Source organism: Furipterus horrens, unplaced genomic scaffold (assembly GCF_987537825.1).
Source record: "Furipterus horrens unplaced genomic scaffold, mFurHor1.1.pri manual_scaffold_3, whole genome shotgun sequence".
Lineage (NCBI taxonomy): Eukaryota > Metazoa > Chordata > Mammalia > Chiroptera > Furipteridae > Furipterus > Furipterus horrens.
In genome coordinates, this window is record NW_028327173.1 from 39,371,405 (window position 1) to 39,430,409 (window position 59,005).

The 59,005-nt window shown below is 43.7% G+C and overlaps 1 long non-coding RNA gene across 1 annotated transcript; it reads right to left on the reverse strand.

The window, feature by feature from the left end:
* Nucleotides 1-15,693: 15,693 nt before the first annotated feature.
* On the reverse strand, nt 15,694-53,355 carry LOC150014971 (uncharacterized). Its single transcript, XR_016509954.1, has 3 exons — nt 53,059-53,355; nt 18,674-18,757; nt 15,694-15,788 (listed from the first exon to the last, which is right to left on the reverse strand). It is a non-coding gene; the product is annotated as an uncharacterized LOC150014971 (long non-coding RNA).
* Nucleotides 53,356-59,005: the final 5,650 nt, after the last annotated feature.

The window sequence follows — 59,005 nt, forward strand, 5'->3', positions numbered from 1 at the left end:
TCAACTTGCAGACATGGGGGGATGGGCTATTACAGAAACAGACGGGCCTGGTCAGAGGGTGACAGTGTCCATGCCAAGAGCCCACTTTGTTTTAATGAATGACACCAAACACTTAGGCCATAAACTCTTCAGATTGCTGTGTCTGGCAGTAATTACATGCCTCCCATTAATAAATCCTATTTCTGAATGGTTTACTGCACCTCTTTTTTCAAACACTACAGGCTGAAACCTGTCAGATAAGGCCACAGGCAGACTTGTGAAGACAAGGCAAATAAAACGGGCGGCTTTCTGGGCATGAAAGGGCAACAGCCATGGGCAGCGAGAGTGCCACAGCCTGTGCGCCACACCCAGGGCCTCGGGAGGAGGGAGCCCCGTGAGTCTCCCCCCCGCTCAATCAATCAGTCTCTGACTCCCATGGATTTTGACACCCAAATTTATGTTGAAGCCATCTCCCCTGCCGTGGTTTGGAATACATCAGTCCCACCTGGAATATAGTGACAGCCAGTCCTCTTGTCATTACCCAGCCCGTCTTCTACATGCTGCCAGGGCGATCATCCCAACGTACGAGTCCGACCACTCGCTCTCCTGCATAAAAACTCCAGAGTGGTCCACCACACTCCAGGAGAAAGTCCATGCCTCTCCAATCAAGGCCCTTCAGGATTTAAAGCCTGCTAGTGCCCCAGCTCATTTCCCAGAAATGACCCTTCCCTCTCTGCTCTACCCCAGTGGTCCTCAAAGTGTGGTTTCTGGGCCAGAAGCATCAGCATCGCCCAGGAACTTCTGAGAAATGCAGATTTTCAGGCCCTACTCAGAACTATAGATCTCAGAAACTCTGAGATGGGGCCTGGTGATCCTTGTTTTTACTTTTAGCAAACCCTCTAGATAATTTTGATGCATGCTACAGTTTGAAAAACACCTCTTTGCTCACTGTTTCTTAAAGTTTAATGTGGGCAGGGACCACCTGGGAATCTTGTGAAAATGGATTTTGATTTAGTTGGTCCAGGATGAAACCACATTCCGCTGATTCGGCAAGTTCCCAGGGGATGCCAGTACCGCTGGTCCACACACCAAAGTGAGCAGCAAAGTGCCTGACTTCAGTGAGTACCTCATGATTTCCCAACCTCACCTACTACTCCTTGCTTCATGCCTTTGTGAGTGCTATTTCCTCTGCCTTTCCTAGTTTTCTTTTCCTCCCTTTCCCACCTCCCTTATCCACCAAAGCAATTCTGCTCACCTATCAAAAGTCAACATAAAGAACTCCTGCACTCAGAAGACTTCCTTGACCATTCCTCGGGTAGATGAAAGCCCTCTTTTTCCCCTGCTCCCACATGCCTCTGCAAATACATACTGCATGAGAGCATCGATCACACTGTTCTGTCTGTGTGTGTGTGTACTTCCCAGCCACGAGAAATACCTTAGGAGCTGGACCTCCCGCATCGCTGTGGCCACAGCACCAACACAGTGCCTGCCACAGAGCAGGAGAACAATGGATAGAGTGAATGAATGAGTGAACAAATGAAACCTTAACAACTAGCCCTACCTCTGCATAGAGCAATAAAGAAAGTATTGGGGAGCATTGGCTCCTCACTGCTCTACCCACCAAGGGACCTGTGCTAACTGCCAGGCTCCTTTCAAAATAGGCAGTAGCTTTCCAAACCAAACCGACTGCCTCATCCTAAAGGACAAAACTCAGAGAGATGGTCTCCCTGAACCAGGAGGCCCAGAGAAAACGTCCAAGAGGGAGTATCCAAGCAGGAGGTATGTACATAGGGATTTCTCAGAGAGGAAGACTCCACACGGGGACATGGTATAGGACATGTGCATTTCCTCCACAGACATTCATCCACCCCTTACTACGTGACGGACACTCTTAAGAAGTGAGGATATGAGATGATTAGATATTTTCTTCATTTCCATGAAGTCTAGCTTGATATAGAAACAGATCAGCACAACTCAAGAATGACAAACGCTGTGGTTCAGGTGCACACAGACCATGGAAGAGATGCTTTTTGTTTGGACAAAAGAGCTTATATCTGAGCTGTATTGAAGGGTGAGTTTGCTTTTTCAGGAGGAGCATAGGAAAGAAGGGGATTTCAGGCAGAAGGAACAGGACAGGCACAGGAGAAGGGTACAGGAAAAATGCTGCCTCGAAGGGCAACAGCAAACACTCTGGTCCAGTAGCACTAAGTGGGGTGGGGTGGGGGGGGGTGGTTAGGAAGTTGAGCAGAACCAGAGGGGTCATTTAGCAAACATTTATTGAGCACCTACTGTGTGCCTGGTACTAAGGTAGGCACCGGAGAGGCAGACAACCATAAATAACACAGAAATTGTTTCTGTCTATAGTTTCATAAGAGTGGTGGGGTCAACACAAACAAAGAAACACAAATAAAATATCTGCATGCCACAATATACAATTATCTAAGTTAGAAAAAAGAGTGAGGGCTTTCGCTTCAGGTAAAATAGTCAGGGAAGGATCCTCTGAGAAGGTGAACACAATCAGAGGAGAGGGAAGGGAAGGGCAGGGACAAGAGACCCCTGAGAAGAGAGAAACGATGAGTCAAAACCTCTGAAGTGGGGAGGAATGTGGCAAATTCAAGAAATCAAAAGTGGGTGGATTTAGTGACAGAAAGGACAGCAACATAATTTGACAAGAAAAGGTTGGAAAGGGAAATGGGCCTGCTGTCTGGGTGTTGCAGACATGCTGGGTGTTTGGAGGGTTCAGAGCAGGAGGATGACATGACCTCGTTTGTTTGGAGTATTTTCTTTTCCTTTTTCTCTTTATTTTTTGCCAAAAAGATAACTCCAATTTCCTTCAAAGATAATGAACCAGAAGAAGACTGAAGAGAGATCCTCACTGGAGGCCATGTAATTGTCCTGTAGAGAAAAATCCAGAACCAATAGGATGGCGACAAGGATAGAGAGAGAGCTGCCTCAGGGCTTGTCTCCCTTTGGGAAATTGGACATGAGGCGCTCCCCAACAGAGACTTCCTCTACCGAATGAGAGTGCACAGCAAGTTCTCTTTCAGGAGGCATCATTGAAAAGAGCACCTTTCCTTTTTGCAACATGCCTTCCCTTTGCCAGAATTCTGGGCTGGGGAACCAGCCGTTTGGCTCAAAGCAGGAGGAAGCTCTACAGCAGCCATGTTCCTGGCCAACATGTGCTGGCAGGCACTGAAAAAGGCAAAGGTAACTCACATATTCTCTGCCTTACCACTCTTGGACTGCTGCATGGCAAGCTGCCCCGCCAAGCCCCCATCAACTGAACTCCTGAAAAACTGGGATCTGAAGAACACTGGAGAAGCGGGTGGCTGCACAAACAGAATGGCAAGGTGCATCTGGCACACATGCAGCTGCTGTCTTTTTTCTCAGACCCTCTAGAATGCCTGTCGCCTGAAACGTGCATCGTGGCAATTCAGCCACATTTTAGGAAGAGGAGTTTTGACTGGGGCTTTTCAGACTTTTCAACAAATTCTTGTCTTTGATCTAAGAGATCTGCAAGGATAATTTAATTTCACCCCCTTTTAGACAGATGGGCAAACTAAGATGCAGAGAAGAGTGACTTATCTGAAGTCATACAGTTTGTTTATTTGTTTTATTTTGTTTGTTTGTTTTAAACAAAGCAATGGCTGTGATGCTGGTCCTAATTTTCAATTCTGGGCCCTTTCTCCATGCGTCCACACACACTTCAGTGAGTAACTCATTGAGAATTTACTGAATGGTGGGCTCTAATTCTCCATACCATAATAGAAATGAATTTTTAAAACACGTGCAGTCTTATAATATGGGACACTTCTCTTGTTCAGAATCTTGAATGTAGTCATGGCCTCTAGGATATTTGGAACTCCTGAGACCAAGAGGACTGGGTCCTGTTTATCTCTACATATCCAGTCATGGAACTGGGCAGATGGTACTGTTTATCTATGAATGAAGGAATGCATCCTGGTGTTGGTGGAGGATTATTCACGACTATAAAATGGGGCCAAGTGATGTCTGGTACAGATAGTTCCAAGTCGCTCTGCTTTCATAGTGGGTCTCTGAGATGCTGTGGGTAGTAGTGGGTGGCAATGATTTTTTTTTTTTTCTCTTGCTGGTCAATTGCCTTTTCAGGTGGTCTTTATTAAGCCATCAATCTTTTAACCCTGACAGTCACTGTGACCCACTGCAGCTCAGGAAAGGAATCTTTCTTAATTACCAGCCTTTTCTTGCTCCCTTGAGATCCCTGAGTACTACACCAGGTGGAGCTGATGGATGTGTCATCTGGTTCTACCAGTGTGTGAAGTGTCATTTGCCTACACCTGAGGGCCTAGCCTGCTATCCCAGCATAGTTAGAGAGGAGGCCCTGGAAAGCCACTCATGTATTATGTCTCTAGGAAAAGACCTCTGTGCTCCAGCATTTGAAGCAGTGCTAAAGGACAAATAACACAGACTTTGGAGTCAGACCCATGGAACTTGGATTCCCATCTCTGCTGCTCTCTGAGAAGCAAATTACCTAACTCCCCGAGCTTCAATTTCCTCCTCTGCAAATGGATCCCCCTCACCTGTGCCACTTTGGAGGGCTTAGTCCTCAGGGCGCTTATTTTTTTCTGTCAATACTCAATTCCCTGATGATCTTACCCATGGCTTTAAATACTATGTATATGCCAAAGACTCTTAAATGCTTCTCTATTCAAGATCTCTCACCAAAACCCTAGACCCAAATAGTTAAGTCCATACCTAACATCTCAACTAGACCATGTAATGGACATCTCGAAGTTAGTATGCCCCAAACTAAACTCTTGATTCCTGCTCTGCCCTGACTTGCCCATTTTAGTAATGGCAACTCTACTGTACTGGTTACTTGGGTACAAGACTTTCAAGTCCTATTCTAGGTTCACACCATGCTTCCCGTCCATCAGCAAAGCCTGCTTGCTCCACCTTCTGCAGTCCCACCCCTTCTCACCACCCACCCCATTACCACCAAGATCCAAGCTCCCATCAGCCCTTGCTCAGATTATTGCTGAAGTCACCTCCCAGCTGGATTTCTAGCTTCCTCCCTTGCTCCTTATAGATGTTTCTCACTCAGCAGCCATGATGATACTTTATAAAATCAGATCACGTTTCAGTACTCTACACAGACACTTCCATGATTTCCTATTTTGCTCAGTAGAAGTTAAAAGTCTTTACAATGTCTGTCCTACAGGGCTCTAAACAGTGAGCACTTCTCTCCCGTCCGCTCCCTCCGCACTCCCTCTCATACACAGCAGCCCAACCTACCCCACATGCCCCTCCTCGCTGGGCCCCCAACATGCACACTCCCACCTCCAAAGGTGCTATTCCCCTTGCCTGGGATGTGTTTCCTCTGGTTATCCACCCGGCTCACTCTTTCACTTTTTCCAGAAAAGAATGGGGCTTCTCTTCATAAAGGGGGCCTAGGAAGAAATCTGCCCTTGAAACTGTAATTCTTTAATCACAGAAACAATGAGGTCAGTCCAACGTGGATGTTTTCATTATGTCTTTGGAGAAAACTGACTAAAGTTGTACCAAAGCGATCATGTGCACAGCACACACAAAGGATGTATCTTATGTGTCTCCTTCTGAAATGAGCCAAGCTGTCCCCTGTCCGTTAAGAGGACATGGCAGCAAATAGAATCAAATTAAAACAAACAAACAAACAAAAAAAGAGAGAAATAACTACAGCCAACTATATCACTTAGTTAAGAGCCACAGGTAGAATTCTCCTAAGACCTTAAAGTTGTGACCCCAGGTCTAAGGCCTCTTAAGCAAGTCTGAATAAGGGAATACAAACAACAGCTTGATCAAAGGCATTTCAGTGATAAGAGAGAATGAAAGAGGAAGGATAGGTAGCAAGAGCTAGAAACACCTTGTTGAGAGGATAAAAGCTCAAAGTAGATGCCATTGCACAGAGGGGTGTGTGTGTGTGTGTGTGTGTGTGTGTGTATGTGTGTGTGTGTGTAGTATACATTTTATATACATTAAAGAGAGAGATCTGTATGTATATATAATAAAATGATAAAGGACTTATCTTTGAATGGTGCAAATATGGATAATTTTTCTTTTTTAATCCTTATTTTCTTTTTATTTTTCTGCAATGAACATATTTTATTTCGCCAGTAAGAGGGGAAAAGACAGCCTGAAGACAGCAAGCCTCAACTTTTCCTCGAACAGCATTGCAACTGGTTGCAAATCTTTCACTGCCCTCACCCTGTGTTTGTGAGGATTAGGGCATGGCCTTTCTCCAAATCTGCTAGGCTCAGACGCTGCTGGTTTCCCTCTTTGCTCCATTACATACATCACTCATCCTGACGGCAATTTTTTGCTTCGAAAAAATTACCTTCATACACATAAAAAATATAATTAAAGAAGAACCACAAGTATGAATTCTATGTGAGGAAAAATTATCAACCCCAATAATAATTAAAGACATGCAAATTTAAATTAAAGTGGTCAACCACTTTTTTTTCAATAAGTCTGCCAATAATGATAATAACTTCCAATGCTGGCAAGTGTGTGGTGAAATTGATAGCCTTCTACACTGTCAACAACATTGTGAGTATGTCCAACCCTGTGGGAAAAGCAAGTTGGCAATATGAGCTAAGATCCATGAAATTGGTCACTCTATCTCATTCAGTTAATCCGACGACGACGAATCAATCAGGAAATGTATCTTTAAAACATAATAAGCAGTGCTAAGATTTATGTCCCAAGGTGTTTATATGAGCAGAAAAAATTGCTTGATGTAGCCATTCCATAAAATATTAAATCACAATTTAAAATTATCATTATAATGACAAAGTGAAATACATTCAGGATATCTATAAATGCACATTAGTACAATTACATGTAAGGTGTGGATAAAATAGTCTAAAATAATCTAAAAGGAAACACCAACTCACTCACCCTGGATATGAAACACAGGTAGAAAATAAATAACTCTGTTGAGTTTTCTACTACATGGGCACACTTTTTTAAGAAGGCATATTTTTTAAAGAAGTTTTAAAAATCCATTCTAAAAGTGAGTTGAGATAGAGACATGTCTTTTTTGTACCTTAACCTTAAATGTGTTATGAGTATAGGACAAGTTAATATACTTGATACATTAAATGTGCTAAATCTTTAAAGTTCTTAGAATAGTACCAGGTATATAGCAAGTACTCAAGGAATGTTAATTATTATTAGTGTTCTTTTATAATTTGTTTCTACTTTTCCTCTCCAATAATTCCCACATTATTCTAGGAAATTTCTCTTCTCACTTTGGTCTTAAGCAACTGATCTGCCTCTAGATTACTATTTGTTACCTATCTTGACCACAATTTCCTAAAAACAAACAAACAGACAAAAGCAAACAAAAAGATAATTTGTTCACTTCTCACGAACTACCAACATCTGCTGGCTTAGAGACACTATTCAAACTCTCCTGTTTATCATTTTCTGCTTTATGATTAACCCTTAGATGCTTTATAGAACTTGCATCACAAACCCACAAAATGGCCCTTTCCATTATGGAAAGATGATACTAATTTATCCTGCACACCTAGAGCCATCTGGGAAAGGGCCACATGCTGTTGACCTGCATAACTGCATGTAATGCTTGCCATCCCCTGCTGTAGTCAGTAGTATATCATTTTACAGAAGAGCAAACAAGCCAAGGGAAGTGACTTGCCCAAAGTCACGCTGCTCACAAATTAATAGAATGGACATTTGAACTCTACCACCCCACAACTCCAGGGCCGTCCCTTTCCATCTTCCTCCCCACTCGCCTGCCTCGTGGATATACCTTCAAATTCAGGCCTTTAAATTACCAGTCTGCAAACACACTGGGCTTTTTATCAGTGTCTCCTTAGGTTATCCCCTCCTTCCTGAATGGTCTAGACACACAACACATACCCCTTTCTAATCCTTAATCTCTTTTCTGAACACTGTTCTTCCTTCTAAGACAATTTAAATTCTTCCTCTTGAATAAAGTCTTCCCTTACCCTGCTTTATTCATTGAATGTCATGGATGTTAATGAATTGTTTATCTGCAGTAATGGGCTAAGGGGCCAGCCAAGTGGGGATAGGCAAGATTCCACCTGCAGAGTACTTACACAGCTATAACTCTGAGGTGCCAATTATGAAAAGGAGAGATCAGGACATGTGGGAGGAGACTGGAAGGGGGTCAGAGTTGCTTGGCATGATGAACCATTTTATGGCAGTGAGAGTAAGACAAAGTTCTAACTGAATCTGTTATCTTAAATTAGTTACTTTTCTCTGGGCGTTCATCTCCTTCTGTATAAAATGATAATAATGAGGTGGATGTGTTCTAAGTATCCCTGTCCTCACCCCAAATTTAGCATAGTATCTGGCACCTAATAGGTATTCAATAAGTATTTGTTGTGTTGACCCCAAGAAGGAATATACCTGTCAAAAAGGACTTACTGTGGTTAATTGGGCCCAAAATCATAATCAGAGTCTATGTACAGGGGGCCTCTCACACATGCTGCATTTCAGGGAAAAGCCACAGATTAGGCTGCTGAGCCGCCTGCCCTATATTCCTGCCTTCTGACTCAACCCCTTTAAAGGAGTCCCTGGAATCATATTGCAACCAATGAATGGGCTGAGACCTGGCCCAGCCAATCTGAGCTGCACAGCTATATCCTGCATTTGCATCTTTACTGACCAATCAGAATGGCTCCATAATGACCAGTGAAATTCTGAACAATTGGGACAGTGAGTACTATGTGGACTGATCAAACTATGCAAATTTGGATTCCTCATTTACATAAAAATGGACCAATCAGGGGCCATAGCAGGTACTTTATATATGAGGGGGACCCCAAAAGTGGAATTTATTTAAATATTAAAAATTATATATTTATTCTTACATGCTTAAACTTCAGTTACCTTCAAAATACTCTCCATTTGATGCAATACATCTACCAAGATGTTTTTCAACTGTTCAAAACAGTTTTTGAACTCATGGATTTTGATGCCTTTTAGTGCTTCTGCTGTTTTTTGTTTCACCTCTACCACATGAGCAAAGTGTTTCCCTTTGAGGAGTTTTCTCATCTGGAGAAACAAACAAAAAATGTCAATCTAGGCAATATCAGGTGAATAGGGTGGGTGGAGCATGGGGGTCATGCCGTTTTTTGGTCAAAAACTGCTGAACACTCAGCGGGGGGTGGGCAAGTACACTCATACGTCACCCATCATTAAATGGGCAAATGTGTTGAAAGAGTCTCCAAAAAAAGTTGACTGAAACTGAACGCAGCCTCTCACAGCAACACCAGCTGGTAAACTAGCACAGATGGGGTCCTAGAACACTCACCTAGTCAGGGAAGCCTATACTGCAAGGGACCCACTCTCCATGAGGTAATTCCGGGTTTTTTGACCCCCCATAAGCAAGCCTCCAATTTATCTTGGGGGAGCACATTGCCAGTTTCCACCTGAGGCTGCATTTGCCCACTTTGCAAACATTTACCTGAACACAGGCTCTTTTTATTACACCCCAAACGGGGAACTCCTGTTGGTGTTGTATTGGTGGCAGCAACCTTTTGTTGACAGCTGAATGAGTAAAGATGCACCTTAAGATAAGGTCCGGATTTGTGGAGGAGGAAGCAAGAGAGTTCTGCCAGAAAGGTAAAGACCAGATTTAGCTTCTCAAGGAACGATTTCTAACAGAGGGGTAAATGACCACCCTTCTCCCCTTCCTCACAATATCCAGGCCAGGTTTTCTCTGAGACCCCGACCTTCCTTAGACTGGGAGTGTTTAATTATTTCTCTGTGAGTTGGTACCCCAGCTGGATAGAGTTAATAAAGCAGCCAGGCCTTTATCTTAACAGGAGTGTTAGGATCAAATTCTCCTCTCATTAAAGGCTCAGAAATCTCCCTCACAGCAGTGGGAGTTCTGCAGTCAGCCTGAAAGTGGAATTGAGTTTCTTAATGAATTCCTTCACAAGCACAAGAGATGGGACAGTTTAGGTGAGAGGGAAGAAAGACAGAAGGGAGGAGGGAAGGGAGGGAGGAAGGGAGGAGGGAAGGAAGGAAGGAAGGGAGGAAGGAAGGAAGGAAGGAAGGAAGGAAGGAAGGAAGGAAAAAACAAGCCTTTGTTAGAACCCAGTGCGCAGAGGTTAAGGCAGGAAGGAGCTTCCCTGAGATGAGTATGGTATGGAAGTGGGAATAAGGAAGAGCCAAGGGCTGTACCCTCAAACACACCAGCTCCTAAGACCCTCTGAACCACCCTAGTGAGTATTATCAACTGAGAGAGAACTGAGAGAGAAACCTGAGCTCCCCAGCTAGTAAATGTTGAAGGTCCTTTGCCTGCATTCTTTTCATTAACTAGACAGATTTCCCCAAATAAAGTGGCAAAATGTGGCAGTAACCAGGGACTACTTCATATTCTTTATTTCTAAGTTCATGACAACCATACAAGACAGATTTGGAGCCAAACAATTCTTTCCTCTTGAAGATTAAGCCCCATATAGTTATATATTTATAAATAAGTGAATATTTATATGTAAGGAGAGATTTCATTGTGTACATAAATGTATGTTTGTCTATTTTTCTACACATTTTTTAAATATATACTCATGTATGTATACCTGTCACCTCCAACTCAAACATGAGTTGGCTTCTCCCTGTACCTGATATTTTATTTTCTCTCCTATCATAGAGTAGAAATAATAGTAAAGCCTATCTCACAGGTGGTTATGAAGGTTAAATAGGAGAATACATAGCCAGTCAAAAAGACAAATACTGTATGATTTCACTTATATGAGGTCTCTAGAGCAGTCCAATTTATAGAGACAGAAAGGAGAATGAGGGCTGCCAGGGGCCGGGAGGAGGGGAAAATTGGGGGGTGTTTAATGGGTGTGTAGAGTTTCAGTTTTGCAAGGTGAAAAAGTGCTGGAGATTGGTTGCACAACATGTGAATATGCTTAACACTACTGAACTTGCATTTAGAAATGGTGAAACTGGTAAATTTTGTGTTTTGTGTTTTGTTTTTTTCTTACAATTTAAAAATGAATGCAAACAGGAGAATACACATGAAAGTGCCCTGCTCCGGGTCACACACATTGTACGCTTAATTTTATCAGACAGGCACAAGAACACACACCCATGGGTCCATGCAGTGACTGGAGCCCCACTTTAGAAAGCTTGTTTACAAATAAATTAACAATTCCATATTGGCTACCTCATTCGATAAATACCTTGCACGCTTGTTGATATGGGGAAGGAAGAAGATGACACAGAGGGAAAACATATTGGAGAAACATTAGGGGATTTCTCAAGATTTAAGGCTAATGTGTTGGGGGTTTTTTAAAATATATATATATATATATATATATATATATATATATATATATATATATATATATACCAGTGTATCTGTGGGTATGCCTGTGTTTGTACATAGCTATTTCTCATTCATCATCTCCTGAATGCCAAGTATTCTAAATACTTTATCTCACTGAACGTTCCAAGTTACCCATCACCATGTAAGGTAGTAATTATCTCCACTATACAGATGAGACAACTCAGGCTCAAAAAATCAAGGAATTTTCCCAAGGTCACATGACTAATAGATGCAGCTTTATTTTGAACACAGATTTCTCGAACTTCAGACTATTGCCTCCTTGTTATGACAAGCCCACCCCTTTCCTTGTAATCCCAACCCAGTACGGTGCTGGATAACGTACGTGTGAATACTGAGTGAATACATTCCCGTAGAGCTAGTGGAATATACCACACCCTGGAGTATAAATTGAATGGGTCATGGGGCAGGCCAAGTGACCAGTTGGGTAATTCTGCATGTTAGTTCTTGCTTGTGGGCCAGAGGCCCAGTGGAATTGCCCACTGGGGAGAACACCAAGGTTGGGGGGTCGCAAGCACAAGTCAAACTATAAGGGACTAGAATTCAGGGTTGAGAAGGAGCCCCAGTGTTGGCAGAATAAATAAAGCTGATCACCAGGGTCAAAGAGCAAGGCAAGTCCAGAAAGTAAAGTAGAAGCAATGAACTTGAAAGCAATCTGGACCACAAGTAGTATAAAAAAGAACACAGAATGGGCCACACCACATGGCTCAGAAGCTGTCCATGAGAAGAAAACCAACAGTGAGTTTCCTCTTTAAGCAGCACTTGGGACATGGCTGGGCTTAGAGAGGCTGTAGGGGTGACACTTAGCATGTTGCTGAAATGTACATTTAATTATAAAGTGAGATACTAACCTATGAACCAGAGCTCAGATACTATTGCCTGACTATAAGCTCCAGAGAGAAGGACAAAGCAAGTCAATGGTGTTCTTTACCTGGGATTATTCAGTCTCTAGTCAGCCTTACAAGGGGAATAAGATTGTCTTCCTCTCCACATTCCCTGGACTCTATTGTCAGAAAAAGAGTCTTATGTGCTTTTGAAAAATTGAACAAAGCTAGGTGAGCTTTGCTTTGGTCAGAGGACACATCGTTACAAAATGCTGAAAGAGGGAGGACTAACCACCTGCAGACAGTATGAGGAATGGACCGCTCAGAAGAGATCTGGGGTCAGGTTCAACTCTCTCAGGCTCTTGCAGATCTAAGCTGATGGTGCTGGAGAAGGCAGTGATTACATTCCTGGCTGTGCTCCTCACTCAAAACCCACATGCTAGCCCTAGCCAGTGTGGCTCAGTTGCTTGGAGTGTCACCCCATAAACTGAAAGGTCACACAGGTTTGATTCCCAGTCAGGGCACCTACCTACGTTGCAGGTTCTGTCTCTTGTCAGGGAAACCGATTAACGTTTCTCTCTCACATCAATGTTTCTCTCCCCCTCTCTCTCTCCCTCCCTTTCCCTCTCTCTAAAATCAATAAGTGTGTCCTCAGGTGAGGATTAAAAAAAACCCACATGCTAATTGTAAGATGGCCACAAGAAGGGCACTCTCGTCAAACCAGGAGCTTTTGGTTTTGCTATTTGCTCACTTGCCTGCAGTGAGCCTTGTATCAGGGTATTCCACTAGTCCTCGGAGAAACAGTACCAAAACAATGTGACCTACACTTGTAATAATAGTGTCTCAGTTAGCCAAGTTCTTTCAGCTCTCCAGAATCTTAGCAGGATGGCTATTTTCTGTACTTAAAATGAGAAAACTGAAGTCCTGCAGCTTCTGCTCTGCTACTGCTCCAGCCTCCTTAGCTACCGCTCCATTCCTCACTTGCTCGCCACATGCTGGATTCCAGCTACGCTTGCTTTTTTGTTCCTTGGACACTCCAAAATTATTCCTGCCTCAAGGCCTGGGTACCCACTATTCCCTTCTTTAGAATGTGCTTCTCCATCTCTTTACATGCTGGCTCCTCCTCACTCGGGTATCAGCTCAAATGGCACCTTCTTCAAGACCCTTCACTGTTCCCCTTTAATCAGACACCCTATTTCCCTGAGACAGGAGCACTAGAATTCGAAGCTAGACCGTCGACCTTCTGAGAGGCAATGGAGAAACTACTTTTCAGTCCTTCTAAATTTTATAAAATAAAATCCAAATAAATTTTCCACTCACTTTTCACAAATTTGAAAAGCACTCATTTGTGATGACCATTAACATTGAGCATTACTTGAAGAGTAAGAGTCCTGCCTCTGAATGGAGCGGGTGAGTAGTCAGGTTCCCAGGATGCTCCTACCCAATGGTGTAGCTCGCTGAAGGAGAGGCATCCAGTCTGGGAGAGGCTAGTGCAGGAGGTTTGGGAGGAATTTTCTCACTAACCCTTGCTAGACCCTTTGTCTAAGACCGGGAACTTGATAATGAGTTGGGTGGGAGGACTTTCAGGCTGTTCCCTGAAGAACATGTTATTAATATTCTAATGGTGGTGGAGATGGTGGTGGTGGCCCAGAATTCCCTCCTACACACCCAGCCAGGGTGGAGAGCGAGGGAAGGGTGTCTCCTCAGCTAAGTATTTGTTCTACATACTTGCACTCAGTCACAAAACATCCATGCTCATGATGAAACCTCACCCCACTTTTCCAGGATCTTCTCTGCCATGCCTTTTACATGTATGCAGGAGAGGGTCTCTGGGTTAGATTGTAAATGAACCTCTTCCAAGATGAATGAATTTAGTCCAACTTGTAAAAGAGGGACATGAATCCATCCCAACTAACACTTCTGGATTACTTAAGGCACACTAAATACATATGTGACTCTACAAACTATTTGGTTTAATAAAGAAGAAAGAGGACCAAAGAGGTGCTGAAGTTATACAGATAAATTGTCTCTTTCCCCTAAGAGGTTCAGGTGAGACAGTAGCACACTGTACTCTAATCAGCAGCAACATTGATTTCACAAAAGGACTCCCATTAGGAGGCCTATACATAAGAAACCTCCTTGAGGCTTTGAGAATGATTTGATTGGCATGCATTTGGTTTGCCAACGAATATTTAGGAGCCTACTCACCCTAGATGCATAAAGTTAGTTTGCCTTTATTGTTATAAAGTACCATTTACTTGTCCCTTGTTTAACAGATGGCCTTCTGCCTCCCCTCACCTCTCCAATCCAGCCTCCTGGGAGCTGACCCTTCAAGCACAATTATTTATTTACTTCTTCCAAGTTTCTGGGCACAGTATTAGCAGTTTTCACTCACTTTTTTTCTTATTCTTGCAACAATAGGAGATGACTATTATGCATACCCTCATTTTACACACAAGAACACTGAAGATCAAAGAGGTTAAGTGACTTGCCCAGGGTCACACAGTGCTGAAGTCATAGAGCAGGTTCTTTTGGCTCTGTGACCCTCACTTTATTCATTGCAGAGGAGAGAGAACAGGGCTTCCAAGCTATGTGGTGCCCTGTTTATTTTATCATAGGAATGACCATGAAGGGTGATTACATCTCTCCCTGCATGCCCCCCAGCTCCTGTCTGCTGGTGGCTCTGGGCCCACGCAGCAGCCCACACAGTCATCCATGCAACCATCCACACAGTCAGCCCTGACTTCCCGTGAAGTCAGACATCCAAGGGCAATTCACTTGAAGCAGATCAGTAGGACTTCCCACCCCACAGAGGACTCAGCCTTGCCAAGTTCTCTACCAGCCAGACTCCTGGATGTGGGCCTTGTGTGTTCCCATTGCATAAGTGTTATTCCAGCCAGTTCCTGGAATCGGAAATATGGCAGACCATTCACCTGGTGGGGGCCCATGCCCAAAAGGGAGGGTTATTTGGTTAGCTGCACACTCTCCTTCCAGGAGACTAGGTTGTGAAAAGGTTTGTCTAGCAAGATCCATTTCCTAAGCCAGAGTTGTTTTATTTTCCCTAGTCTCAAGCCGCCCAACACATACTTTTCTCCCAAAGAGCTCTCAAATCCACCTCAGAGGCCTCTGCCCTAGTGGAGGCCCCTCATCTCTGGGGCAGTTGCACCAGGGACTCCTTGCTGCTCTCCCAAGCGTCCCGCCTCCAGCTGCACCCAGTTCTAGGCCAGCCTCTACATTGCAGCCAGGAGGATCTTTCCAAATGCCAGTATAATTCTTTCAATGGCTCCCAGCACCTAAAAACAAAATGCTTCTCTATTATTTGAGTTGTTTGCAATGAGAAGGTAATGTTGTTAAAATGTTTTAAGATAAGCTTCCCTCCCTAGACTGCAAGTTTCTTGAAGTAGGAAGAATGCCTTCTTTGTCTCTAAATCCCTAGAACACAGTTCAGTGCCCTACACTTAGTAGGTAAGTACTAGAGTTGTGTTTATTGAAGTTCAATGAACTGATACTTACCAGTTACCCAGAGCTCATGAAAAGCATGAGATTCCCAATGTAACTAGACAGGATGGATAAAATTCTGGCCAAAACAGTTAAGTCAGTGTGTACAGCACCATCTAAAATAAAGATACAACTTTTGTTATAATTTTTGCCACTGAAAGTGGTTCTTAGACTCTCTTTGTCAGTTAATATTAGACTAGAACTCCAGACTGGGATCCAACTGTTTGTCCAAATCTCTGGCAAAGCCAACAAAGAAGATGGTACTCTTCAAATTGCCTAGGGGCCCTCATTCTGATGAGCTTCCAGGACAGAATCAGAGTAGTGAGTGGAAATTACCAGAACTTGAGCCTTCTGCTATAAATTCCAATCTATATGGATGGAACTCCAATGATAGCCTTTCCCACAGCTTATCTTGGGGTCAAATCTACATTCTGTCATGTGATAGCTCTGTGACATGCAGCAAACTACTTCACTTCTTGAGACTCCATGTTTGCGTCTGTTCACATGTTAGTCGTAATAAAAAAAAAAAAAAAAAAAAAAAAGAAGCCATGTATGTAATAGTTTGTAAATTGGCTGATGAATTTGAGGAATACAGAAAACCACGGAAATTCTTAGTTAGTTATGCACAAATCTATCTCTCTTCCAAGATGAGGCACTTGAATTAGAAGGATCCTGTTTCACTCATTTTGCCTTCCCCAAAGTTCCTAGGACATGGTCTTGAATTGATCAGGTGATCAGCCAACGATTTGGACAGGAACTGACGTAAGGCCCGGCTATGCAGGTCTTTAGTTAAAGAACAAGACCGAGGCTATAGACACAGCAATGGATCCTGATTCAGGCTTGAGTCTCTAAGGCAAAGAAGACACACTACCAGAAAATGCAGCAGATGGTCCAGGCTTCCAGAAGGCCTCCCAGGAGAGCATTTTATTTACTTCCTTACTGAATTTGTCCCAAGATTTTTACTTACCCTGCAATTCCACAGACTCAGAAACCTGGTTTTGTCAGCCCCCAATAGCTGATCCTTCTCTCCTACACAGCAAGAGCTAACCTCCTAGAAACCAGATTCCACATATGTTATTGTACAGTGAGAATGAGATGGTATAATCACATGGAAGTGGAACCCACACATTGGCGCAACTAGTACAATCCTTCCCTGGGGGCCGCACTGCTTGGGATGTCACATCACATATGCTGAAGGCTGTCAAGTGAGCCGGGTATCAGTGCAAGAGGAACTAGATGAATAAACTATCTAATAGCACCTAGTTAAGAGCGCCTCATGTGATTCCTAGCACACAGCATAGCCAGAGTGCCAAAACTGCCCTCGGTGACTCTGCTTTCCTTCCTTCTTCAAATATATTTAAAATCTATGTTTGGATTCAGATCAGCTGACTCTCACAGTCCTGGGAGCCATCCTGTCTCCTCACTAATCCTCTTATGCCTATCTTAAACTTTAACTCTCAAAGGATAATCTTGCTTCCATATTTCTGAGTTCTCCCAGCAAGTTCCTTGTAATGCTGTGCCCTGGCAGCAGTGGTTTTCCTTGTGAGCAGCCTGGTACAGTGGAATGAGCATAAATCTGCAGTCAAGAAACTGAGATTAACAACAAGCTCAGACACTTCGATGCAATGAACCTCACCTCGTCATCTGGTAAGCAGGAATAAAATGCTATTAACTCCTCCTCTAGGGTAGTGGCAAGGGGAAAATGAGGTCAAGAATGTTAGCAACCCCATATGACATGCTGGACATTATTTCTGGTTTGAGTTTTCTTTAATATATAAAGTCTGGGAATAAGAAAGACACAATTTGACTCTCATTAAGCCATTTTTTAAATTGACGCAAACAGAAAAACCACCCTTAAAATATCAGGCGGGGTTTAAGACTCAAGAACTGGGTAGACGTCTTCTCTCCCAGACCATTCATATCTCTTCAGTGTCTGAAACACTGGTTCCTGACTTCCCTAAAGGATATGTCTGAGGAAGCATCCAAATGTATGTATTTCCTGAAGAGCTATCTGCAAAGAGGTCCCATGTTTTTACTCCATCTTACATATAACTGGAAGTTCCGGTGATATGAAAGTCAAGAACTGGGTAGAGATTCATCCAAAAAATAGCCAGATTTCCTGGATACCAGAAGGAGTTCACTTGGGGTTGGACTGACTCAGCTGTCAAGTAGTAACAGACACAGGATTTTTTTTTTTTTAATGAGGGATAACCAGCCTACCCTCTGTAGAATATGAACAGCATGAACAGTATTTGGCAGATGAATCTACCTACTATGGGATCATCCATCTGGGATTGGCTCAAATGTGGCCCAAACAACTGGGAGGTCTTTGCAAAACATCCACTGCTGTTAACTGCAGAACAGTGTGCTATTGAAACCAAAGCAGATGTTATTCCCTGCTTTTGCACTCTCTACTGGCTTTGACTCTCATGCCTCAGTACTTCCTAACACCGACCCTTTGTTTCAGCAAGATATAGCTCCTGACTCAAATCTTCGCATGCCCTGTCCATTTCTGGCCTCCATGCTGGTACTTTTATCTGTCAATGATTGGTAGGAGAAGGCAGAGACACAATCTCTAGCATCTGGCATGATATCTAGACCAAGAAGTAACTCCATGAGTGTTAAGTGGATGAATAAGTGAGTTAGTGAATGAATGAGTGAATGAATAAATTAATGAATAAAACCTGTGCTTTCCTTCCTCAGATATAAATTTGTTGATTTCCTTGTTTTATGCTAGGATGGTCTATATTGCGTGGTTCTTACAACATAGCAGAAAAACAAGTCAATGAAACCTGGGGGATCAAAATGAGTTTCAGATAAACTGGGTTTAATTCCCAACTGTTCAGTGATAGCCTAGGGGATCCTGGCCCCAGTATTAAGATCTAGGTGCACAGATTCAGTATGAGTACTTAACAGTAACATGTTCTGTTTAGGCAAGGGGTGTTCTTTAGAAGTTCAGATTGCGTCTCCATGGGGAATGACCCAGGTCAATGCCACTTACCTTATGTCAGAACGGGGTCCACAGAGATAAGAACAAAATGTATTCTTCTCAAGGGCCAAGAGTTGTGTACTTTTCTTACAGCTGCTGTAAAAGGTAAACTTAATTATCCTCCACTTACCACTGAGAAAACTGAGTCTCCAAGAGGTGAAGTGAATGGCTCAGAGTCACTTCACTCGTTCATAGATCCAGGATACAAATCTAGGCCCGTCCATGCTCTTGCCACCCACTCAAGAGATGGCTAGGTAAGTGGTTCTCAAACTTAAAAGTACCTGGAGGGACTGTTAAAATCCAGATTGCGGGGACTCCCCTCCAGATTTTCTGATTCAGTTGGTCTGGAATGGGGCCTGAGAATTTGCATTTCTAACAAGTCCCCCAGTGAAGATGCTGATGCCAATCCAGGGATTACACCTTGAGAAACATTTGGCTAAAGTATCAGAAAGGACTCTTAATTGTTGCAATTAATAGGAACCAACTGGAGGTAATTTGTGTCCAAAAAAAAAGAGAGAGAGAAAGAAAAAGGAGCATTTTATCACACTGATAAAGGGCATTTCCTGACACCCAAAGAAAGGAACATAATTGAGTCACAATGCTTCTCTTTGAAATTATATTAATATTTATACTAGCTTCTGAATCTGCCCTTCTGTCCAGTGACAGACAGCATGATGGGAACACCTTCTAAGATTATACGAGGCAGAGCCAGCCGTGCAAGGAAAGGCTGAATCTCTCACTGTCCCGATTCCAATTCCCAGAAGCTTGTTTGAGTGGGGTGTACATTCCTGGTCTAATCATTTGTAACCAGAGCAGTGGCATGGATGGAATTAGGTAGGAGCTATCAGAGCCCCATCATTGTCACCACATAGATTGACAAAGAGAAAGGAATTGGGTAGTAAAGCCAAGAGCTGACCACTGTGGCTGGGGTGCAAGAAGTGAGTATACAGGTAAGTAAGAAGTGAGAAAGCTACATTAAGCAGGCTTAGTGACCAGAATGTGAACAGTGGTTGGGTTGGGAAACCTTTTAGAACATGTGGCTGATGACCTTCAGAAATAATGTGTTTCTCTTGTACTAGACACAGTAAACAGTAAATCCATCTGGTTTGCAAATTCCCTTAAACAAGTCTACGCAGGCAATTTCTAGGGCTAAATAGAACCAGTTCTGTTTTCTTAGAAGAACAATGGAATGTGGAATTTCAGACCAGTGCAGCTAGCCAGGCTGGGTCAGGGAAAAAGCACAGATTATATTTATTAATCCAATCCCTGCCCTCCTACCTCCCTTTGCCTCTCTTCACCCTACCCTGCAAGAAAAAAGCCTAAAATTTTTAGGGAAGGGTTGAGACAGAACTTCAAGAAGACTGATTCAGATGTTCAGTAAAAACATCCCACACGTGCTATCTCCCAGGCCTAGCACTGTGTTTCCAAGAAGGACAAGTTGCACAGGGCTATTAGCTGCCAAGCTAGGATTGCTGTTCTGGCAGCCCCTCTTAGTCACAGGTGTGCTTGCTGGAAATGTCCATGATGGGCGTCAGGAGAGAGAAAGGTGCTAGTGGGAGGCACAGTAGAAAGAGCATTAGATATACAATCAAGCATCAGCAGGTTCAACTTCGAACTCTAACAAACTGAGCCACTTGCCCACATCAGTCTGTTAAATTCTCTACCCTTCCCTCTCAACTGATATTGGGGAGCGTAGTCATCAGTGTCCTTCTGATTCACTAGGCTGTTACACATAGCGAAGTGATCAGCTGAGATTACCGTGCATGAGGTCAGGACAAGGCCACCACCGGCATGTGTGATGTTCAGTGTAAATTAAAGAAAGGCACACCTTCCTCTGTGTCAGAGCACATGGTTTTAGCAGGCTGAGTACAGGCTATATTTTGTCCCCTCGGCTAGGTGTCCATGCACAGGAAACACCTCCGCTACCTTCACGGTAACCTTGGGTCACGATGCCCACTTAAAGCATAAGGTGAATTTGTGTCATTAGAGAAGCCGCAGGGGGGTCTCAATCAGACTTGGTGATAACAAGAGGCAAGGAGAGCAGTCAAAGCAGCCATAACCCCTGTCATCCCAACCCAGATTGGGAACAATTAGCCAAAATGATCTCTCCCCATCTAGAAACCCACACTTGCACCAATGCGCTGAAACAGAGGAGAGAATCATGAATATGCTCACATTAATACACTTAGCTAGAAACTTCTGCTGCATCAAGAAAAAAACAGAGTTTTTAGAGGCTTCAAGCTGGATGGTTTTAATTTACATATTTTCCCCAAATCCCCTCCAGCCTCTCTTTTCCTGGGTCATACTATATGAGGCCTGTACTTACAGTTCTTCCCATTACCATGTCTATGTAATATGAGTAGAGATTTGGTGTTTAAAATTAGTTAAAAGCCATGTTTTCTCAGCCACTAGAGTTCATTAACACAAGTGGATGTTAACCCTGCATCCCCCCTTTTTTCCTGCTTTGTGCTAGACCCTTATTTATTTATTAATTTATTTATTTACGTACTTATTTATTTTCACTCTGGCTTTCTCTAAAACACAGTTAGACCTCCATTCCTATTTAATTTTTTGTTTTGCTTCAATGCTCTGCATGGTTCTAATGAACCACATTCCTGAGCGTCTTGTACAAGGAACCACAAATAGAGGGCACACGGCACAATCTTGTCCTCTGTGTACTGAGTCCTGAGCTGTTTGTCCTCATTGCTTCCTCTAACCTCGCTCCAGCTTACTCCTGATGCTCCTGGATTCCGACTTCATTGCCCATTTTCCATTTACATCTTCACCTTGCCTGATGAACTTGGCCCTCCAAACCTTTTCTCCAGCTATAAATACTGAGATCGCCTCCCAGCTAACAACACTCCAGGTTCTGGTTGTCTCTTCCCAGCCTGAACCATTTTGGGCAAATACCTCTCCTGAGCTGGCTCTGTATGCCTTACAGTCGTCAACCTCACCCTTCCTTCTTGAGTTATATGCCAACGAGGCCACCCAATCTCACAAACAAGAAAAGAGTAAAGAGGGTTGAGGAAAAATCTCAGGGACATTTGGAAGGAGCAGAAAGGTGCCCCTCCTTCAAGATGAGAGAACTCACCCTTCCCACTTTCGAAGAAAGACATCATGAACCTTCCGGAAATAGAGTTTAAATCCCCTACTAGTAAACTAATGGGGAGACCTTGGTGATGCCAAAAAGGAGTTTTAGGAGGCTCAAAAAGCTGTAAATATGTTTCATAAAGAGTCAAGTGAAAAATCAATATAGGTTCTCATTCAAGTTGTTTGTCAGTTAATGCTTACTTCCTAGATCACTTTGCCTATAATAGTTTAACCTCTGAGCATCATTTTTAAATTCTTGCATGTTTCTGAAATCTTGGGGAATCCCTGCTCCCAGGCTTGCTCCACTCAAATTCACCTTCAAAAGTGGCAGAGACCTACCATTTGCCTGCTGGGAACCCCTCAGTGATTTCCCAACACCACCAGCCCCTTGGCCTGGACACAAGGCCCTGCAGCACCAGGGCATGCCTACTTATCTGTTTAGATATCTGTCACCCTCCCCAAGACTCTCTTGAGACAGGACCTATGTCTTGTTCATTTCTGTATCACTCTCAACAAGAGCCACACCCAACACATGGTGGACACTTCATAAATGGTGATTGTATTGATTGCTTGACTAATTAGTATCATGGACAAAGCGTTTCTAATTGGAATCCTATCTTTCTGTAAGGAAAAAAAAATAAATGACTTGACTGTGTTTTCAGCTGCTGAACCTCGACATCCCTGGACTTCACTGAAGCAAGTCCACAGACCTAAGGGATGATGTGGCTAGGACTCCCTGCACCGTCAGTGTCAGCAAGGCTGAGGTCCTTGAACTTGAAGCCTGCCCTGGTTGGCGATGTGTAAAATAGCTAGAAGCCGCTGAGAAGTTCCAGCCAAAGAGATGTTTATCTGGTCTGAACCCACACACCCAGACAGCCCCAAGAGATCCTGAGGGCAAGTGAACGTCCGTTTGCACAGGAACTGGACTCCCCACGGAGGCCACCCTAGTACTGAGCCCACCCCTGTCTTATTCCCCAAAGCCCAGCGTCCAACGCCCACTTCCTCTTCTGCGTTCCACAATAATGAGGTCTTCTGGAGCCCAGTCTAGCTTCTGTTCCCACTTGCCTTCATTCCAGAATGCCTCATGGAAATATTTGTTTCTCTAAATTTTCTCCCAAGAATGCAGGAATCCTCTGCTGTCCAGTAAAGCTAGGACCCTAGCATGCACTCAGCAGGTTGCAATTCAAGAGTTCTCTCCTTGGGAGTTCTTGGCAGTATGGAGCAATGGTAGCAGTGCTTCTCACCATAGACCCTCCTTACACCCCCAAGGCTCAAAATAAGACAGCAAGGGAAGCACAAAACAAAGGTCAGAACTAACCCTCAAGGACAAGCAGGCACTTGTCAACCCAATTACATTTCTCCTAACTTGGGCCCCTTTGTAAAAGGCAACTTCTCTGGCAGGCAACTTAAATTAGGGTGCTGATGAGAGGTAGTGTGTAGAGTAGAAAGAGCAAGAACTATGGAACCAGAAGGTCCAGCTTTAGGTCCTTGCCCCCAGTTATGGAATCTTTAACAAGTCATCAAACTTCTCTCAGTCTCCTTTGACAAGAGTCTATGGAGTTAGACAGATAGGAGTCTGCTGCATATATAGCAAGCAAGTAGAGAACCAAAGAGGTTACGCCTTCCCTGAGTGTCAGATTCTTCCTCGATGAAAACCAGAGCAAAATATTTCCCCTTGAATTGTCTCAGCAACCTCCTGAATCTCATAGAGGTTGAACAGCTTTCTAAGGTCTCGCAGCTAATTTCCAGAACCCAGACTGAGCCTAGTTCTATCTAATTCTAAAATCACTTCTCCCAAGACTGATGTGTCCAAAATAAAATAAGATGCATACGTAGTTTCTGCTTCAAGCAAACTCAAGGGTTTGGGAGAAATTATGTTTACATGTAAAAGTATGTGTCTTGTGCCCCTGAATATTGAGTAGAGACTTCTTGAATATGCCCCTTCCCCTCTGACTACTGGAAAAGCTAATCCAAGTCTCTGGCTCCCCAGTAGCAAGATAAAGGACTTACCAACATCTGTGGTGTACGTACTTACCTCACCTGCCCAAGCTTGCTTCTTTCTTCTTTCCTACCTTTATCTTCCCTTTGCTACACTTTTTGACTTGAAATATACTTCATCTTATTATTTTGAGTGTATCCTTGTAAGTAAACTGCCTTTGTATATTTTGTAGAAAGGTAGAAGATGAATAAATAAATAATTCACAGCTCTGTTCTATCCCTAATGAAGTATAGACAGGCCAGGTTTAGACACTGCTTGGCAGTGACTTGTTTCAATCCTCACTTTTTGTGAGACCACTGCCTTTAAAGCCCTTTCATTCCCAAAGTTGGGGCCACTTGTCCTCTCCCACTCTATCTACAAGTCCATTAATGAGGGTCATTGATGAGCCTTGATGTGGGCAGTTGGGATTTAGGGGAATAAGTAGGTCAGCCTGCTGGGACCCCTCAGAAGGTGGTCCCAATTTCAATGAAGGTGTTCATGGTGCTTCTGGTAAGCTATATCTCAGGACCCTATCAAGGGCACTGAGTTCCCATCAGTCCCTGTGCCTACCCTCTCCTGAGATTTCCTGCTCAATCCCCAAGATCCTCATGAACTGGGCCTTTGCTCTTGTCAGACCCCATCCTAGAGCCTGGAGTCCTAGCACCAACCCAGAGGCCTTCAGTTGGGGCAGGATGTGAGCATAAAGTGGGTGAACTTGGAAGTAAAGGAGCTAAGGCTGCACTCAGAGTTGACCTTTGGAATCAGAGCAGCCTAAATGCCCATCAAAAAATGAGTGGATCAAAAACTGTGGTCCATTTACACAATGAAATACTACACAGCAGAAAGAAAGAAGGAACTACTACCTTTTGTGACAGCATGGATGAAACTGGAGAGTATCACGCTTAGTGAAATAAGTCAAGTGGTGAAAGACAAATACCATATGATCTCACCTATAACAGGAACCTAATGAACAAGACAAACAAACAAGCAAAATAGAACCAGAGGCATGGAAACAAGGAACAGACTGACAGTGACCAGAGGAGCGGAGGGGAGGAGAAATGGGGGAAAGAAGGGGCAGGGTCTAATTAAGGAACAGGTATAAATGACCCATGGACATGAACAACAGGGTGGGGATTGACTGTGGGAGCTGGGGGAGGAGGAGTAGAGGAGAGCAAGGGGGGAAACTGGGACAACTGTAATAGAACAATTAAAAGAAAAAGAAAAAGAAAGAAGATCAGTGGGTCGGAACACAGATATGCAAATTTACCTGGAGGACTAGAAAGGCTCCAGGCAAGAGAGACTGGAAACCCCCATGACTTCCAAAGAAAGATGAGTCACACTACAGCAGAGCTGGCCAACCTTTTCAATTGAAAAAAAGAGAAGGTGACAAAGTCAAAGATTTGGTCAAATATTACATACAGCCCCATTGGCAGGACTGCCCCTGCTATGTGATAAATAATTGAGAAGTCTTACAAAGATGTCATTAAACATTTTGTGTATCTATTTCTCCTTGTTCCTATGTCATGCTTACCACATAACAATCCCAGTAGGTCTGCTTGCAGGGAGAGCATGAGCTTATTATGACAACAGGAGCATTCCATCCCTGTAACCTTGATTTAGAAGTTACATGAACAATTTGGCCCCTGAGACTTCCTTCAATCTCATGAGGAGGGTCTGCTCCTGAGTCACAGGTATGCTGCCAGCAACCTCACAAAGTAGATGTCTAAGTCTAAAGGCCAGTAGGATTATGGAGAATTCACCAAAGGAATGAATGTCACAATGTAAGACACACCCTTCAATGGTCAAGCCATTTGGGATCATTGGGTAGGATATTCAGCTGCCAAGAGTACTCTTCAGTACATTTGAAATTCCACTTCTCTCTGGTCACCCTGAACCTGCTGCCCACAGGGGTGTGGGTCTTCCCCCTATCGCGATGCCTGCCCACCCCTCTCCCCATAGACCTCATCCACTCTGGTAAACTTCTTGGCACCTGCTGTCTATCTGGACTGCCCACCAGAGCCCCTGGGGAGCAAGTACCCTTGGCAGGACTCACCCTTAGTTGGGCCAGCATCTAACCACCGACCAACACCCTGTAGGTGAGCATAATTACCAGTATCCTATTCCTCTCCATCCAACTGGTTTCATTGCCTAACCAACTAAGACCCATACCTTCCCTGCCACCTGGCTCCCTGGCCACTGCCACCCTACGCAGCTCAGGCAAGAAGTAGAGATTATCTCCTTGGGGAACTAATATATTCAAATTTTTCATATCCTAGTACACAGTATTACTAGAACTGGATCAAGAAGCAAGAAGGTAGAATTAAAAGGATATAGATTTACTAATGGCCCTGGCTGGTTTAGCTCAGTGGATTGAGCGTCGGCCTGCGAGCTAAGTGTCGCTGGTTCGATCTTCCAGTCAGGGTACATCAGAGAAGGAAAACTCTGACTCCAAAAAACCTCCGCTGCCTTGCGGCATACCTCTTCAGGGGAAAGGCTAAGGGAGTAAACCCTGACAGAAAATCCGGAGCCGGAGTCCCTAAGGCGGTTTGACGTTGTAGTCAACACCAGCAACTCCTGCGGCGCACCTGAAGCCAAGCTGTATTGACTCCGTCTTTCCCTTGGATCCTTCAGCTGCGAAGAGAGGGGGGGTCTGCTGCATGGGCAACAGCAGACCCTCCATATTACCCTGCCCAGGCTCTGTAGCTTCAGCGTCATCACAAGATGTCGATTCAACACGGGAGGAGACAGATACCATGTCACTCCCGAGTCGGACTGCACAGCCATTCTCGGCGGTGCAGATAGACTCTTGAGAAGCTACACCATCGTCTCTCGAGACGGACGGCTGCCGACGACGAGATTTACTAAAACAGGTATTTTGTGTTTGGCTATCCAGATGGAAAAGGTCCCTTTAAACTCTCTTGTTGAGAAAGCAGGGAAACAGGATCATTCACCCGCTGCTGGTGGAAAATAAAATTTTTGTAACTTTCCACAAGAACAGTTTGGCAGTGTAGTATATTGAAATGTCTTTAAAATTCAAATATATTTTAAATAATCAATTTTATTTCTAGGAATTTATCCTAAGAAAGTAAAGATATACACAAAGATTAAGCTGCAAGGATGTTTCTTGCAGTATTTTTTAAATACTAGTGAAAAACTAGATATAAACTATATATTTAACAGAATGGTTAAATAAACAGTACATTTATATAATGAAATGTTATGTGGTGTTTCTAAATGATACAGAAACACACTTACAGGCACAGAACAATGTTTCTTGTTTTTTGTTTTCATTTTTTTAAGTATATTTTATTGATTATGTTGTTACAGAAGTCCAAATTTCTTTTCCTTTTGCTCTCCTGTTCACAGTACCCCTCTTTCGTCCAGCAATCCCACCCTTCTTAGTTCATGTCCATGGGTCGTGCATTTAAGTTCTTCAGCTTTGCCCTTTCCTATATTATTCTTAAGCTCACCCTGTCTATTTTGTACCAATTATGCTTCTTAGCCCCTGCACCATTTCCCCATTTCTCCCCTTCCCCCTCCCAGCTGATAAACCTCCAAATGATCTCTATACCTATGATTCTGTTCCTGTTCTGGTTGTTTGCTTTGTTTGTTTTTGTTTTATTTTTTAGGTTCAGTTGTTGAGAGTTGTGAGTTTGTTTTCATTTTAATGTTCATAATTTTGATCTTCTTTTTCTTAAATAAGTCCCTGTAACTTTTCATATAATAATAGCTTGGTGATGATGAACTCCTTTAGCTTTACCTTGTCTGGGAAGCACTTTATCTGCCCTTCCATTCTAAATGATAGCTTTGCTGGATAGAGTAGTCTTGGTTGTAGGTCCTTGCTTTTCATCACATTGAATACTTCTTGCCAGTCCCTTCTTGTCTGCAAAGTTTCTTTTGAGAAATCAGCAGAAAGTCTTATAGGCATCCCTTATAGGTAACTCTCTGCTTTTCTCTTGCTGCTTTTAAGATTCTCTCTTTATCTTTGACCTTTGGCATTTTAATTGTGATGTGTCTTGGTGTGGTCCTTTTTGGATCTAGCTTGTTAGGGACTCTGTGTTTTCTGGACTTGTATGTCTATTTCCTTCGCTAAATTTGGGAAGTTTTCCTTCATTATTTTTTCACATAAGCTTTTAATTTCTTGCTCTTCCTCTTCTCCTTCTGGCACCCCTATGATTCGGATGTTGGCACATTTAAAGTTGTCCCAGAGGTTCTTAAGCCTCTCATCATCTTTTTCAATTTTTGTCTTCTCATTTTGTACCGGTTGACTGTTTTCTTTGTTTTTTTTTTTTTTTCTTCCTTATATTCCAAATCATTGATTTGAAACCCAGTTTACTTCTCTTCACCATTGGTTTTGTGTGGATTTTCCTTTGTTTCATTTAGCATAGCCTTCACCTCTTCCCTTACACATTTGCCATATTTAAGCCTATCTGTCAAGCCTGTGAGCATCTTTATCACCAGTGTTATGAACACTTCATCTATTAGGTTGGCTATCTCCTCATTTGTTAGGTTGGCTATCTCCTCATCACTTAGTTCTCCCACTGGAACCTTGATCAATTTCCTCTTTTGGGCCATATTTCTCTGTCTCCTCATCTTGACAGTCTCCTGTGTTTGTTTGCCTCTGTGTCTCAGGTAGAGCTGTTGCTCCTGTTACGTTGTAAGGGGTGGAACCTTAGGTTTTCGTCAGGACAGGGTGACCTGTTTTACCATGTTATGGTGCTATATGTGGGGGAGGGGTCTGAGAGAGAATAATGCTGCTTACTCAGTACTCGCCCTTTTTCCAGGCACCTCGCCCACTTTTGTATGGGACTGTCACATCTCTAGCTATTGCCCTGGCCATTGTTCCCAAAGTGGGTAGGTCTACAGACATTCTAGGACCATGGGCGCCCTTAAAAAAAGCAGACTCTGCTAAGAGATTGGCAGTTTCTTCCTCCACCCCAACTCCCACTGGTTTTCATGGTCAGAAGCAGTGAGGCTTTATTGTCCCTGGTGCTGGAACCGTGAGCTGTGTGGTGTGGTATGGTGCAGTGAGTGCTCCCCAGATGTCCCTCCCTATTTTTTGCAACATGTGACTATGCTTTTTACCTGCCTGCCACTGCTGCCGCCACCACACTGTGTCCTTTCTGCCCTGGTTCCACCTCTCCTACCTGTCTGGATGAGTATGTCTTCTTTATATCTTTGTTTGTTGGACTTGCATGCAGCTCAATTTTTTGGAACTCCTGGTTGTCTCTAGTTTTGAAGTAGTTGTATTCCTTCTTAGATGTGGAGGGAGACGCAGCGCATCTGTCTAGACCTCCATCTTGGCCGGAAGTCCCAGAACGACATTTATAACATATTGTTAAGCAGAGAAAAAGGTTACAAATATATATATGAAAAAATCTGAAAAGACTTCCCAATAGTCTTGTATAGTGGTACCTCAGTACTCGTCATTAATTTGTCCTGGAACTTGTGATGAGTGTTGAAACGAATGAGTACCAAATGATGAAGCATTTTCTCTTGTAGGCCTGCACTGTGACTCACACAAGTTCTAGCAAGTGCAATGAGTCCTGAGCAAGCTCCAAGTGCTGAAATATTTTTTTCTCATCAAAATGTGATGAGTACTGAGTTTGATAAGTTCTGAAGTCAATGAATACAAAGGTATGACTGTATTTGAATGATAGAATTTATGGGTAATTTTTATTTTTGGCTTGTTATCAGTATTTTCTCCTTTTTAGACAAAAATATGCATTACTTGTATAATAAAAATACAATGAGATTTGTTTTTTAAGTATATTTTATTGATTATATTTTTACAATAGTTCCAATTTTTTCCCCTTTGCTCTCCTCCGCCCAGCACCCCCCTTCCCCAACAATCCCCTCCCCAAGTCCATGCCCATGGGTCGTACATACAAGCTCTCCTGCCTCACCCTTTCATATATTCTTCTTCTTTTTTAAAAAAATAATTAATTAATTAGTTAAATATTTTAACAATAAAAAATAACAATCCCTCCCTCTCAGACTTAAGACCCTTTACAATCTTATAAAGTACAATGGACGAAGGTCTCGAGCTCCTCTAGCTGCTTCAAGCTGGACATGGTCGTTGTCCTACCTACCCTTGGGTCAAGAAATCCCTAATAAGAGTGGGGGTGTGGAGGGGAGGGTGGCCTTTCCACAAGGGGAAGGATCGTGAGATTTGTTTTTTTAAAGAATATGTATTTGGTATTCACACAGACCTGGCTTCATATCCCAGCTAAGCCACTAATTAGCCATGTGACCATGGAGACATTACTTACACTCCCTGAGCCTCAGTTTTCTCATATCCAAAATGAAGATACTAGCATATTTTTCACAAGGCTGTTGTGAGAATTAAATTGGGAAGCATAAATAAAGAACCGGGAACAGAGTACACACTGAATGACATTTTTCCCTTCCTTCCTGGATGTTCAAAAATATCTCAGAATAACAACTGACGAAGACAAGATGGTCAAACACACACTGAATCATGTAAAATGTGAGTTTGAAAAATTAGGAGAAACCCATATTTAGTGCTCTACCCTAAATTCTTTCCTCTCTGATCTCCCCACCCCATGCAGCAGCAGGATCACTCTGATCTCCTGTGTTAGCAAGCCTGTCTTGAAATCCAGGTGGAATTACGCAGGTAGTGTAATTACGCAAGTAGTGTTACCCAGCCCCACCAGCAGGTGGGCCCGGTCTCCACCCTGTATCCCCGTACAGTGGTACACCCACTGGCCTACAACAGGCAGCTGTCCATGGAAGGTATTGCAGTGGAATTGACTGGAAACATCTGAAACCCTCTTCTCTCATCCCTACCTGCCCCCACCTCAGTTCAAGTCTGGTTCATGGCTCCTCCTGTTTGAAGTCTCACTCCCACCACTTTGGTCTTGAGCTTCCTCATTCATGATTTTGATCCTCTATCAGGAATCCAGCCTGGATTTGTCTGTCCCCCTCCCAGCTTCTCATTCATTCACTCTCCAAATTTTATGACTACCTGGTGACTTCTAAGTTTTGTGCCAGGATATAGAGATAAATGAATCAGAGTCTGGTGGGGAAGCCAACAGGGACATAGACTATCACACTATAAAGCTCTGTTTAGAGCAACTATCACTCTTATGATACTTCTAGAGCACTTATTTTATGAGAGGAAGTCTTTCAGTCACATTATATATGTTAAGCTTTCTTCGATCCTCACAACTTACCTTTATGTGGTAGGTTAAAATTATCACTATGGAAGCAGGGGGATAAGGCACAGAGAAGTAATTTGCCTAGGACAGCAGAACCAAGATTTGAACTGGCACTTCTTTACACCCTTAATAATGACTGAACATACTACAGAGCTTTCATTTCTATGGATCATATCTAGTGATAGTTACTGTATTAGAAATTAAAATCTAGAATGTTTTTAAACACTTATTTATTAATTCCTTTAAAATGACAATAGTAAATCCATGTTAATCTAAATCACATACTTTTCAATGGAAAAAAAAAGTTACATAACAATTAGTAAAAATGGCGATATAGGCTTGCAAATCTTTTTAATGTCTGACTACTGCACCCAAACGGTAACTGGTGGTTTTTTAAAGACTAACTGTGACTAGAAATCTGACAACTCATAGTGAAAGATACAAGTTTTACTAAATTCTTAGTTTTATTAGAAATCAAATTTTACCTTTGACAGCAGATACCATCACTTGTTTTCCTTAAAGTGGCAGCCTCAACTTGGTTATTTGGAAAAATAATTAAAAATCTGCCAACTACCTAAATCTAAATAACCATAGTGTGTGTGCCAGTCATTCTTTCAAGGGAAAATGGTGTTCCATTAAAAGAAGTCCCGTTCCCAACTCCAACAAATACACCAGCACTTTTCCTTGACTGTCACTGTACTTTGGGGTCTAGTAGAAATGCTCTAAGTGCACTTGCCATTTCGTCACAAAAAAAATTAAAAGACAGATACCCAGGGTTGAAATTTAATGAATTTGATCATCTTTACTGCTTCAGCAAGGACATTCTTAAGTACAACTGGCTTTCTTTTTCTGCACACGTGTGGTGGTTCATTATATAATGATCACTAATACAGTCTGGTGCCACTACCTTGATTCATACTAAAGCACAGCAGTTTTACCCTCTGTTGCTTTTGCATCATGAGTTCAAACACGACCAACTCAGTGAAAGGGCAAATAACATCTTAGTCATAGTATGAAAATAATTTCGATCCCAGGAACCCCTGAAAATGTTTCAGGTTCCTCCAGGGTCCTCAGACCACACTTTGAGAACTGCTGCTATATATGATATTGTCTGGGATATACTTGGAGCTATATGAGCTTCCTCATGGATCAAAGTTCAGATTAAAGCCCAGTCTAAGCCCAGACTACGCGTGACTTCCACAAACTGTCTGACCTTGGCCAGCCCCTTTCCCTTACCTCTTAAGAGTCAGAGCTAGTTAGTCCCTTGAATTCCAGGTTCTGGTTTAGACAGACCATGGACCACCATCTGTCCTCACACTAGGCCAACCTAGCCTGGGTGATATTTCAGTTCACCTCACACCTATAGACACTGAGTGGAACTCAACTGTCCAATGTCCTGACTGTGTGTCAGGCGTGACATTATTTAATTTAATTCTCATAACACCTCTGCAAGTTAGATATTATCATCTACATTTTGCCAGTGAAGAAGCTGAGGCTCAGGGAAGCAAGATGGCCACACAGAACTGTCTAACGGGAGAGCTAAGTCCTTGCACTGCCTTCGGGTTAGTTCTCACAGTCCCATTCCCTCCGCTTGTCTAGACTTCCTCCACTTTGGTCTGCTTGCTGGTGAGGTTCCAGCATGTCTCACACCAAAATGTCCTGAAATGAGAAAATTCCCAGCACTGGCAGTTTTAATCATCCAGTGTCTGAATTCCTAATATTCACAAATCACTCAGATGTTGGAAACTCTGAGACACTTCAGTCCCTGGAATAAATAACTGATAAAGTCAGGGCTGGGTTCACTTCTGCCATTGTCTGGGGTGTGTGAGCCCAAGGGACACAGGCTTTCCTTTGGTGTGTGTGTGGGGGGAACTTCCACCCAAGCTGATGGTTTGTCATCTCTGGCTTGGTTGACATCCTCCGGTCCCTGCCTTTTCCTCAGTGGCAGGGGCTCCCTGAGAAAGCCAGAGCCCATTCAGACCAGTCACAAAACAACTCCCCAGGATGTGACCAGGATAAGAATCACATCCGAAGACTCAGGTTCAGGAAAGTTTTCCCAAAATAAACCCAAAGCTGTAGTAAATAAAGCATTAGGAATATTTTGGGAGAGCAATTTCACAGAACTACACAAAAGAGGAAAAAAAAACTATTGTCCACAGCCTTCGTTCAGACATTTTTCATTTCTGGTCCGTCTTTTTAAGTGGTGGTTTCATATCTGACATTGCTGCAAGGGGGAAATGACCCATGTTTATGAAAATTATACCATTTCTTCAGAGGATAAGAGCATCCCTTAAGCACTGGTTTGCGATAGGACAGAGAGTTTGATGAGGATTCAAGGTTGTGGTGATTAAAGCCAGGCGAGGAGGGATATGTAATTTGTGCAAAAGAGCCAGGAGAACAGCGGCTAAGGAAGAGCTCCATTGAACTCATGGGAAGGGGACATTGCCATGCAATCTTGGCTCCATGGGGGAAGAGGGGACAGAAACACAAAGAATGATTTCACAAGACATAGAAGTGAGAACACTTGGCATAAGGAAGGGCAAAGTATTAGCTATAACGGACACCAACTAAGCCTTCACGTACACATTCCATCAAGACAAACAGATTCTATCATCGCAACTGTGATCTTCTTGCAATCACTCATTCATCCAATATTTCACATGTACACCACCCTCAGCTAGGCTCTGGAATATCATAGTGATTAAAACACTGTCTGTGCCCTCCAGGAGCCTCCAGGTGGGGGATGGGGGTGCGTTGTGCAAACAGGCAAGGATGAGAGAGTAACAAATGCCATCAACTCGATGGAAAAGGAGGTCTACCCAGGAAAGCTTCCTAGTAAACATGGCAATTGATGTAGTTAAACTCCCAGCAAGGATGGTGGGTGAGATTTAGATAGATGTGGATGTTGAGACCAGTGTGATACTCCCAAAGATATCAATCACCAACTTTCTTCAGTCTGCATTACATCACTTTACTGAAATCCTTCAGAACTGGTATAACTTCTATGGCCCTTAATTTAAACATGATAAACAATAAATCATTTTACATAACTTAGAATATCAGCATGGTCTAGTGGTGAAAAACAAAGGGCTGGGGGGCAGACAGACCTGGGTTTGAACTGTGCCTCTGCTGCTTCTTAGTTGTGAACAAGTTGCTTAACCTCTGGGAACCACGCATGCCTCACAGGGGTGTTATAAGAAATTGAATGGAGTGATTAGAGAGTCTAGCACATCACATTTCACTCTTTTTCTGAGATCAAGTAACCGCATTCCAAATATCCCTAAATGCCATGGATTACTCTTTCCCTCCAGCCCCACAAACTCCGTCCCGGCTGCCATCATCTCTCACCTAGACTCTGTGATGACCTCAGCATGTTAGTCCGCACTTCCTGTCTTGTTCCCTTCAGTCCATTCTTCACACAGCAGCCAAAGCTGCTTTAAGATGCCTACATGCCCATGCTTTTCTCCTGCTTCAGACCCTTCAATAGTTTTCCCTCCCTTGTCCTCAGATAGGGTGAAACAAAAATGGCTCACAAGGCCTTCCTTATTTGACCCTTGCTTCGCACTCAGTCTCATCTGCCCTCGCTGCCCCATCACACACCAGCTCACTTTTGACTCCAGAACCCCAAGTGCACCTCCTTTTGCCTGGAACACAGTCGATGCACCCCTGTCCAGCTCCTGCTCCAAGCTAATGCCTCCTCCTTCCCAACGCTCTGTGCTCCGATGCTTCTTTCAGGAAGCCTTCCCTGATGCTACCCTCAAATGCCACAGCAAAACAGGATTTTGTGCCCCCTCTGTGTACTCTAATAACCCACTACTGCCATTTTCCCCCATTATCATGCTCTTTTGTAATCTTACTTTTCTGTACCCATTGTTAGATAGCCATGTCTTAGAAGTAGGTTTTGTAGTTTTATCCCCGGTATTGGGCCTCTTTGGAATGAATAACAATCTCACAGGAAACTACTGGCAGAGATGAGATTAAAAGCCAGGTCAGTCTAATCCCCAAGCTCACAAGTGACCACCATCCCAGTTGAAACCCACCTAAAAACATGGAGTACTGTACCCCTCCACCCCAATCCATTTCCTCCCACCAGCCCCCCAGATCCCACACAGTCTACAGCCCTTCTGTTAAGGGTGGACTCACTTTCTGTGGGAAATTCATATCTCCCTTGCAGACAAAAGCTTTATTATTGTCGTGCAAATTTTTTGTTTTCAGGGAAACACTCAACCCATTGATTTTGGAGCAAAAATGTTGGAGTGACAGTGATAAACAGGGGGCTTTCCTGGGCTCAGGACACTGGCTTCAGGGAGTGGCAAAACCACACTGCAGCTCAATTCAGGAGAAAATTTCTGGAAATTTGAGCAAGCTGGTTTGGTTCTTACTCATTAAAATGCATTGAGTCAACCCTCATTCTTTTGTCAATATTTGTGGACTAAAAACATGACAAACAGCCTCCTTTACTGTTCAAGATGTGGACACTGGCGGATAGGGCAAAGGACAAAATCCCTGGGAATAAAAAAAGAAGTTTTATGACTGGCCATATACCTTTTCCCCATTTGGGAAGTGCCTTCATATGATGGGAAGACCACGAGTATCAGCTGAACACAGGAGACTCCCCCTCTCCCTCTTCCTTCCCAACCCAGAGTTATTTGAGTCCAGAACATGAAAGGACTTGTATGTCATACTGAGAAGTTTGGACACTAATAATAATAAGGCTGCTTATTGAGGATCCAAATTGGGGTAGACACATTTAATGGCTTTCTCAAATCCTGAAAGCTAAAAATTATAACCATGTTAAGAGTAATAATAAAGCGAAGAATTATATAACCATATAAATTTAGAAAATGGGGTAGGGGAGTAATGGCACGTGCCATTGTCATTCAGCTGCTAAATGACAGAAAAGGGATTCAAATGTGGCCTTTTTTGCTGTGTCACCCCTGCTTCCCCCCTGGTCCCACACACCACCATCTCTCTTTGGAGTAGTAGCTCCTCATGGTTTTTCCTGCGTCCTCTTTTTACCTCTTCCAGTTCAGAGTGGTCTGTAAAAATGTACATCAGGTCATATTAACCTTCTGCTTGATATCTTCCATCGTAATAGGTACTGTTGCTACTTCCCAGCACCCCTCCTGCTGTGGTTGGGGTCACATCCACCCCTGCTCCCAAAGAGCGACTACTTAGCCGATCCTGGGAGTCCCTTTGGCCCTGCTGCAGGAATCGGTAACTGGGCTTTGCATTATCTTGGCCACAGAGATCAGGCTACAGAAATTGGATGGGGTGAGAGGGAGAGACTATTAGTCGGAAGCTCAGTATTGAATATCTTTTGTGGTTGTGGGGAGTAATCTTGTGCTCTCCCTACCCCTCTCTCCCTCCAGAAGATGAGGGAAAAACAGCACAGCCTCTGTGTCTGCTGCAGCCATCCTGTGACCTGGAGGAAGGCGCCGGCCCTGTGGGGATGAGGACGGAGCCAAGGGAATCACGGAGACGCGGAGCAGGAGCCCTGACTGCACCAAAACTGAAGCCTCTCCACCTTCCAACCTTCCAGTTATGGTGAACCAATAACCCTGCTTTATTGTTCAAGCCAGTGTGGGTTAGGTTCTCCACAGCTTGCCACGGAAAGTCTCCTGGGTGATTCAAATGCCTCCTGGTGCCCTTTGAATTACATCCAGATGCCCTACCGTGGTATTAGAGGCCCACAAAACTGTAAGATCAATGACTGGTGAGGGCAAGGACTAGACTTTCATTTACCCTGGTATTGCCAGCCCCTCACATCAATCTATCATAGAGCAGACACTCTGTAAAAAAAAAAATTTTTTTTCAAATGAGGCCCCCAGGTCTCTCTCTCATACATGATCTGTTTCCTGAAGGCAGGGTGGCCCTCTGGGATCTCACTGGGGGCCTGCTGGGGTCTCCCTGCTTCATCTGATGGACTCATCTCTCTGCAAGTCAGCTGCATTTTGCTAAACATCAGTGTTTTTAGACTTTCAGCAACCCCATCCATGTCCTGGGGGAGACCTCCATCAGGGACGTCTTGCCAATTCTGAATGTGAAAATGGGCCAAGCAGTCGGTTGGATTTCCAGACACCCCAATAGGGGGCAGCGGCCCAGCAATACCCAAGCTGGAGGACTATAAGCACTCCTTGGAAAGATCCTCTGAAACAGGCTGGAATTCTGAACAAGTAAACACGTAAATGGGCTGGGGCCTCAGAGCTTCTGTGACCTGGGCACTGATGAATATGGCCAATGGGGCTTGGACAGCTGTCCAGGTGTGGGTCAGAGGAACTCATTATTCCTTTTGTTTATCTAACCAGCAGGCTCCTTCCTGCCTCAGGCCTTCCATCCATACTGTTGGTTCACCTGCTTGATCAACCAGTTACTCTACTTTGTGACTACCTTTGGTCTTAATTCTCTGTAGAGTGTTTATCAATACCTAATTTTATTGATTTATTCATGTGTTTATTTTTCTGTTTCCCCCTTCAAAATATAAGCTCCAACAGAGGAGAGACCTTGACCATCTGGCTTACCACCACATCTCTGATTTCCAGAAACCCCCAATAAAAACACATGAAATCAATGAACAGTGGCCCCATTCCTGCAGAGACCCACTCCCTTACAGGGCAGGCTGAGTCCCATCAGCATGGGATCATTCACATGTGACCTCCTCAGGGAAAGCTCCACCCCCTCATGCAGAGTAATCCGTCCCCTCCAGCCACTTTCTGTCAAGGCACACACTTATGTTCTAGATAGTCCTGATCACGATGGAAAACTATCTTCTGTATTTGTGCTTGCTTGTTTGTTATCTTCTTTCTCAAAGGAAGATAAACTTTATATTCCCTGTTGAATCTCCAACATCGAGACATTAAGCAGGTGCTCAGTAAACTATTATGGAAGGATTGAAAGAACGAAGGAGGGGTAAGACAGGGATCTCCAGGGCTCTGGAGCCAATGAACATGAAGAGATAGAAGAAGGAATTAAAGTTGATCTCAGAGTGACTTTGTGAGGTAAACAGGGTGGGTTTTGCTACATGAACAGGATTGGGTCAGCCATGTTGTAATTGGCATGTCAGCTGAAGTTCAAGTTCTAACCCAAGCCTCTCTGATTCATTTTCCAGTTTCCTTTCTACTGAATCATAGAGGTTTCCTGTTGAAAATTCATCTACATGTATGTTTAAAGAATCAACAATCTCCCCTATCCACAGCAGTCCAGATTCTCATGAGGTGGAGACTGGCTGTTGGAGAAACCGTAACTAAATCTCTTGGTTTGTTTGTCTTCACAATGCTTCAATTAAACCACTTTAATGAGGCACTGGCAGTCAATACCAGCCTGATATTTTAAAAGTCTCTCCGTGTCTTTGTGCTAGAGCCAGACCTCTGGCTTCTCTTTCTCTCAATTATTACCTTAACCATGCCCCGGAGACCTAAGGAGCCAGTTTATTTTGACTGGGAGATTGTTAAACTGCAGGAGGCAAATGTGAGACACTGTCAGGCTGTGATTTCCACTGCTCCACTGGCCACAGGGTGCTGAGAATAGCCCGGGCCGCTTCCTGCTGGAGGAGGAAATGTCGGTTTCCTCAACTCCCGGAAACATTGCTTCCTCTCTGGTGCCTAGCTCTGTGTTAACCAATTAGACAGCCTCTTCCCACCTCAATCCCCCAGAGACCCGGCTCAAGCCTCTAGAAGACATCCTGTTTCCCCTGAGGAAGTGGCCCAGCTTGAAGGAAGCTCTAGGGTATTCGAGTGAGGGGTGAGTAGGTAGCTGGGCAAGAAGGGGATGGCCAATAGTAATAATGATAATGTTGTCCAGTGTCAGCTAAGTACTATGCCCCCACCACTGTCCTCTTTTCCTGACACTCAGAGACCTAAGTAAACTTGACCTAAACTCTTAGTGGCCTTTGATAGTCCAGAGTCATCCAAGATAGAAAGTTCAGTCCTCTTCTTGTTTCTACAAAAAATATGCACACACCACACATTCCAGGAGTTGTGAAACATGGCCAAGGATGTGAGTGGTCACAGAGAACCATCGTATTTCCTGGCAAGTAGCCTCCTGAAGAAGGTTCTGGAGCCAAGCTTCCTGGGTTCAAATCCTGCCTCGTACTCCCTGTCCTCTATCAGCTATATATTATCTGGTAGGTCAAGTTCTCTGGGCCTCAGTTTTCCCTCTTTTCCTCTAGCTAGGGAAACAGTGGTACCAACCTCATCAAGATTCAATGAGATAAAGCACTTAGAACAGACAAAGCCCCTGGCAAATAGTTCAGTACTCTGTAAGTGGCCCTTATTGTTTTATTCTGCTTCCTCCTTATCTCATGAAGAATAATGAGACCTTGGCATCAGCCAGGCTCCACGCCCTTGGAATTCCAGCTTCCGTAGAAACAGGACTTCTCAGGGCATTACTCCAAGTGCTCTTCTTGAAAGCCATTTGAGTGAATACACATTTCTCAATCTCATTATCATTTATAACCATTTAATAGCAACAACTCACCAAATGATTTTTATGGTATTATCCCATTTAAAAAAAAAAGAACTTTCTATTTCATAACAGTTCTAGATTTACAGAAACATTGCAAAGATACTACAGAGTTCCCATACATGTCATACTCAGGTCCCCAGTTTTTAATATTATACATGAGTGGGGTACATTTGTCATAATTAATGAGCCAATAATGACACACTATTATAAATTGAAGTCGATGTTTATTTAGTTATTTTTAATTTTTACCTCATGTCCTTTTTATGTTTCAGAACACCATCCCAGATAACATATTTAGTTGTAGTGTCTCCTAGTTTCTCAGACTTTCCTTGTTTTTGGTGACCTTGACAGTTTTGTGGAGTACTGGTCAGGTACTTTGTAGACTGTCCCTCAATTAGACTTTGTCTGATGTTTTTCTTATGATTAGATAGACCAGAGTTTGGGAAGGAAGATCACAGAGGTAAAGTGCCATTTTGATCATATTGTGTCAAAGATACATACCGCCAGTTTGACTTATCACTGTTGATGTTGACCTTGCTCACCTGGCTTAGGTTGTGTTTGTCATATTTCTCTACTATAACGTCACTTGTTTTTTCTCTTTCCATATACAGCACTCTTTGGAAGGAAATTACTGTGTGGGGAGATATACCTTACCTCCTTGAAGGCACAGAATCTACATAAATTATCTAGAATTCTGCTATATGAAAAATTTGTATATTCTTCCCATTGATTTATTTAGTTAATCACTTGTTTATATCAGTAAGGACTCATGGATATTTATTTTTATATTTTGTATTATAATCCAATATTGCCTTATTTGTTTTGTTGCTCAGATTGTTCCAGCTTTGGCCATTGGGAGCTCTTTCTGTTGGTTCCTGCATCCCTTTGACAGATCCCATCAGAGTTTTGCTTTGTTTTATTTTTTAGCACTTTCTTACTTTCTGGTGCTTTGAGGTGCTCTAGGCTCATCTTTCATAGTTCCTACCCCAGTCTTAGATTCTATAAGGAGAACTGGTTCCTTTTATTGTAGAATGATATGAGGTGTGCTCCCTGTGGCTAGAGGGTCATAGCTTCTAGGCTCTAAGCTGACAGAGCAAGAAATACATGTGTATATACTCATTGGTACCCTACTTACATATCTATAAATATTCCTATATGTAACCATCTGTATCTATACTAAGCTAAACATAGTTCATACTGATGTCTCTAATTCTAATTCATTACCACGTGGGTCATACTAGCTTCCTCCTCTGGCTCAACTGTGCATTCATACTCTAATAGTAAGAAAGCTGGCTCCCACCATCCATTTATATATTGTTCAATTCCAGTATACTGTACAGCAGTATCAGAATTGTTAACCCATATTCCCATGGGAAATAATTTTTCAGCTAGAATACAGGGCTTATATACAGTTTCTTTTGCATTTAGTTTTATAAACTCCACTCATTTCCTAGGTCAGCACCTTTTTCCCTCCAACTCCATCACTGAAGTTGTCTCATGCATTCGTAATACAATTAGATTGTTTTGTCACATTCTGCATCCCATCCTGGAATTCTTGACCTCCCAAATGATTTTTTTAATTTGCATACATTAAGATTCACACTGCTGTAAAATTCTACATGTTTTGGTAAATGCATAATGTCATGTATCCAGCTACAGTATCATACAAAATAATTACACTCCCACCTCCACCTCCCAAAAAAATCCTCTATGCTTTACCTACTCAACCTTCTCCTCAAAACCCTGGCAACTACTGATCTTTTTTACTCCCATTATAGTTTTACCTTTTCTAGAATGGCACATAATTGGAATCATAGAGTATGCAGCATTTTCAGACAACCTTCCTTCACTTAGCGATATGCATTTCAGATTCATACATATCTTTTCATGAGTTAATAACTTTATTTTTCTATTGTGGAGTAATTGCTATTTTACATGCATGCCACAGTTTATCCACCTATTGAGGAATATCTTGGGTGTGTGCGGTGAAGGGGTCCAGTTTAAGGCAATTATGAATAAAGTTCCTATAAATGCTAGGTTTTTGTTTGGACATTAGTTTTTAAATCAGTTGGAGAAATATCTAGGACTGCAATTTCAGGATTATGGTGAGACTATTTTTAGGTTCATAAGAAACTGCCAAACTCTCTGCGAAAGGGGCCATGCCATTTTGCATTTCTCACCAGCAGTAAACGAGAGTTCCTGTTGCTCCGCGGCCTCACCAACATTTGGTGGTGTTGGCGTTTTGAATTTGGGTCATATTTATAGGTGTGTAGTGATACTTCATTGTTGCTTTAATTTGAGATTCCCTAATGACAAATGATCATTTTTTCATGTGATTATTTACCTTTATTGTATTTTCTTTGGTAAGGTGTCTGTTTAGGTCTTTTCTCCATTCTCTTCCTCCTCCTCCTCTTCTTCTTCCTCTTCTTCCTCTTCTTTTCTTTTTGGTATAGTCATCTCTATTTTCTTATTGTTGAGTTTTAAGTATTCTTGTATGTTTTGAAAACAAGTCCTTTATCAGAAATGTTTTCTTCAAACATTTTCTCCCATTCTGTGGCTTATATTTTGACTATCTTAATAGAGTCTTTCACAGAGCAGAAGTTTTTAATTTTAATGAAGTTTAAGTTACCGGCTTCTTGTCTTATGAGTCACACCTTTGGTATTATATCAAAAACTCATTACCGAGCCTCAAATGATTTTAAATATGTTTCCTTATGCAGTCATGATACCACTGCTCTTAAGTAAGGGATATTACATCTATTTTTATAAGAGAAATGATTTCCTGTTACATTTGTCTTGGAAGTGTCTTTAAACAGGCGAGAGAGAGAGAGAGAGAGAGAGAGAGAGAGAGAGAGAGAGAGAGGTGTAAGCACTAAAAGAGAATGTGTAGCCAAAACAGGCCAAAAAAAACCCTTAAATATCTTCAAGGTTACCTCTTCAGCCTTCAGTCATGAGCCTATGACTATATCCTTCACTACCTAGCTGGATTTGTTTTAATATAAATATTATGTTATTTATTTTTGCTAGAGCACACACACGTGCACACTGCTGATGTTTTGATGAAAACAGGTTCTTCATTAGGAAGTTACTTGTTTATGGATGGGGTGACTTCGCATCTCCCGGCATAGGAACATGATCCTTCTAGAAATAATTGCACCTCAGTTAGGGGAGCAAAATAGTCTAAAGAAAGAAGCAGTTAAGTCATTTGTCCAATGTCGCACAGCTAGCAAGGGACAGACCCAGGATTTGAGTTCTGAAAAACAGACCCCTAAACCAGTGCTCCTGGGCCTGTGGGGTACAACATGTGTGCCAGGGTCCTTGGCCAAGAGGCCTTGGCTCAGGGATGCTCCCTTTCAAGAAGGCACCCCCTCCTCCCTTCCCCGGCTTTCACCGCCTCTAGAATCACCCCATATAATTTAGCTTCCCTGGTCCTCCAAAACACAAACTAGAGAAAGGGAAAAAGCAACCCCAGAATATGCTTATCACTGTCACATGTGAATATGGGAGAGAACCAGCCTTAAGGGGATGATTAACAACGTTTTTAAATTACCTTTTTTTTTTTCAGTAATAAAAAACTTTCCATACCCAAACATTTCTTTTTTTTTTTTTTTTTTGCTAAAACAACAATGCACATAATAAAACGTGCTGAGGAAACTTATAATTATGTCAAATTAAACTGTATAGAAGCATCTGTCTGGCCGTGAGAACCATTTATTTCTTGGTGCAATTGAATTCAGTGGCTGGGGCTGGGGTAGCCACAGTTCTGAAAGAGGCAGCTTCCTGAGAGAAAGAGGTCATTCTCTCAGCGAAACGGCCTTTGCCCTCCAGAGCTGGGATCTGACTGGCTCCTCTGGAAAGAGTGGGAGCTGCCAGAATGTCTCTGTGAGACCATTTTCAGAGCCCAGTGCTGGGGAGAGGAGCCTCTTTGCTCCCCCCCCCCCCCCCGTCTCATCTGGCTTTTATGCACCCAGCAAGCATTTCCATGTATAGCTCCCCTCAATGTTCAGTGACCCCAGAACTTCCCTTGAGGTGTCTCCCCTCCCCACGCATGCTGTCCTGCAGTCCATGACCTGAATTTAAGTCTCTACTGCACCAATGACTAACTCTGTGACCCTGCTTGACCTCTCTGGGCCATGTTTTTCTCATTTACAAAATAGGAGTGATAAATAGGACTTTGGGTAGGGCTGGGCAGAATGCTTTTACCTAGGTGATTTGAAGGAGATTCCCATTCTAGCAGAAAAACTGAAAATGAGGTGATCATAGCTTCAAGACAGGCCAGCAAAGCTGGCTGAAAAACCTTCAGATCTTGTTGGAGGCAAATGCTTCCTCTCAGGTGTATGTAAAGCATTTCGCAAAGTGTGCTAACTCAGTCAGCCTTGTGCCCTTTGCTTCCCTTTTCTCGCAGCACCTCAAAGGGCTCCCACCCAAATTTGCATGCCTCACTGCCTAGGACAAGGCAGCTCTGCCTCACACCCCTTCACTGTAGTGATCTTCAAGGAAAGTTTCAGGGTGAGCGCTGCCATTCAAGTTTCAAACGGGGCTCCGAGCCCATCTCCAACAGCATGACAGAGGGTTAGAGCTGGAACAGGGGGGTTTGGAGGATTAACCAGCTCTCCCACCAAGAGGCCAGGCAATCTGTGTTACTAAATCCTCCTTCTGGATTAAGCCTGAGCCCACAGATCACCCACAACCTTGAACAGATGTGACACGATGGGACACTTTCTGGGCCTTGGTCCAATGAAGGAGCTAAAAGTAGACAGCCCATGGGCATATGGCACTTGTCACTCTCTGCCCTGTGTTTGTAGAGGCAGCAGGGTGTCTTGAAAAGAACATGAGCTGAAAACCCCTGGCTTTGCCCCCAGCTCTGTCACTTTCCAGCTGTGGGGTCTTGGGTGGGTTACTTTACTTCTCTGGGCTGCAGTGCCCTCAATAGGAAAACAGTTTGTTGTATGGGTTTCAGAGTCTGTGAAGAATTTTGAAATAATAGATCAAAAGTTCATTCCACAGAAAACATGTGTGTGAACCATGAATGTGACTAGCCTGGTTGGGAGGAAGGCCTGGCTCAAATGTCCTCTCACCTCTGTGGCTGCCCTCGCTCTCCTCCATCCTCTGCCCACCATGGTGCTTTCATCTGAACACTGTCTCAGCCACGGCTTCTAATAAACAGGGGTTCCAAAATATTTACTTCTGCTTTCCCACACCTGGACACACACGGGTTCCTAGAAACGTATGTCAAATTAAAAACTCTTTGTAACTGATGCCCCCTTCAGAATCATTAACTAGGACATCAATCAATATGTCCCATCTCCTCCTAGACTATAGATGCTCTGAGAGTCATGACCAGATTGGATTCATCCATGTATCTATCATGCCACCCAACTGGACAGGCAGTGTATGGTCAATGAGTAGGTGTGGCAGTCAAGAAGAAAGATAGGAAGGGGAGAGAAAGAAATACAAACACCCCCTCTCCAACAGCAGCCACAGCTCACCCAGCCATTCCTCCTATCCCCTCAGCCACTGGGCAGACCCACCCTCTCACTCTTCCCTCTGACAGCCAGGTCCAACCATTTATTTTTAAGTCCTCCTGGCCAAAAGCTACAAATTCACACAGCCCATCGATGGTTTGTCTTTCCAACAGGACTTTCCTGTGTGATGTTTAATGGCTCACCCAGTCACCCAAAGGTTATAGTCCCCATGGGATCACCAGGGTAATGAGGCAGTGTCCTGGCTCCATCATGCAGGAAGAATCCCTGCATAATTTCTCCATAAATATCAGTGGGGAGGACCTCCCTTCCATTCATCTGCCCCACTTAGACACACCTGCTCTTTTCAACCTCCCTACCTTTGCCAATGCTGTTTCCTTCACCCTTGCAATCCACAATTCTTACAATGCTGCCTTGCCACAGTCAATTTACTTGGTTGACTCATCCTAATCCTTCAAAATACAACTCAAGTATAACCTTATTAGCCAGGAGACAGCCTGTTCAGCATGCAGACCAGTTGTGAAGAGCCCAGCTGTTTGAGTCAGACCTCAGCACTAGCACATGTGAACTGTGTGGCTTTGGGACAGTCACCCTCCATCTCTGAGCTTGAGTTTGTTCATCTGTAAAATGGAAATGATAACTCTTTCTTCATGAGGTTATTATGAGAAGTGAATTGCTTAATGAATGTAAAGAGCTTGGCACAGAACTTGGCACAGGAAAACCTCAATGAATGACCGCTATAGTTGTGTATGAAGCATTACTTGGATCCTGGATTGGATTAGGTGCCCCTCTTCTATAGTCCTAATGCACCCTGTGCTTATTGATATGGTTGCCATTTATCTCACTGTTTTGATATTTGCTCATTACTTACGGCCTTACTAGACTGTGAGCAATTCATGGGCAGAAACTCTGTGTCTCGGTATCCCCAGGACCCAATATTAAATCTGTTTGTTGTACAAGTGAATGAATGGATGGAATCAATGAATGCATGAATAAATAAACTGAATGGATAGACCTTTAGGCTACATTGACAGCAATGTCTATTCTAAGCCCCACCAGAGCTATTGCTCAGGTCTGAGCCATGCCTAGGATGTTACACTTGGGCTGTGTGGACATAGAGCAGGGTGGAAAAGGAGAACTCAAAGGTGAACTCCAATATGCACTTTATTGCTGTTGAGTTTGATCCTTTCATCTCATCCCAAGGCCCACCAGGTGGCTGACCACCAATAAATATTTGTTGACATTCCAAACAAATATTTATTGAGCCAGGCACTGTTCTAGGCAATAGGGTATAGCAGTAGATAAAATGGGCACATTCCCCAGAGAGGCAAAAGGAAAAATGATTCCTTAGAGAGATAACATAAGCCAATGTCACCTATGGCTATGGAAGTAGGAAGGAGAGGGTGGAGAGCAATGGACAGGGAGTCAGGAAGCCCAGATTCATATTTTTGCTACTGGCATAGTTATCTCAGCCAAGTCACTCAGCTTCTCTCTTCCTCTGTGACGTGTTCCTTATACCAGGTGGGCCATAGCTATCTGCCCTGCTCACCACAAGGTCAGGTATTGATATTGGGAATGATTATAGATAATGATGTGGGGTCTTGGAAAGGTGACAACTTGTAGGCAAAAAAGCTTGGCTCTGATCTTAAGCACATTGTCCACTTCTTCAAGCCTCTACATCTTCATGTGTAAAATGGGGATAGCAACATTCACTTGGCTTACCTCAGAGCCCTGTAGCTCTTACCTGAGACCGCAGCAGGAAACAGAGTATTGTGAACAGTAAAGGGTAGGCCTGAACTAATCCACTCACACCTTAGGCCTGGGTTTCCCTCAGCTGCATCAGTTCACCTCTCTAACCCTCAGGGTCCTCATCTGGAAGATGAGAAGAATAATTCTGGTTTGGCCCACCCCACAGTGTTGTGAGAATCTAATGAAATTATGGCTATGAAAACCTTGGCAAATGTTGACCAGATCTATAAATGATAAAAGTGCTCTATAAATTTGAGAAATGATTATTCTTTTTGTCATCATGAGAAATTATGTTCATTATAGTAGAATTGGATTTGATCCCATGTCTATAACTCCTCATGTAGAAAGAGAAAAACCATTGAGGTGTAGCCATGTGTCCCAAACACATGTGGAATTTCACTTTTCCTTGAGGTGACTCCATGTGTTATGCAAAAAATATTTTTTCTGATTATTAGAGAGGAAGACAGGAAAATAAAGTTCTAGGTTGCCACTGTTATACCACAGTGTGACCTTGGGAAAATTGCTTTTTCTCTCTGAGCTTCACTGCCCTTCTCCTCATTTGTCCAATAAAATGGTGAGATTCTCTTTAAGTTAGAATGCTTATGGCTGCAAGAAAAATAAAAAATGATAATCAATAACACTATCTGTTATCTCATGTAGCAAGAAGTTCAGAGGTAGGTGTCCCAGGCTGGGTATTCCAGTGCCTCAGTGGTGTCAGGGCTGCTCTGACTGGTGTGACTCAGTGGGTTAGGCATCGCCCTGAAAATCGAAAGGTCGCTGCTTCAGTTCCCGGTCAGGGTACATGCTTGGGTTGTGGACCAGGTCCCTGGTGGGAGGAATGTGAGAGGCAGCCAATCAATGTTTCTCTCCTTCTCTTTCTCCCTCCTTACCCTTCTCTCTAAAAATAAATAAATAAATAAATATGCCAGGGCCACAAGCCAGTTTCTATGTGATTCTTTAACGGTATCAAGATGGCTTCTGCAGCTACCAGCTTCACACCCTCACTCAGTAATGCACAAAGGCAAGAGGAGGTTAATGTTTGTCTTGGGCCTCTTAAGAAAAGAATAAGGAAAACTTTTCCAGATGTGCCCCTTATAGTTCATGGGTTTGGAGTCGGGGGCATTGGAGCCAGGAGAATGATCACATGCCCTATACCTAAACAAGTCAGTGAAATGGAAAAGGAATTATCATAATGAGCAAGAAAATCAGTGCTCTGGCAAGGAAAACCAAAGTGGAAGTGGCTGTTGGGCAGGCAACCCCTTGTCTGATATAGACTCTGGTTGTCTAAAGTCTATTCAAGCCCCAAAGTGCAATGAGCCAAGATCAACCCAGGATCATAGGCTGCTGTGGGAGGAACTGAGACACCACCAGCCCCATATCCCAGCCTCCATGCCCTGCCCTGTTCCTCCTGGATGGGGAGGTGGTACTGGTGAGTGAACCAGGATTTCACAGCCCTGAACTGTTCTCTGACCTACAGGACACCCATTCAGCTGGCCTTCATCTCTGGCAGCTTTCTGGATTCTATTTCTAAAAACAGCCTAACCTACCAGATCCAGAGTCAATGACCCCTTACTTCCCTTTCTGTGTCTTCTGATAAATAAATAGAAGCCGATAAGAGACTTAAACAAAATAGATGTCTATATTTTTTTCCGCATAAGAAGTCTAGAAGCAAGCATTTCAGGGCTTTATGGTCATTAAGACCCAACTTTCTCCTGACTTTCTGTTCCTTTACCCTCAAAATAAACCACATCCACCCTCAAGGTTGTCTCATTGTCAGAGATTGATTCTGAAACTATATCATTATCATTATGTCATATTCTAAAAGGAAAGGGGGGGGGAAGGAGGAGAAGAAGGAGGAGGAGGAGCAGTCTTGTATCTTTCAAACCCTCTTCCTTTCTGAGGAGGTTTCCTTCACCTCCCACCCCAAAACTTCCTATATCTCATTGGCCAGAACTTGGTCACAGGGCCACACCTTGCTGCTAAAGAGGTTTTGAAATATCTTTTTTAAACTGGGTATATTGCAAATCCCAATTCACTTAAATTAGTAAGTAAAAAAAAGAGAGAGAATGGATATTGGGCAGTCACCTAGCAATCTCTGCTACAGTTCTAGAGCTGATCATCACAGGAGTGTGAGTTATGAATAAAAGATCTGGTTGGGCCCTGGCTGGTGTGGCTCAGTGGATTGAGCAGCAGCCTGCCAACCAAAATGTCACTGGTTCATTTCCCAGTCAAGGCACCTGCCTGGATTTTGGGCTGGGTCCCAAGTTGGAGGCATACAAGAGGCAACCACACATTGAAGTTTCTCCCTCTTTCTCCCTCCCTCCCACTATCTCTAAAAGTAAACAAATTAAATCTTAAAAAAAAAAAAGATCTGGTTGGTTGATCACTGTCTAGTGTTGAGGGACCAGGGACATTGAGTGGTGGTGGTGGTGATCATTGTTGGTTTGTTTAGTTCTGTTTAGCTAGCTTCTATCTTTAATCTGGCTACTTTGGACACGTCACTTCATCTTTACGAATCTCCTCAGGCCTAACATGGAGGGTGGGATTACTAGGTCAACTCTGGTGAAATATATCTGAGGACAAGTCTCAGTCTTTTAATTGTTCATTTGTTTATTCAACAAGAATCTACTGACACAGCTTCAGTATGGTATGCCAAGTGCTGTGCTGGGCACTGAGCACTTAGAGACCCCTGAAAACCCTGCTTCTGGGAGTTTATAGTCAATTGAAAAGGAGCTCAGAAAAACATTCATTATAATAGATTGTGCATTAAGGATAAATACAAAGAAATGGAAGGTTGGAAGAGGAGCCCCTAAATCAGGCAGAGGTCCTCAAAGGCATCATCATGATGCTTAAAAGATGAACAGGAGCTGCTGGGCAGAGATTGGAAAAGACAGGAAGGAGGCTATCATGTGAATAGGTAGGAAGCCATAAAAGAGTATGTCCTGTTCTGGAAACATTTTCCCACTGCACACCGACCCTCAGGTAACACTCTGGGTTCTGAGCTTTTTTCCCAGCTGATATTGTTTATTCTGTTCATCTGAATTCAAACAGATCTAAGGTCGGACCTCAGCTCCACCACCTCCCAGTGTGAGCTCAGGCAAGGGGCTCTATCTTGCTCAGCATGCATGTCTTTGTCTACAACACCCTCAGCCATTGGTGTGTGGACTAAGTGAGTTGTCATATACAGTAAGTCTGCCTAGCATGGGCTTGACTCGTGATGAGCTTTTGGTCCAGGTTTCTTCCTTCCTTCCTTTTCCTATGGTTACAGGGCAAACCTAATGGGTTTCAGGGACCCAGAAAGAGGAGACAGTCATAGGCGAATGGCTAAGGAAGGCAGGGGAGTTGATGACGTTTTAAAGTGCTAACTGGAACAGGACAAATATCAGGTGAAAGAGAAAACACAGCCTGTCATGGAGAGGACTGCATTGTCCATCCCAGTAAAGCAGCTGCAAAGAGCTTTCAAATATTAGGGAAAGGTCATCTCCTCGCAAGAGAACAAACACCAGATCTGTGGCCCCTTGACCTCCCTCCCGCAATTTCCATGACTGCCCATGTTCGCTTCTTTCTCTGGGAAGTGGGAAGGCCACCTCTGCCCCACCAGCACAGCCAAGGCTGTAGGCATGAGCTCACAGGGGTCTTGCAGACTGTGAACCGCAGGCAACCCTGACGAGGGAGGTTGTTTCTGCCTCCTTACCTCTGCAAACAGGCCTCTTCACCTCCAGGCTGTGTGCTCGGTGCTGCCTCTGTGCCTTAGTTCAGGTTCCCCTTCACCTTAAGCTCTCCCTTCTTCCTTGCACTTTCCAAATCCTCCTTGTGCCTTTTTCTTTTTTTAAGATTTTATTCATTTATTTTTAGAAAGAGGGGAAAGGAGAGAGAAAGAGATAGAGAGAAACATCACTGTGAGAGAGAAACATCAATTGCTTGCCTCTTGTACACACCCTGACTGGGGACTGAACCAGCAACCCAGGCACACGCCCTGACCAGGAATTGAACCTGTGACCTTTCGCTCTGAGGGGCGACACTCAACCCACTGAGCCACATGGGTCAGGGCATCCTCCTCATTCTTGATAACCTTGTCTCCAGGAAGCCCCTCCTATTGGCCTCAACAGGTCTTCAGACTGGACTGTATCATGACAGTCACTCTCTTCTGTTTTTTCCATTCTGCTGTATTCTTACCTCATTCAGACAAGGACTAGCTGGTCTCTCAATTTTCCTATATCATCGCTCTTAGAGGGCCCTCCCTGTGTGCCTGTCTCTGCCCATTCCAAATCTAGCCTTGCTTTCCTGCCCCAGTCAAGGCCACTACATCTGTGCACTCTGCCATGGCGGTTTCAGTTCCCTGAACGTGCCATGCCCTGGCTCACCTTCCCCATCTTTCTACTTCAGGCTTCGGTTCAGAGGTTACCTCCTTTGGAAGCCTTTCTTTGATTCTTATATCCAACGCAGATTAAGTACTCCTACTGCTTGAGTCCCCCCCCACACACATACACACACTAATTCTCTTACCAATGCTGAAATCAACTAATTTATGCCCTTCTTGCCCTCAGACAATAAACTGTATGAGAGCCAGGACTTATGTCTCCCACTCTTCAGCACCTAGCATAGTGTCTACCCAGGGCAGGTGCATGAATGACCTACCATAAATTACTCTCCATGGATTGCACTGAACTCATAACAGATGCACAACCAATGTCATTATTAATCCATTCAGTCCACAAGCATTTATCCAGTGCCTACTCTGTATCAGGCACTGGGCTAAGTCCCAGGATAGAATGATAAATAAAAAGACCCAAACTAGAGGAAGCAAGAGGTCACTGCAGTGTAGGGGGATAAAACCACTGGTAGAGATACAACACCATTATTGCAGAAGTATGGGGAAGGAAACCAAAACTTCACCTGGGAGAGTCAGAAAAGGCTTCTCAGAAGAGGTGGCAGTTAAAGAGGGGAGCAGAGGCAACTAAGCTTAGGACAAAGGCAGAGCCCAACTGGGAAGGGCCTTCCTTGCATGCCAGCTGATGCGATTGGGCCCTGATCCTTCAGGCAGTGGGAAGCCATGGAGACAGCTGAGCAAGTCAGTCATGTGTCCAAGTCTGAGTTTTAGAAAAATAAATAGGAGCACAGTATAGTCTCATTTTCTACCCTCCCTTTCTCAAACTCTCATTCACCCTTCCTTGTATCCTCCTTGCCTTCTTTCAGTAATTCTCAAAGAGAGAACTTAAACCAGTAGCACCATCACAACTGGAAACTTGTTAAAAATGGAAAGTCTTTGGCCCTACCAATCACCCAAGCATCAGAAATGATGATGGGGGTGGGGGTCATCAATCTGTGTTTTAACAATGCCTTCCAGCTGAGTCTAAAGCACGCTCAAGTTCAAGAACCCAGGGTGGTCCAGACAATCCTATCCTTTAAGAAGAAAAAGGACAAAATAGTGATATTCTTCCTTTAGCTCCAGAGTTCTCCAGTAACACCCCAATGTGAAGGTCCCCATCACAGTATACTGAACATCGCAGCACACCTAACTGCATCTGGAGAGGGAGGGCAAGAGGGTTCATCCCCTTGTTCATTCTGTAATTTATCTCACTGATACATATTGAGCACATGCTATGTATGTTTCCAGCTTGAACTGAGACCTAGCTGAGTGTGAGTCCCAGCTCCACCATTCACTGTCAGAAATGGAAACTTGGTGGGGCAGGGGCTCCTGTGGGGGGTGAAACAAGAGAGCTCAGGGAGCTCAGGACCTGATTCCGCCTGCAGAAGGGGGCAGTCTTGCTAGAGTATGGCCCCAACCCCTTAGACAGGGCCCTGCGGAAGGGGCTCCCAGCTGTGCAGGGAAGGGCAGGGGTGGGGCACTTCAGCAAACACCAATGACACATGTTTTGTATTATATGCAACATTCTTTGTGGGAGCCCCAGGAAAAGTACACATGGCCAACCATCCCTTTCTCAGAAGGAGGGGGCCCCAGGAAAGGGGGTTTTTGGCTGCTGGCTTTATCATGAGTTAGAAATAAAGTGAAGACTTTGAGCTTGTTCGGAAAACAAACTCTTTGTGCTTGGGCTTCTCGCGTGAAGTTTCAAGAGATGAGTCTGGGTATCACTGGAGAGCTGAGGAGCCCACCTGGGTCTCTAGAGAAGGGTGGAAAGTACATGGGATTTGGCATCTACCAGGGCTCTCTGGCTTCCAAGCTCTTTGCACTTGGGGACCCACTTTCTGGCTGAATTTCTATTTCCTCATCTGGAATATGAGGATAGTAACACTTCATTCACCTCACAGGGGAGCCACTCTGAAGACCCTATGAGAGTGCTTTGTATAACACATTACATAAAAAGAATTCTTCTTATCATTATTATATGTAGAAAATTCAGAAGGAAATATTGTCCAAAAATGTATCTGGCAGCACTATATAGTAAAAGAAATATGGATTTAAAGACATAGAGAATTGAATATGAATCTCACCTTTATCACTTATTGGCTGGTGGCCTCAGGCAAGTAACTTCACTTCTCTGAGCCTCAGCTTCCTCATCTGTAAAAAATGGCAGTGGAAGTACTCCTCACCAGATAGAGTTGCTGCAAGGACTAAGTCATACTCTCCGTGAATGTCCCTGGCCTACAGAAGGTGCTCCATACAGGAGATGACTGCAGCCTAAGAATGCTCAAAGCGGCACCGCCCCCCGTTTCTGCTTCAGCTCAGGTCTGCTCGGCCATCCCCTCACTTGCTGGATGGAGGCTGCGTCCTCCCCCTGACACTCCTCAGAAAAGCCATTCTTTCCCCGCTGCTCTGGCAGCCTCCCCTCCTGCTTCGATCAAGTTACAGGCACAGTTGTTTTCCCTTACAAAGCGCTGCAGTCTGCGAGCTCCTCCCCCCTTCCCCGGCCTGGTGAGCTGGGCCAAGAGTTCAGCTCCTCCGATAGCACAGCCTCAGCACTCTAATGAAGGCACGCAAAAGTGTCACAGCTGGCCCATGTTCATTCCCTTGTCCGTGTCTTCATCGATTTCCAGGCCCCTGGAAGCAGTTCCCAGAATCCACTCCTTTTCAGCTACATTCCCTGGCGGGGAGGGGGAGTTTGGTAGCCAACTCAAACCCAGCAGGTGGTAGTGAGGAGCCTGGTCCAGACCATTTCCCAATCCCAGGCTCTTTTTATGAACATCAAATCTCAGCATAAGCTTCATCTTTCTGGAGGCCCCCTCATGACTCCCTAAGATTCTGTGAAGTCCCATTACACACTTCCTTAGCAATGTGCATTCCTTCTTGCAGGACTCAAGTATGTGTTGGACGTCTTTCTTCCCTGGTAAGCTTCAACTTGAGCACGATCAAGTCTACCTCACTCTCCAGTGTTTATTTAGCACCTACCACAGTGCCTGGCACATAGTAAGTGCTTAATAGAAACCTATTCAATGAATGAATAAAACCTCATGGCAATGTTGTAGGGTAAATATTATCATTTTCCTGATTTTACAGAAAGGCAGCTGAGACTTGGGGAGGTGAAGTGTCTTACCCAAGTTGACATAGACAGTGAATGTCTGAGCTAAGGTTGAAGCCCAGGTTTTCGCCAGGCCTTGCACATTTGCTTTATATTAAGATCAGCCTAAAAATGTTAACAAAGACCTTTTTTAAAAAAAAAATAAAGAAGCTGAAACTGTTTGCCCAGAATTCCCTCTCCACCCCCAACAAGCATGATTTGTAGCGAGGGCGAGGATGCTCCAAGCTTTGTGCAACCCACGAAAGGCACAGGCGGAGGAGAGGAGACAGGGGCGGCCCTTGTCCCTCAGCTGCCAGGGACTGGGTCCTCCCAGGGAGCCCCTCCCCAGCCTGGCCCCACCAGGGCAGGACTGGGATAAAAAGTCTCAGGAGAACAAAGACCACATTCTCCCCTGTGAAGCAGAGAGCCCAGTGCTGGGGAAACAATGGCCTTGCTGGGATCAAAGAGAGCTGGGCCCAGACTGGGGACAAAAGCTGAGTCCCAGCTGGATGGCTCTCCTCCTCCTTTTACAAAGGTCTCTGGAGAGCCTGCAGGCAGGGTCCTTCAATGTCCACCCCATGTTCCCACCTCACCTCCCAACTCTTCTCTCCTCCCCCAACCACAGCTCCAGGAAAGCTGCCTAATGGCTCTTCCCCAGTCAGCCATGTTCTTTTCCAATGTAGGTCTTTGCTCAAGAACATGACCTTTCCCTGAGTTCCTCTTAAGTGCACTCAGGCTTCAGTATTTCAGCTCAAAGTCGGCTTCCTCTCTGCCCTATGTGACCCCTTGATTCCTGCATGAGTTGCACCCTTCTATGCACTTGCCCAGAACCCAGGTCCTGCCTCTAGTTACAGCACTAATCACATTGAATTATTCCCCCAGTGTCAGTGCCTGCCTTCCCCACCAGACTGTGACCACATGGAGACTGAGATAATTTCTTAACGATTTGCCTAGCACAAGAAGAGACAGATGGGTAAGCGTTTGTTGAGTGAATATAGCAATGAATGGTGTAGAGGGTACTCTTCTAAGGACTGGAAATCCATTTGGTTACCATGTCTTTTGGGTAAATTAAAACCTCTCTCACCTCTTAATCCTTTTCCTTTAATTTTATTCAAATAATATTCGTTTTTTAAAGTATATTTTATTGATTATGTTGTTACAGTATCGCAAATTTTCACCCCTTTACTCACCACTGCCCAGTACCCCCCTTCCCTCCAGCAATCCCACTCCCCTTAGTTTATGTCCATGGGTTGTGCATATAAGTTCTTTGGCTTCACCCTTTCCTATATTATTTATAACTTCCCTATGTCTATTTTGTGCCAACCAATTATGCTTCTTAATCCCTGCACCATTTCCCCATTTCTCCTCTTTCCCCCTTCCAGCTGATAACCCTCCAAATGATCCCTACACCTATGATTCTTTTCCTATTCTGGTTTGCTTAGTTGAATTTTGTTTTTATTTTTTAGATTCAGTTGTTGAGAGTTGTGAGTTTGTTGTCATTTTAATGTTCATAATTTTGATCCTCTTTTTCTTAAGTCCTTTTGATATTTCATATAATAATAGTTTGGTGGTGATGAGTTCCTTAAGCTTTACCTTGTCTGGGAAGCACTTCATCTGCCCTTCCATTCTAAATGATAGCTTTGCTGGATAGAGCAATCTTGGTTGTAAGTCCTTGCTTTTCATCACCTTGAATCCTTCTTGCCAGTCCCTTCTTGCCTGCAAAGTTTCTTTTGAGAAATCATCTGAAAGTCTTATAGACACCCCTTTGCAGGTAACTCTTTGCTTTTCTCTTGCTTCTTTTAAGATTCTCTCTTTATCTTTGACCTTTGGCACTTCAACTATGATGTGTCTTGGTGTGGTCCTCTTTGGGTCTAGCTTGTTAGGGACTCTCTGTGCTTCCTGGACTTGTGTGTCTATTTCCATCGCAAAATTTGGGGAGTTTTCCTTCATTGTTTTTTCACATAAGCTTTGAATTTCTTGCTCTTCCTCTTCTCCTCTGGCACCCCTATGGTTCGGACGTTTGCACGTTTAAAGTTGTCCCAGAGGTTCCTAGGCCTCTCCTCATTTTTTTCAATTCTTGTTTCCTCATTCTGTACTAGTTGACTGTTTTTTTTCTTCCTTATGTTCCAAATCATTGATTTGAACCCGTTTTCTTCCCTTTACCATTGGTTTTGTGTGGATTTTCCTTCGTTTCATTTATCGTAGCTTTCACTTCTTCCATTATGCATTTGCCCTACTTAAGGATATCTGTCAAGCCTGTGAGCATCTTTATCACCAGTGTTTTGAACTCTGCATCTGTTAGGTTGGCTATCTCCTCGTCACTTAGTTCTCCCACTGGAATCTTGATCTGTTCCCCTTTCTGTGCCATACTTTTCTGTCTCTTCAACTTGACAGGCTCCTGTGTTTGTTTGCCTCTGTGTCTTAGGTAGAGCTGTCTCACTTGTTATGTTGTAAGGGGCAGAGCCTTAGGTATTTGTCAGTACAGGGCAACTCGTTTCACCACGTTGTGGCATTGTTTGTGGGAGAGGGGTCTGAGAGGGAACAATGTCACTTGCTCAGCACTTGCCCCTTTTCCAGGCACCTCTCCCACTTCGTATGGGACTAGCACCTCTCTAGCTGTTGCCCTGGTCGTTGTTCCCAGGATGGGTGGGTCTGTGGACCTTCTAGGACCATGGAACACTTTAAACAAGCAAACTCTGCTGAGAAACTGGCAGTATCTTCCTCCACCCCAACCCCCACTGATTGGCACAGTCAGAAGCAATGAGGCTTTAATTTCCCCTGCTCTGGGACTATGAGCTTCGTGGTTTGGTCTGGTGCTGGGAACACTCCCCAGGTGTCCCTCCTGACTTTATAAAACGTGTGACTATGCTTTCTGCTGGCCTGCTGCTGCTGCTGCCTCTGCTGCTGCCACCACCACACCATGTCCTCTCTGCCCTGGCTCTGCCCCTCCTACCTGTCTGGATGAGTATTTCTTCTTTATATTTTTGTTTGTTGACCTTCCAAGCAGCTCGATTTTCTGGAACTTCTGGTTATCTCTAGTTTTGAGGTAGCTGTATTCCTTCTTAGCTGTGGAGGGAGATGCAGCGTGTCTGTCTAGGCCTCCATCTTGGCCAGAAGTCAACTAATATTCTTAAAGAGCGTCCTCTGTTTGAGGTGCTGCTGGGTGCTAGAATGCAATGATCAGCAAAACAAAGTCTCTGCCCTTATAGAGTTAGAGTCTCATGGCCAGGGACAAGGAGACAGACGTTAATCAACTGTATAATTAAAAATTATGATAAATGCTGTGAAGGAAAAGCACAGGGAAGGGCAATAAAAGAGCCTATTAATTTGTGCATCAATATTTTCTGAGAGCCCATTATATGCCAGGCAATGGTTTAGGTTCTGGGAGAAATACATCAGGAAATTATGCATCTGCTTTGGAACTAACTTAACTTATAAAAGGCAAAACTGGTACAGGCTAGAAAAGCTTCCCTGAAGAAGTGACAGCTAAGTCAACATCTAAGGAAGAGATGAGCCAGCACTAAGGAGGCAAAAGGCAGAAAGTGGAAAGACTGAAAGTTTTCTACGGTTGATGAAGAAATTTGGTTGCCTATAGGAAAATGTAAGTGCCTACACACTAAAATGCCCATTGAGAATTTGGTAGCAAAGTTGACAGAGCAATACAGAATGTGTGAAGGTTAGACCCAAATGCCAAGAGAGACTTTAAGCTTCACCCAAGGTCACTCCATGCCTCTGGCAGATGGAGAGAAATGGGACCCTAGAGCCCTGGCTCCAAGTCTACTGCCTCACAATGCCCATCAGCCGTGAGCCAGGTTGGGGAGACCCTTCTCGAGGATGGGTCTTTGGGATTGAAGACCAAAGTACCCCCAGGATGTGCGCCCCTGCAAGACCAAACTCAACCTGGAATTTCCTATAAAGAGACTACCACTTACCACAGCAAAGGTAAGAAGCAGTGCCTTATAATGCAGTACTCATTCCACAACCATTTACAGTTTGCAATGTGCTTTCACATGGCTTTTTCTAAAAGCTATGGTCAAGCCTTAGGTTTCACTAAGATTGTATTCTAATCAAGTCTTCTTATTGACTGTGAGTTTGGACAAGTTATTTCACCACTCTGAGCCTGCATTTCTTCATTTGTCACTTGGGACCAATGCTCCCGATGGGAAGGGCCATGTTTAAAATGGTGTATTATGAGTCTGCAGGGCTGCCATAACAAAGTATCACAGACTAGGGGCTTAAAGAACAAAAATGTATTGTCTCACAGCCCTGAAAGTTAGAAGTCCAAGATGAAGAGATATCAGCAGGGTGGGTTTCTTCTGAGGCCTCTCTCCTTGGCTTGCAGATTATTGTCTTCTCCTTGTGTCTTTACATGGTTTTCCCTCTGTGTCCTGATTTCTTCTTTTTATAAGGACATCAGTCATATGGAATTAGGGCCTACCCTAATGACATCACTTTCATTTAATTATCTATTTAAAGGCTCTGTCTCTAAGCACAGTCACATTCTGGAATACTGGGGGTTAGGACTTCAACATAAATTTGCGGGCAACACAATTCAGACCATAACAGATGAAATAATGTTTCTAAATTTCTTCATGATATCTGGCTCAACTCTTTGGCGTTGGTGTTATGGGGCGGGATGGTGGGATAAATAACCACCAATTCTCCCTCATGTGCTATAATGTATAAATGAGGACTGCAAGGTACCCTAGATCCTAATTCTACCTTGTTGCCTGGATGACCTTGGCAAGACTTTGGTGCCTTCCTCTCAGTACCAACAAAGAGGATGCACCCCCTAAGGTCTACTTTCTTTTTTTTCCTTCTCACATGGTTCCATTGTATAAAAGAGAAAAATAAAGTCCTCAGAATTGGCCACTTCAACAGCGGAATGGGAAGGAGGCTAAGTTTCTGCCATTTTCAGAAACAACCACACCAACACTCATAGA